Here is a 60,937-nt window from a genome sequence, read left to right as displayed (position 1 = left end):
CCAATTGATACATGAGTACATTACATTACATGTCAAGGAAGTTACTTGTAGGGAAAAAGAAGTAGCTTTGTTTGGGAAATACTCAAAAACATATATATATATTTAGAAATAGTGAGCCCCATATATTATTATTATTATTATTAATTGAGTATATGTGTGTATATATATATATCAATCCTTGTTTGCATAATTTCTCTTTCTCTGTATGCTTGTAAAATGAACAGTGGGCTCAACTTTATGTACTTTATATATAGAAAATCCTACATTTTTGAACCTTGGGATTCCTTCTGATTGAATAGTTATAATGTACTCATTCGTTTCATTTTACTTCGCTCCTAGCTATATCAAAAAATAGATGTATATCATTTTGAATATCGATTTACGATAAATAATTAAGGAAATTTAAATACGTTTTCCCTATATTATTATTAGTATTAAATAATGATATAAATAATAGAGTAATATTTAAAAATTTAGAATTTTAAAATATTATCGGCCAGTCATAATAGCAATTGAACCAAATATAATAAAACGGAGGGAGAAGTTGCTTTGCTTCAAGTCATAGCATAGGGGTTTTCGAAAGCTGACAGTAGTATCATTTTGCCACATTTTTGCACTCATGCAATACCTGACTTTATTGAATTCTTTACGATAACTCAAAATTGCTATCAATCCATTTTTACTAGGAAAATTTCATAGATCGTCTAACGAGTTATATTTACAATTGACATTCTCTTTCCAATACGAGTAACTTTATACATTAGATTTTTGTGTCTTATTATCAGACTTGAAGAATATGTAAATATATAACTAGCTATTAAGAATGAAATTTATTTTTAGCATATAGTCAAAATTATGTCATCGAAGGCATTAATTTTAATAAAATTTCTCAAATATCACTGAACTAATAGACAATTTTACCAAGGAAACTTTCAACGTTAACAACAAGAGGCAAAATATTAACTTACTATACATTCTTATTTTTTCTTATTTTGCAAACAAAATAAATGAAATTTAACTTTTATGATGGTAAAAATAATAATTTTGTTGGGAAAATGGTTATGTAGGAGAATCATACGTCAATTCGAAGATGTAATTAAATGAGATAGGTGATTGTTCAATGATATGGACAAGACATAAACAATGTTTCTTTTTTTTTTCTTTAAATAAAAAATAGAAAAAGTGTTAGAAAACAAAAAGTAAAAAATAAAATAAAATAAAGAGTAACCGTTGAGAACATTCTTTTGGCTTTAAATATTTTTGTCTACATTTTAGATTCAGAAAAAAAGGCACATGCACACACCAGACATTTATTTATATTATATATATTCTCCTTCAAGGCAAGGCATGAGATTCAAAGTTAAAAAGACTTATCTTTTCTTTTACACCATCACATATCCATTCGTATTCTTCTACAAATTGGTTAGAAAAAACAACATATCTAGTGTAGTCTCGATAAATAAGATCAGATCAAAAAGATAGATTATATAAGCAAATTAATGTAGTCTCAGACAATAGGGTCAAGTCGAAAAGATACACTATATAATATCAGTGTAGCCTAAAAAAAAGGATCGTATCAAATAAGTCGATAATATACACATACCTTACTCTTATATTTAATCCTCAACTCAAAGGAAAAATAACCTAAAGCATTTTGAAACAATATCTAACAAAAGCGAAATAATACTAATTGTAGCACAAAAATAATAGATAGCTAATAAAAAATGAACGATAATAAGATACGTGAGAAATACTACGAATCTACGACTACTAGAATGTGGCTTGAAAAAAAAGAAAATATTATTTGATGATAAGGAGAAAAGGAATTCCTTTAGATTTACAACTTTATAAAATTTGCTCATCGAACATTCTTTATGTACACATTTTCCACTCACTATATATTAATTATTGAGTGTATATATATATATATATATATAATGATTACCCACGTGAATTATTATTGTGGTTATTAAAAACAATAAGGGAAAACAGTGTTTGGGAGTTGGATCAATTTTTAAAATGATCAAGATATAATAGTTTGGTATTTTTTCTTCAACAAATCATTTATTTAATGTGTATAATATATATTATGATTATCATCTAGTTTCACGGTCATCATGTCCTGTTCATTAAATTTTTTTTATAAAAACGACTTCGTATTCAAAAGAATATAACTCTAAATCAATATCATTTATTAACACGTCAGTTTAAAGAAAAATAAATTTTATACGATCCATTGCATGATTAAATTATGTGCACACATTCTAACACGACAAGTTTTCATTATATATAGGGAATATTTGCATGCTCTAATTTGCTTTTTCTTCTTCCAATCCTTTATATATTCTCCATACAGTACATGCTACAATATATATGGCCTATGTTAAAATTATTATTATTTTTTTTTTGAAAAAAAGGTGAATCAAAAGTAAATATTCTGAACCAGCTTTTATAATCTGAATTTATTGAGACAACAAAAAATACTTTAAATTTGAAGATTCTAATTCTTGATGGAACCAGTTGATATCGGTCCAGCCCTACCCAAGGTGTATTCAGTATTGGACTTAATTTTACCTACTGTTTTAAATTCTTATTTATTGATAAAAAAATGCATTATGTATATGTGTTTTTATAACAATTAAATTAAAGTCATAACTTAGAAATAGAGAAATATAATAATTGAAAAAAGATACGTACTTATTAGTCATGAAGAAACAAAGAGTTATGGTCTTAAATTTTCCCTATTTTGACGGATGTGGTCTCTTCATCATCATGGATTCCCACATGAACCTACTGTTACTTAGTAATATATCGTCTGTTTTAATTTATTTGTCTTACTTTTAACATTTAGCTAGCATTATGATTTTTGTCATGCAAGAACCTATATGGTATTGTTCTCTCATTTTTCAACAACTTCTATTATTTGCAGTTATCCACATAAAATGCAAAGCAAGTACTACATCAATTGATATTGTGAAAAATACTCATATTAATTATTGTCACTTACAAAACGTGCTAAGTTCAAAATGACAAATAAAAGTAAACGTAGAGCAATGTTTATTTAGGGCCCGTTTGGATGGGCTTAATAAAAACAGCTTTAAAAAAGTAATTTTGAGTGCTGAAACTTATTTTTAAAATAAGCAGTTATGCGTTTGGATAAAAGTGCTGAACTTGCTATGCCAAACGTGAAAAGAGAAAAATGAAAGAAAGAAATGTTAGGGTTATGTGGGTAATTTGGAGATTGTATAAAAATATTAAGGGCAAAAAGATAAAAATGTGGTCAACTTAAAACAGCTTATAAGCTAAAAAAGAAAAAGCACCCCTACCCCAGCTTTTAACTTTTGGCTTAAAATAAGTTTTTTTTAACTTAAAATAAGTTATTTTGAGTATTGCCAAACAGCTAAATAAGTCAAAAACCAGCTTTTAAATCAGTTTGACTAGCTTTTAAGCTGAGCCAAACAGGCTCTTAGTTATGATGGTGAGTGTGGTGTGGTGGGTGGGTGAGGTTTGGGTAGGGTGGGGTGGGGTGGGGTTGGAGACAAAATGCATAATCAACAAAATAAAGAGTAAAAGAGAAATAAATTTGGTTTAGAAAGCTGAAATAATACAGAGTGAGAGAATTGAGTGATCCAATAAAGTTTTTTTTTTTTTTAAAAAAAAAGTTAGAAACATGCAGTGTGTTTTCTTTTCTTCTCTTTTCTTAAAGGTAAGTGAATGCACGCCACAGTAAAAATTATTCTTCTTGCTTATAAACATGCTTTTTACCCACATTGGTACTGAGAAAAAAACAACCTTTTTTACTATGGATTTTTACTATTGCACTTAATGAATTATGGAGGAGTGTATCTGAATATGTTCAATTAAATTGTATTGTAGAAATATGGATCGAAAGTGTTTCAAAATACATATGAACCTGTATTTATGTACAGTTAGCACAGAAGAGTAATTCTATCATCAAGTACAATAATATTCCCAATTGGTTGACTTTATAATCTGTCTTTTATTTGGTTTTCACGTTACATGTACTTTTATGGCATAAGATTTTAACACTTGCTCATAATTGTAATCAAATTACTCACTAAAATTACCATTATTCGTCCCCTTTATATTGATCTGAGTTCTGATATCAGTAAAGCTAAGAGTGTAAAAGAATAATGCAAAATATAATGTATCAGTAATGATGACATCAGTAACGCTTTTATTAATTATGATGAGATTTTCTTATGCACCGTTCAGTTTGGAGTTCTAAAAATATTATGCATTATATCATTTTTCAAGACAAATATTTATTTACAAAAATACCCTCCACAAATATAGTGAAAAAGATGTAAAAAAAGTTTTGAAGACAATTGCGTCTTTAATAGTGTTAATGCATGCATTAGATATGCATAAAAGTAGATGATATTAGTATACATTCTTCAACGTACAACATATTACCAATGTAAGCATTAGTTATACATATATTTGAAAAGTGTACAAACAAGGTACTAATAATACAAGGTGATGCAAACATTATTTTTTTCAATACACTCTACCAAACGAACTTGAAATTTTGTTCATCAGACATGTTCAAAATCAGTGCTTAAAAAAAAGAATTATTATTTGTTTCAAGGGTAAAATAGTGTGTTGTCCTGGAAAAAATGAAGTTGTCATTCTGAGGTTACTCTAGTGTCAGATTTGTTTTGTCGTGTAAGAAAACCACCACAGTTTCAGATTAGACATGGGTATCCCTGCCTGCAGACTTGTCATTTTTCACATAGTTTTCTGTTTTCATCCCCACATCATTCATTATTTTTTCACACTCCTTTCAAACATCATGGGCGGGAATCCCAAATCCCAAATCTTAAATACATTTATATACAACAATAGTTAATCATCATTGAGAGATAGATTTCATACATAAGTGTTAATATGCATATTAACATGGTGATTGGTAACTAATTTAGTAGTCTTGATGAATTACTATTTAAGCGTGTCGTATTTCAGAATTATGATTTGAATTTATACAATCATTTAATTTAATGCACTTCAGAATTGAGATTGGATCCAAAAATGTTAGTTGTAAGATCATTAAGTTTAGATCTAATAATATACCCATAAAAGGTTAACACAACTCTATAGAGAGCTTAAGTTTAACATCCTATGACGACACATACACAACTATATCTAGTGTTTTTTCATATTTCAAGTTATGTCAAGATCTGATGAACATTTTCCGGAATTCATCATTGGATTTAGGATTTTCATCTTCCACAGAATCAGATTCTTTTGATTTGGGTTGATCTTTGTCGACCCAACCCAGTGGCCTGACAGTTCTGGGCATTGCAAACGTATTCTTACCTTTGAGCTGGATATTAGATGCCCGGTGATGACTAGAAGGTTGAAGCCCCCCCTCGGAACCTTCAGCAGAATTTTTGGCACCTGATTTTGAGCTCTCAGTAGTTTGATCAGCATTATCACCTGCCATTTTAATCCCCTCAGCTTGTGTTAACAGTGAGACAACAGGCAAATATATGCAATGAGTAGAAATACTGACTAGATTCACCAAGATTAGTAACACATGAAGAGCATTTTTAGAGGAAAGTAAGACAGCACGTAGATCATGAACATTATTATAATAGTTCATTCTGCAGTAAGCTACATCGGTAGCTCAACACCAATAAGAGCTGCATATGGTTAATGATTGCACAAGCTGAAACATAGAAGTGGTGATAAAGAAACTTGGAACTAGATATAGAAATCACACAGCAAAAACGACCAAGGGAACCAGAGAAGAGGTGAACAAGGCAACATGAACTCCAAAAATAACGGGAAAAGATTAGAAACCTCTACTTGAAAATGTATTCAAGCTCCAGCAGAGAAACCAGAAAAGTGTAAAAAAAACGCCCTCATCTCCTTACCAATGGAAATAACAGAGGCAAAGGAACAGTATTTGCATCCATTATATTTTCGCCTTGTTACACATCAGTTTCTTCAAATGTTGATACAGAATGAATAAGTATCTACGAAGTAATTGCATTGAGGTAGAGAATGGAACTAATAAGAACATGCAAATCCTGTGAAAACAACTGAAGCCAACCATACCTTGTCTCAAAGATGTACCGGGAGCAGCACTTCCTCTCTTTCTGCCCTTGGGATCTGACTTAGCAATGCTCACTCTCTTCCCAAGCAATGTGTGTTTGTTTTTTGCCACGGCTGCAGCCAGGTGTTTGTCATCTGAGAAGTCCACATAAGCCAATCCCTAAACATGTTCAACGAAGAAAACAATTATGAATCACATATAATATAGCTCAAAAATGTTCGATTCTATTATGCACAAGTCCCACAATTTTTGAGAACTTCACAAGAACTAATCCTAATAATTGCCCAATATAGGTCGAGGATCTAGTTAGAACCATTTAGTTGATTCTGATGATTGTGTTTCTCAGTGGATCATGAAATTTCGAAATTGCTGGAGCTGCAAGCTGTGTCCAGACAAACTGTTCACACTTTTGTGCATTCCCACCCAATACAGGTGAGGGTTTCAAATGACAATTCCGTATATCTAATTTTCACGATTTATTTTATTCCTTGAATTTTTGCAACAGATACTCGAATGCACAATGTTAAGAAATTAAAAAAGAACGGTAGAAATGTAGGCAAAAATAAAAGAAGAAACTATTCGACTCCAGTTCCCAGACAGTGGAGTATCTCATGAAATTGGCTCCGGGAGCTGGGAAAAGAACACCAAAAAAAATTTTAAAGTTACTTTTCGGAAATCACCAAATTAGTGGGCGTATGATAATTAAGAACTAGAGGGTGAATCTTTATAATTATATGGCAAAAGAGAAGGTACTTTACACTGCACTGTTGAGACTTAGAAGGTAAGCATAAGCTAAATTTCTTGCTGTGTATGCCTAGAGAAAGAGAGATATACCCTTGACTTGCCAGTGAACTTGTCTGTTAATATTCGTACAGCAACCACTCCTCCAACATCACTGAAGAATTTACGTAGGTCATCATGGGTTGCCTGTCTCAGTAACAAACAACCAATTAACTGAAGGTTGCTAAGATATGCAATATCATTCAGGAGGGTTTAGGCTTCAAGAAACATCAACAGACAACTACCTTGAGGTTCAGGTTAGATACAAATGCAGTACACTGGTCATCATACTGTTGTGGTTTCCCTGAAGTGACATCTTTGTTCTCTTTTTTGCTTCCACTCACTGGCTTGCTAGCAGCCACATCTGGTTTTTTATCATTTACCTTGACCGGTTCTTTTGCGATGCCTTTACCATCTTCAGAAGTGATTTTAACATTTTTAGCTTTATCTTTGTGACGTTTAGCAGGAGATTGTTCTTCAATTAAATTAGATATCGGCTTCCTCTTTTCACGCACATTTTTCCTAGAAGAATTGTCTCCATCATCTGCTGACACACCGATGCTCTTAGCTTCTTGTAGTTTGAATAACTGCAGTTCTTCAAGGCGAGGAGTGACCTGAAACAATTAGAGAACGGTGAAACAGATCCATCAGAAATAAAATCCGCCAATAAGATACTCAGAGAATAGATATTCCCATCAGAAGAGTGATGCATCCACAAAAATAGAAAAAGAGTAGCTCCACCAGAAATGCTTTTTTAAAACTAAAATGCGACTGGTGCATACCAAAGAGAAGCACAATTACATCACTGACGCAAGCTACGCGAGCAACATCAGGCAGATTGCTAAATTTCTAATGTTCTTATTTGATTATGGAAAGATAAGAGTTAACATAATTACTAGTCTTGAGTAGTAGAATTCTGAAATGCATTGGGAGATTGGAAATGTTCCCCTATGGCACATCAAGGACAGCTCAAGTATCATTACATCTTACATTACAACTGAAGCATGAATTAGCACACATATGAGCAAACCCTAGAAGCAATGAAATTAACCTGCATTACCTTTTTAACTGCAAGGTCAAAATCGTCCAGGGCACCATACTCTCTCTCGAAGCAAATCCACGAATTGCATATGTCCTGAATGATTCTGTTTTTTAGAAGAAGGGGTATCATCTAATTTAAAATAAATAGCAACTTAGGCTGCAAAGAACAATCCAGTAAAAGATAAACATAACAGATAGATAGATGTAAGGGATAGCACAAAAGCAGCCACATAAAGCACCAACGAGAATCAAGAACTAATCACTCTTGACACATGTTCGTTTGTAAAGCATGTTTTCACAATAAAAAGCAAAATTGATGGTACTTAATTAGTTGAGAGATATTCCTCCGGTACAAGGCGCAATGCCTATCCATTAGATTAACCCAGCATGACAAAAACCATGCTTCAAAGCACAATTACAGACTTGTGTACCTCAAATACACAGTACTGAAGATTAAAAGTTTGTTTTCATGGCCCTGAAAATCATTTCGAAATTGATTGCTCCAGAAACATAATTAATAAAATTGTAGCTGAGCATTTCACCTTGCCTTGAAGGAAATCATGACTAATGTAAGGACGGATATGATATAAGCAGTTTGTTACAAGAACATACCTCTGAGCCAGTCCCAGGAAACCGTTTACTGTAGCATCTCTTAAAGAGAGATCTAGCTTCATTAATGTTACCCATCGCACTTTCCATAGCTATGTACCCTTGCCACACCTCTAGCACAGATCCACTGCAAAACAAATTATATTACAACAAGGAAGACACTTTTGGATCATATTACAAATTATCGAGCTTAATTTAATTTGCATGCTGATGTATCGACATAATAACAGAGCGTGTGCATGAAAACCTGATTTTAAGCAGGCGCTCCCATACACCACGGGCTGCAACTAGATCTTTCCCCAGAGTTGATTCTAAGCGGGCCCAATATCTGTACATCCGCAATAAACTTTCTGTGTTCTTCAGGTGTGGAGACAAATAATCTGATGCACGCTGGAAGAAAAGGAGAGTACCTTTAGTTTCATAGTGGGTTATGAAAAAAAATTATTTCTTGCAAGATCAGAAAATCTTGAAAGAATATCAAGGATAAATTACAGAATTGAGATGGCGTGAATGGTACAAGAAGTTTCAATTGCTAATCAAGCAGCAGTTGGCCTAACATGATTACTTAGATAGTGTTCACCCAAAATTCTTAATTTCATCAGAGGACAGATGAGAACAAAATCAAATGTTGAATATTCCAGCGATAAGACAGCCAAGAAGCATGTGACTTTGACCATTTGAGTTCAATAATACTAGTTTAGAACAAATGAAAAGGCCAGATGGGAGATCTGTAATCAGGAAATCGAGATCTATTAAAATGAAGAAGTCAGAAACACAATAGTCGAGTCGTGATATAGAAGTATAGTAAGTCATTCCGACTCCAAGTATCAGAAATTGTGGAAATCCAGAGAAAGAATAGGAAGACAATAGAAGAAGGATTGACAGACAAATTTTTAGAAGTATTGCCAAAACTTATTCTTGGAAACAAAAACTGTTAATTAAGCAGTCAACTATGATAGTGGACACATGTAATTTGCAGAACTATCAAGTTGAGCCAACTCTCTATTTAGTGATTAAAGAAAGTTGAATAAAACCTGTCTACTTAAAGCTTACGTAGATGGGGAGTCGAGGACACACAAGAACCACGATTGAAGTTCATAACCAAGCATAATTGGTTGTTCTTGTTGTACAAAGAGCCCGTTTGACCATTCATGCTTTCACTAACCAATTTAGCCTTTTGGTATACAGCTAATATTTTACCATTATTAATAAACTTATTTACCTTGTAAAAATATTAAAGTACAAAACTATTCTGATTTTGGATGTTGCGTGAAATCCTCTGTGCAAAGCAAGAACCAACAGCGAAACAAAAAAAACCTAAACTGAATTCCCAGGCAAGGGTAACACCAACAGGAGGTCAAAATTTTTGAGCAATAAGCAAGTATACCTGAAAAGTTTCCCGTATAATTATATAATCTAAGTTGCTGCTTTCCGCTCCAGATGTCAATAAAGACAACCTCCGCCTTAAGCCATCAACTCTTGTGAGAAATATATCAAGATACTGCAACATACATGAATAAGTTAATAATCTAATAAACTGTTCTTTTAAGTCTTAAAACACACTCAACACAGCTAATGGTTTGAACCAGCTCTATAAAATCGATCCCAAAATCTCTAAAGGAATTTCCCTTGTTCTCAGCAGTGGGCATTCTCTTAAACCTGTTGTGCAGGAAAGGGCAGAGGAAAAATTGACTACTAATAACAATATAAGACATATGTTCCAACCTCTTCAAAGCTTGAAAAAGTGCACTGTAGAGACTTCTCGAAAACCTGAAACATTGATTAAGAAAATGAATAAAAATGTCGGCAGTAGCCACAGAGTACCGACATGTGCTTTTACAGACTAATGCACTTAATTCTTCAACTCACACAAGATAGATATCATTGTCTACTACACTCTCATATGTTAATCCCGGCAGTAGCCACAAGGTACAGACATGTGCTTTTACAGACGGCAAAATGGGAAGTGGAAAGTAATGCACATATTTCTTCTCATTGAGCTCACACAAGATAGATATCATTGTCTACTACACTCTCATATGCTCAGTCAGATCAAAATACAGTAGCACCAAAACAGAAGAGGAAAAGGAAAAGAACTAGACAGAAACAAAAAAAAACGAGACAGATATACAGAAAATATAGGATACACAACAACTACTATTACATCTCAAATCCAAGCAAGTTAAGGAATATATGGGAAATGATCAGGAGTCAAATATCCAATTCTTTTAACAATGAGGGATTTTGTCAGTTGGTACTTATATCAGTTAAGTAACGGACAGAGACAATCCAGGATCTCCAGCAGATAAGTAGAATGCACAAAGGAACGCCTATTCCAGCTTGTAATTCTGGTAATAGATGACTTTTTATAACCAGAAGAATATTCAATGATTGAAAATGAGAGTGTTATATTTGCAACAGGAAACAGTTACTCTGGAAGAGAACCTGAAGGGCTCCATGCTATAGACGGGTAACAAGGATGGCAAATTTACTGTCAAATCTTGCTACAAGTTCTGGCAATCAGCCGAGGAAGGTGTTGGCCCAGGAATATTATCTAGAAGACGAGCCCCCAAAGTAGCTTGTTTTGAGTGAAATACAGCTCATGATGCCTGCTTGACACGAAATAATCCATAAAGAAGAAGAAGCAACCTCTTGGGAGATATTTTTCATGCGAAGAAACCTCAGAATCAGTCAACCATCTTCACTTACAGTGCAAACATAGATGGCAGATTTAAGTAATGTTTTGGAACGTTTGCCTGAAGACTTGAAGAAAATCCTCAATAGTTGGCAAGGCAAAGAATCAACTTTGGATTACAACACCCTTGGTGTATTATTTGGACAATATGGTGAAAAAAGAATCCATACATACTTTTTGAGGGAAGGAAGGAGACATCTCTTATATGAAGTCAGTCTTCTGAATAAGCTTACATAATAGGGGAAAAGAATCCTTCTATGATCATAATTTCAGCTTACATAATAGGGGAAAAGAATCTTTCTATGATTATAATTTCAGCTTACATAATAGGGGAAAAGCAGGTCTGGAAGCACGAAGTAAGGTTCCGATAAGTTAATGTGGACGACCATAACCGAGACTGTTTTTTTTGGGTACCCTGGTTAGAAAGAAATCAAATGCTTTATTGGAGAAGCTTTAAAAAAAATTGATGAAGAGGAGTCAAGTGTTTATAATGAATGGTGTAACTTGTTAACAAGCTCAAGTAGAAACAGTTGTGTTAGTAGTCCCACATCATTTGTGGGGTGAGCAATTGAACTCTTTATAAGGTCTTGGATCACTCCCACTTGATGAGCTTGCTTTTGGGGTTAAATTGTGCCTAAAGATACCTATAAGATCTATTTTATAATTCAGTATATACCAGTGCCTATCCTAATTCTTGGTTTACCCAATGCTCAGCCCAATAGTATATTGCCCACAATCGAATTGGCAGGTGCCACATCATCTGTAGGATGGGAAATGACTCTTTAAATGATCTTGGAGACTTGGACAATCCTCACGCCATGAACAAGCTTACAGGTTTGCGCTAGGCACAAGATCCATTTTTTTATCAGGTTATAAGTTTTTTTGTCTCAACTGTTACTTTTATAAAATAAAACAAAAAAACTTTTTGCCTTTTGGTCTAAGATGGTAAATGTATATGATTTGCATATGTTGGACTGATTTTCTCAGCTCCCTACAGCTACAAAGGGACTTAGCTCATGTTTGTCTACATAGCTTGCCCTGCCGTGCACTGATTCAGAGCAACAATTTACCTTATCAAAAATAAGTCAACAGCCATCAAATCCAACACTCCCCTGGCCCCAAAAGGAAAAATAGAAAGTAGATGAAGCAAAATGACTGCAGAAAGTCTTGAGAAGTTCTTCAAGTGGAAACAATAGAAAAGAACAAGAACATGCATTCCATTTTGCTAGGATATAACTCACACAAACAAGATTCCAACTTATGCTAGTGTCTCGAAACACAAATGAGTGTCCACACTTCCACTAATATGTCAATAACAAATGAGCAGATAAATGTGAAAGCAGAATAACAAAACATGAATAACTCATAAGAACGGTTGAGGTCTTGGAAATCAATATCGAACAAAATGAAGACATACAGCAGATATCTCATCCTCAGAAGCACGACTGCGTTCAAGAGACAACAAATATCGCACCCACAGTTCTCCAACCCAGGGACAGTTCCTTGATGCCCTTTTGTAAGTGTCTCGAACAAGACTGGAGGTCTGCAAAGAAATGTACGTTACTTAAAGCTGGATCAGTTTTGCTCGCATCAAGAAACGAGTAAAAAGGACTAAGGTCGGAGAACAACCTTCAAAGTTTTATCCATGTAGTGAGTATAATCAAGCCAGAGTTCACTAGATATAGGAAATTCAGTTATGGCACGCTCATATAAGATCTGTATCCTCGCTGGATCCCCCAATGATTGCTCAAATTTTAAGTAGTCCTGCAGGAATACACCATGCATCTGTAATTTTCACAGATAATTTGAGTCTAAAATATCTAACAATATAATTAAGTGAATAACATCACTAAAGAAGCTATGCTGTACTTATAGTGGTTGAAGTTTGGATTCATCTCACACAGGATTGCCTAATTTCAGCAGTTATCCTTGTTACTTCTTTGTATACAAAGATAAAGTCTAAGTGCATTGGCGAAAATCCAACCAGCCAAAAAGCCTGTTCATGATTTTAGACCTCAACAGCCAAAAAGCTACACATAAGCAACACAATCTTAGTATGGCACTCAAATCCATCAAAGTGAACAATCAACAAACTTAAGATACTAATCCTGTAAAAAAAAGAAATATTCTTTCTTTTCCCTGTAATATGTATTCAGGAATGCAGACGGCAAACGTATATCACCTATCACATGCAACTAATTTCTTCTTCATAGAAGTACTATCCATTTGAATTTCTGTAATAAATCAAACTCTTGCACCTTACTGATTTTAAATCACTCCATTGCCTGTTAGATAAACTCCATTTTCATGTTATGCAGATCTCCCAGACACATCACAACCATTGTTAAATAATCAATTTTTAGTCCTGTTTCAACATGGTATAATATAGAAGAGAGTGTCAGGATATGCACCCTAAAGTTTTTAAGCCTTTCTGATTCAGGTGCAACTTTATGAGATATTTGATTCTCGAGATGAGTCCTCCCATTCATCATGTCAAGGGCCTTTTGATAAGAAGAGGCAACTTGTGGCGAGAGCCCATCCAAGTTACTGGAGTCTACATCAAGATTGGCTCCATGTTCTGCTTCCCAAGCCTTGTATGTGAGGAGAGTTGAACAAAGATCAGCAAGAGGAACAGACAACTGGCGATGGAATAAATTCCTAATTCGCTGGACCTGCTTCTCTCTCGACTGCGTTATAATGAAGCAAACATCAATAATCATATGTGGCAAATAGATACAGATCAAGTTACCATTGGACATTGTGTAATATGGAAACACCAATGCCATACGGCAATCTTCTTTACACAAATATAAGAACAGGTTATCAATTGAGGGAAGTTCTAGATCTCATATCTCTGATATTCAGAACAGATATGTAAAGACATCTTTGCGAAACCAAAACCTCTGACCTAAAATTCCAGACCCAGCTGAATCAACTGAAGTCACTAAATGTAGATACAAGTTTCTTGACATTAACTCGATCAAATAACTGAACTTAATGAAAGCCAGTAACATCTCATAAACAGTGATTTGCAAAAGCTATAGTAGATGAATAGCTGCGAGCTACTCAAGCACAAGATTCATGATATAGAGTACTACCTTCACAAGGGAAATATATGTATGAACATTGAACAAAAATATGCCATATTATGCCTCTAAATTCTCTCATGCTTGCATTGAAACAAAGAGGGACAGGACGTGGAAGACGTACACAACCTTAAGAAAACAATTGCTAACTAAAGAAAGAACGGCATCTAGCTCTTTGACAGTACAACAACAGTGTCTCAGTCTCAAACTAGATAGGGCTAACTCTTACTACATCTTTTAAAGGCTAAAGAGACATCGGTACACATAAAAGTGAAGGAACAGAAGCGTCAAGCTCTTACGTCTGCATCAGTTTCATCAATAGTGAGGAAGATAGCTTGTTCAAACTCTCTGTATAATTCCCATATCCTGCTGCCTTCAGCAACATGCAAACCAGCAGCAACAAGGGCACGCTCAAACAGATTTCTTGCCTTTGAAATTCCAGCTGCAGAAAGTGTACGGACTGATTGGTCGTGCTCTTGAACAAAACTCAAGTAGTCACACCACAATGCAACAGACTGCATCAAGCAAATAACTATCAGTACATTTCTTTTGATTCTAGCAAAAACCATTTCATGTATTCATAAAACAGTAACAGAGTTGATATGGAAAAAGTAATTAGGACAATCCATTTTTTTCCTCTTATTGGTAAGCGAGAAATCCTCGAGGGCCAGTGCCGTTTGGAACTTGTTAGATAACGGGCACAGCCCTTCACCCCTCTCCACTTAAATACCAGGCTTTTGCTTGTGGCAAAGATCCATCCCATGACGTGTGCCTAACTCACGCATTACGCACTGCGTGCAATATTCGGACAATTCATGTTATGCACAATTCATGATATGCAGATATTGCATAAAAACCAAAGAAAAGTTTCTTTTCTAAAAGTTCTTCAGCAGATCCCTGCAGTTACTTTTTGATGTTACTGGACTGAAAGGAACTGAAGATGTTTGGAAGAATCCCAACTCCTAATCACTCTCTTAAAGCTTGATGTTTTCTTACCATTTTTTGGGGGGAGGGGACTAATTAAACCCTGTTATTAGTACTGAACATTTTGATGCATTATAAAGTTGTACTTTTGTAACCTTTTTAACAGAACGCCTAACTTTTTCAAGAAAAAGTTGTTTGAACTATTACATCTCTGATTCCCTCCCCATAAATAATTAAGAAAATATTGGAAGTTCTCCAAATAGTAGGATGGTCAAATTCTTCATGTAACCATCATACTAAGCAGCAGATCAAGAAAAAGGATTATTACAAAATCACAGAAAGGTTTCTAACAGGTTCTTCTACAGTTCTACTTTACCAAGGGCTGGCTCCTTGTATCTTTTGTGTCTTTTGAAATACAAACAAATATTTGATAATTATACCCTCAAAGATTTTCCATCAAATTCATTTCAATAGAGACAAGGCAACTCTTAAATAATAAAGAGGGCATATTCAATAACACTCTAGCTTATCTTAAAGTCACTAGGCACAGGCACAAAGCAATTATATTTTGGATTTCCCAAGTGAGCCAGCTTGCATATAGCACAGACGATGTTTTCAATCTAGAACCAGAGCCTGACTCAACCCTAAATCCTATTCGAGTTTAACACACTGCTTACCAGATAGTCGGACACCCCACAATCAAATAGCTTCTCAATTGTAGGGAGAGCATCAAGTCTGCAAAAAGACATGCAAATAAAAATATAAGAGGACAGCAGAAGTGTCTTCATTTCCTGATTCACTATACGTCACAGAGTTAAACAGGGAGAGTGTATACAATAAAATAGTTTGTCTGTTTATTTGAGAAAATAATGAATAAATCAAGGGAATCTGTGTGTATCTCAGAAACAATCATATTACATGAATAGTGAAGAATAAACTCAATTCAGTTACGTATATATCAGTCTGTGCAAACATACCCATCATTTTATCAAACATCTAAATTTGTTAGAGAAAAAGTTGGATTTGAGCATTACTTTAAAAATTCTCTAGTAAATGAAGATCCGTATTCTGCTGTAGATTGGAAAATCATAAATCTCTCCCTAGTTCCTTATCCACTCTGCACTTTGACTTCTCCACACGTTCAGTTTCTTCAGTACAACAATAACATACCCAGAGTTGATACCATCAGCGATTTTTCTCCTTTGAACTTCAATATTAAGCAATCCAAAAATCAACAGCAGATGACAAAGGAATTCAAGGTGACCGAACATACAGAAAAGAAGCAATAAGAAGCCCTCTTCATCTAGTCTGGTTATTTCATTTTTTTTCTCTCACCTTATCTTGAAGTGCAGACAGGTACTTCTTTTTATCAAGCGCATACAATGAAATAATATATTTTTTTTAAAAAATAAAAACAGAAAAGCAATTGTCCATAGTGGGGGAAAGCAGCCTGGTATATAGACATTAGGCAGATAACATGTGAGAAAAGTTACAAGTTAGACAGACAGGTCAAGCATGTTATAAGGGAAATCACCTAAGCAAACATCATCCCAGAAATGGAGAATACAGAGTAGGACATCCACAAATCAAATTGTTAACCGGAAAAAGAAAAACATTGTTTCAAAGTAGACAATAGTGTCCACTATTTTAGCTTGGGGACAAAGCGATCACCAATCACCACTTTGGATGTTGCTGACGATTTCAGTCTTGTTCTCAATAAAGTGGAAATGCGAGCACAAGAAAATGCGACCACTACATAAGTATTATTTGGGAAAGGAAAATATGATATTTACAGAACAAATATTCTGTTTTTTATTTGCTCTGCTCCCTTCACTACTTAGAGATCCAACTGAGCATACAGGAGCAAGATTCCCTATAGTAGAGCAATAGAATGTAATGCATCCTGAATAAGCTCCACATAGATCTTCTTCTGTATTGTCCTTTTATAGCCTTCCTATGGCCCAAACCTATACACTCCCTCACATTTAACCACTATCCTATTTTTTTTTAATAGAACATTTATCTACTATCCTATTATGAAGAGCCTCCAGACTAAAGATGCTTCCATATGGTACAAATATTTGTAGTTCATCAAACAGCCACCATTAAAAAACAGTAAAGAAAAAGCATTTAAACTAAAAACAGAAAAGTATTTTGTCGACAAAAATAAATAAATACAGTAGATAAGTGATACCCTGAACTAAGAGAGATCTCGTCTTTTGTCCACTCCTGCCACATCTCTGAACTCAAAGGAAAAATAGCACTCATGGCTTCCCTTGCTTGTCTAAGTTTCTCGATATCTCCTTGCTTCCTTAAAGCTTTTATGTACTACACAGCCACAACAAAACAAAAACAAGCATGCGTTACAAAAAATAAAGAAAATAACTCCAACCGCTAATTGCTTCTGAAAATGAAAAACCATTTATCATCACACCCACAGGTCAACCCAAAGTTTAATGAACATTTGAGATGTGCTTATTAAAGAGGAAAATGTCCTCCGAGGCACGTTACCTTACATTTATCAAAAGAAACTGTTCTTTGCCAAAATGGTAAAATAACTTTTCTCACTTACGGATGGAATCAGTCTCTACCAATCTTTTTTATGAGTACACAGATAATTCTTATGAATGGAGCCTACACAGCGCCCGTGCTACAAAAGTTTACAAGAAAGTGCAATTCACCTATTAGGAAAATATTGCATCTACATAATATACAGGGGTAAGGTTGTACTTAAGAGATATATCTATGTTTAAGGGTAAGAATGCAGTATCTAATTTTTCCTTCAAAATATCACAACTCTTTAAACATCATTGTCAATCTTGACACCCAGTCCATCCCAACTCACAAGTACTTGTATTACTACCAAACGATACATAAACTATTTCTCTGAACACGTTTTTCTTTCCTACTAACTTAGTGGATGAGAATAGGAAGAGAAATTACTTGAACATGAGTGTCGTAATTGGAAGGATTATTTAAGATCTCAGTTTCAAGAGCATGAATTTGTGTATTCTGCTGTGCATCATCTTCTGAATCGGAGTCGGAGTCTGACTGAGAATCGGAATCGGAATCTTTAGCGGATTTGTCTGCGTCGAGCATATCTTGGTCTTCGTTACCGGTAGGATTGTCGTCGGAAAGTTGAGGTGGATGAGGAGAGGAATCTAGGGTTTCGGTTTCCGCCATGTTTGAGTTTTTTTACTATCAGCTTCTTGAATGATGATAGTAGTAGTTTTTTTACTACTGGTCTTCTTAAGGTGACAACAGTAAATATACACTCATTGAATTATTTCAAAGAGTTTATTCCCTAAATAGTACGATTATTCATGTTTTGGAAATTGCACTCAAATATTATTTTTATTTATTTTATTAAATTGAAGTATAAATATCACTCGGCTAGTATATTTTTTTCTTAAAAAATAGATATCACCTCAAATCCCCTTTCTCTCGTAGCTAAGCTATCGTTTGACCATAAATTTTTAAATATTCTTGGTAAATATTATTTGAGTGAAATTTTATCATGTGTTTTGCCATAAAATTTGAAAAATATATTTCACCTTTTTAGAAAAATATGATTTATAACCATAAGTTTTAAAATTATCAAAACTAACTATAAATTTATATTACAAGTCAATTGGATGTTCGTTACAACAATAACAAATTGTGTTCATGACACTAGAACAATGTGGTAATTTAGAGTGAGTGCAACAAACATCATTCAATACATCGTGAAGTAGATAAAGCACGTGACTTTGTTACCTTAAGCCAATTTTTAATAATTTTTCATCAACAATCATATCATTATTTAATATTCACTAAATATTTAATTACTCTTTTGGTGTTCACGTAAAAAATCATGTAATACAACGCAAACAACTACTAACAAGAGTGTTTTTGTAAAAGATAATTGGGGTAAAATTTTAATTTTCAAAAGATCCAAAATAATGAGATTTGGCCCAAATACTAGAAAAAACTAGTATTTAAAAAGGGAAAATTGTACATAATAGCAAACTAATAACCTAAATTAAATGGAATAGCTAGGGTTTGATTTGATTGTGCTCCATAACAAACATTAGCTAAAATTTGCCGGCGTCTCTCTCCCAGAAATCTCGCTCGTCACTCTCCATTCTCGCTCGTCTCTCTCGCTTTATACACAGAAGTGTATAATTCTGTTTCTGTTTTGTATAAAGCGAGAGAAAATTGTATATACACATGCAAAAATGTATATCTTCGTGTTATACACTTAATTATACAATTTACAAACATTTTACTTCAAATATTGCAGAGAAAAAGGCCAACGAATTATACAATTGCGAATTATACAATTGCAGTGAAATACAATTTTCTCTAGCTTTATACAACAGAAGTGTATATATTGTGTTTCTGTTTTTGTATAAAGCGAGAAAAACATATATCTTCTTGCTATACACTTATAATTATGCAATATACATACATTTTAATTCGATTCAACTGTATGCAAAACAAATTATACAATTGCAGCGAAATAGGCCAGCGAATTATACAATCTAGGCCAGCGAATTATACAATTTAGGCCAGCGAATTATACAATTGTATATGTATAGCAAATTATACAGTTTTATGTTTGCTATGGAGCGCAATTATGCAAAGTTTGTTATAGCATACAAATATGAATTTTTTGTTTGCTATATGTGAAAGTTGCCCATTTAAAAATTTGAAATATTTACCAAAATATTTGTCAAATAATAGCAAATTATATGAACAAATATAATTTGCCAATTTTTTTCTCAAATATTATTAAAAAATTTATGACCAAACGGACCCTAAGAGTAGCTCATCGAACTCAATTAACTATACTCATACTCATTAACTTTTTTTAAAAAAATTCTCATACATGATAGTTTTTCCCATAATTATATAAAAAATTATTTATTATAATATCATTAATTTTGATAAAGTTTAGAGTATAACAACACAGTTAAATGTTAATTAATTTTTTCTTGATTCACATTCAAATTTTAGCCTAACTATTAAAATCCTAAATTGAAATCCTTCAAAAAATTACTTTATTTTAGCTTAAGTATTAAAATCCTAAATTGAAATCCTTCAAAAAAATTACTTTATTTTTTATCTGTCGTACTCTGATCAGTTACTCACATTTTCTTATTTATTCGTATGATAACACTTTTATTATTATTTAATTAAATCTACAATATCTTTCAATTTTCTATATTCGTGATAATTCACACATTAGTATTGCTTAAAAGTGCAATTTTGTGGAATATTCATTATATATAAAGCGAGATGAATATACACTCAACGAATTTATTAATTCCATTAAGAAAAAGAACTCAGAAAACCAACCAACCATAACAATACTCCAATAATTTAGATATCAATAATCAACCTAAAAATATTAAAATATTTTTGACATTTCACTCGAAATTCTACAATTGTAATACGTATGTTTTATTGAGAAACGAACAAATAATAAAACATGTTTCTTTATTTTATCATCACATAATGGATAAGACAAAGGAGAGATTCTTACAATAATATTATCATAATCTTCATCTGTAGTTTAGTTACAGAACGTTAATTAACCCAACCTCAACAGTAACTCTAAAACAAAACATGATTAAAACAAAAACAAATGATGATTATGATAAATAATCACATTGCAGCTTTAATATCTCCACCATTTACTTCTTCAGAAATACTAATCACTTTGCTCTGTTTCTTCTCTTCTTCAGCCAATTTTGGTACAGTAATCTTCAACACCCCATTATCCAAATTAGCTTTAATATGTTCCAAATCAACATTCCTTGGAAGCTTAAACTGTCTCCAGAACTTTCCAGAAGTTCTCTCAACTCTATGCCATTTCTCACCGTCAATATTCTCCTCCTCTGTTTTTCTCTCTCCGCTAATTCTCAATACTCTGTTTTCTTCAACCTCGATCTTGATATCTTCCTTTTTCATCCCAGGAATGTCAAGTGAAATTATGTGTTCTTTCGATGTTTCTTTCCAATCTGAACGAGCTAATAAGGCGATTGTTTGATCAATCCCTTTAGGGATTGTAAGTGGGGTTTGTTCAAGAATCTTGAATGGGTCTTCTTGTGGGAACATTAAGTCGAATAACGGGCGTGTGTATGGCATTAAAGCTTGGGTTTTTGATGGAAGAATGGCTAGAATTGTTGTTGCTAAGAGAAGAAAACTCATAACATGAGCTTTTGCTTTTGCCATCTTTTTTGATTTGATGATAATAAGAAGAGCTTTGGAATGTGAGAGTATTGTAGAGAATTTTTGAATGATACTTTTTCTTGATTAAAGGAATTGCAGAGTTGGAGTTTATATAGATTTTGAAGCAAAAGGGGAAGGAGAGTTCAAGAAGGATCCTCTGAATGTTCTACTAGTTTCTGGAGAGTTAAGTTTTCTGGAATGTTCAAGAGGAGTAAGAAATTGTAAATATTAGTTGTCCTCTTCAAAATTAATTTTCTTTAAAAGAAAATTAATTAATAATTGATTACTGAAGTAGGGGTGTGGATTCAAATTTGTTTTTGGTGATTTTATAAGATTTAAATTTTTGATTTTGAAGAAATGTAATCTAATTTGAATCTTTTTTTTGTTTTGGTATGAGTTTTTTGGATATAGTTAATCTATTATATCAATATTTAAAAACATAAAAAATTTTAAATCAATCCAAATTAAAATTCAATTTAATTTAAATTCGATATTTAAATCACTTAATTTTATTTTATGACGTGAAATTAGCTCCATTAATGATAAGTATCTCAAAAATAAATGACTTTATTTGTAACAGAAAATCACCCAATTATTTTCATTCGCGTACAAAAACGCTCAACTGTATCTGTTTCATCTGCAAAATTGTAACCAACTTAATTTAAAATTAATAATCTATCAAAAATATAGTTTTAAGTTAATTGAATGATTTTAAAAATGAACTAACAATAGTTAAATGGCTTTTATGTTACAAAAATATTTCAGTAGGCAAACAAAAAAATGATGGTATTTACTGTAATAAAGGTAATGTGAGAATTGATTCACTGGCTACAACAGCTGGTTATTATAGCATATACATTCATACTCTTAACTGCTGCTAATAATGTACTGGGAAATTTGATGGATGGCTGTTGGTACTGAAAGTTTCTTTACTAGCTAGGATCTGATCTATTAGCCGTCTCGTGAGCTTCAGAGGGACTCAGTTTGTAGTCTAAACCAGCTCCATATTGCCAAGCTTCAAGTCCGCGTTTCCATTCATATCTCATCTTGGCTGGAAATGATTCTATCAATGGCCTAACATAGAATGATAATTGTCAGGTGGTGGCTAGTTACAATGCAATTGGAAATCAAAGTGCTAACTGTCAAATATCACACAAGAACTAGAACTGTGTATTACAAAAGCTTATTACCTAATGGTAGGGTCGAGGAAGGTAGAGAGAAATGTATAGTATCCCAGCATGATAAAATGTCCAAACCATTCAAGAAGCACAGGAATTCCGACCTGAAAAATCATCTGGTGTTTAGTTTTCCTCACAAATATGCAACACAAAATTTACACATCTAGAAATATTAGAATTGTACAATTTTTTAGAATGAAGTAACTCGAATTGATCTTTTGGATGACAGATTACTACGTCTTTCGCAACTGTGAGGTTCAGAGGTTATGATACTCAAAGGCAGTAACTAGATGGAAGTTCACCACTGGTTAAGTTTTATAGTTTTTTTTGTGAAATATAACAGTAATAGATGAAGCTATATGTGCAAATGCCCCAAAAAATTCACATTTTTAAGGATATAATATTTACAATAGAAGAAAAAGAGCAATTCCTTGCTCCTTGACGTGGGGTGCAAAATTAAGCGATAAAAAAAGGCAGCCATATATTTACCTGCTTGAATATTGATGGAATAATCTGAGGTCTCGTTAACGTTATGAGACCTAGTGTTTTCACAAGAGGCCCAAACTGTATAACATCCTATATCGATTAAGATGAAAGGATATTAGTTCTAGACTAGATACAGAAACTGTAAACCACAATAAGATAGTTCACCTGAAGAAAAGGTCTCAAGACAGGATCCCCTAGTTTCTGCAAGTAGATGACAACAAGAAAAGAGAAAAGAACTCAAAATCCAATACTGAAATGTAAAGGCATTTGAACTCCTCATAAGATGATGATGACATACCTTCATACTTATGAAATTGGCAGAAAGAAGTTCATTAATAAAATCTGGTGGAACGTTGGACTGTTTTTTTGCTGACATTGCCCTTTGAAATAACCAGGAAGAGCTCAAGTTTGGCTGCAGAACATAATGCATAAGTGTGGTGATTATACAAGTGCTTATGTAACAGTTGAAAACTCACCATGTAAGGATTCAACATTGACAAGCTTTTAGAGTCCAGAAAATTGCCTTCAAGTGCCTCATATATACCTTGTCCCCAAAGAAAATGACCAAAAATAATCAGTGCACCGGAAGCCACATCTTTTTCCAAGTGGGAAAATAGCTCCGCACAAGCTCATTTGCAGGTCAAAGTCGAGGAGGGGAAGGCCAGATAACAATTGAAGGATGTAATGATCAGAATTAAGCAACATTAATAGAAGTCTGCAATCTTAATTTTTCTATTAGTGGGAGCCTAATATTTACGTCCATTTAAAAAAATCTAACACATTTTTAATTAATATAGTCAAATATCTATGAGAGCTAAGCTGGTTAACATATACGTCATTATCTTTTCTTCTTGAAAGAAGGTTTCATGTATAGGCAAGATGTTATAGATGGAAACCAGATGAACTTTTACCAGTTGTCAATCTCCCCAGGTGCCTAGTCAAGCTCCCAAAACCACCAAAAGAAACCGGTGACTGTATGCCACTAGCATCCCCAAACTGTAGACATCCAAACTCATGTATTCTATTGATATTAACTGCAATGATTCATGGCTTTAAAGGGGTTGGTGAAAAACCTGTAAAATACGATCAAACGCTGCTGGCAATGGACTGTCATCAAAATGAAAGGGACAGAATTATCAGAAATAGCAAAAAGAAAAATGAGAAGTTTTTGATAATAACTCGACTTATAATATACAAAAAGTGATGTATCAAATGCAAGGTGAACTTCAGTTATTCAATTATCCATGGAAAAAAACAATGAAGTTAAGTGGCAAGTGAAACAACAATAGCATCTGATGGATATAAATCAAGGTCTAAGCACAAACCTTAAAGTTAATGGTTACCTGTCTCTATATGTTGGGAAAATACCAAATATTATCCTCAAGATTTCCAGATCGTCGAAAGACACGCCCTATAGATTAAAATGGAAGAAATTAAAGATTGAATAGATTACTTAGGAGAAATGACAATTATGACAATTTTATACTACAAGATAGCAGTTGCTGTTAATAATCTAAAGCACCGGACATACAAAGTTAACCCAAACAACAAAAGCAATAACATAAGTCCCTTGGCAGATGTTTTTAACTGGCTTCAGATCTTTCTGGGACCTCCAAATAAGATCAATAGTAAGGAACAAAGACAAGATACAGCTCCCAGAAGATAATAGGGAAAACAGAAGTATGCCAAACATAAGCCCCAAATAGCATACTCCAAAGGTTACCTGATACTTTGGCATCAGATCCCAGTAATCTTCTAGTAACTCTTCCAGCTGTGGAGACCCGGGTTGAGGATCAACATAAGTGAACATATAAGTGGTTCGGTCTATGGGACCCGAGCCAGCAGGAAATGCCTGAAGATCATGGGAATGTTGTTATTGGCTAAGCACAAAAGTTTTCCAGACTATGATGTGCATGATTATCTTAAAGCATCTTAGCCATTCAATTCATGCATAAGCAATCAGTCGTTTTACCTCCCAGAAATATTGGACTAGTGACTGGCCAACTTCCTTTGCGCTAGCACTGCTAAATATGACATCACTTGTAGAGTTCTCCTTAAAACCACGGCAGCAAGTCCCAACCACAAGGCACATACCATCTGGTTTCCTTCCACATCTAATCTAAAGCAATTTTCAATCATAAGCCAGTTTAAGATATTAGGAAATGAACTAATAAAATAATCCAAAGAGGAATTAAGTTAGTGAAATAGAGAAGACTTAAATCGAAAGTGTTGAGTAAAGATTACGAGGTCCAAGTAATCCTTGAATGCATGATATTAATGGGGGAATCAAGTGATGTAATAAAAGAGATCTTTTATTTACTATCATCCAACCCAACTATCGTTGTGACGTAACATAACCAGCCCTTAAATGGGACCTACCTCTCCTGACTTTACATTGCATGATACCAAGATCATTTTTTCACCGAAAGAAACAGTTAATAGTTGTATGCTTTAAGAAAAGATTCTGCACCTGCTTTACAATAGGAGAAAAATTCCCCATTGCATCAATGATAAGACGCGAGAATAAAGTCTTCCCCTCCTTTAGTTGCAAGACCTGTAAAAAGAAAAATACAAGCAATATCTGGATGAACTTTACTCATCTACTATGAATTCAATTATAGCAAGGAGATAAATTGACAGTATTCTTTTGATGGTAAGCAAAACCCTTTTCAGTGAAAGAAACCCAAATATCATCCCACCCCTCAGATCATCTTTATAACCTTTTGTGACTTTAGTACTACTTCCAAGTTTTTCTCTACGAAGATCATTTTGTGATTTTGTTATTTGAAATATTGTGTAATTGTGTTTAGGATTTCAGTCCTTTTAACCTCATTCTGGTCATTGTTAGGTTGGCCAAATTGAATAAAGGTCATTTGAGGTTAAGCATAAAGTCAATCAAAGGAAAAGCCAATGCCCAAATTAGAAATCAAATAAAGAAATTCACTGCTTTCTAGCCTAACCTAGGATGCTGCCTAAGTGATAAAGTGCATCCTTAAATAGCCACATTTACGAGTAAGTAAGCATACTGCTGCATCCTGATAGACGGATATGTTAGAGACGCTGTAACCTTCAAAAGTTACACCTCCAAGGGAATCAAAACGATCTTTCACAATCTCCACAAGCTTTACTGGCCTGAGAACAGATAGTATAAAAGAACATTAAGAATTTGAGCTGGGTTTCACAATAACAAAGAAATTATAAGCAACAAATAAGTTCTTGAACCACGTTCTTTTAAAAAGTTAAGAAAAATATATGTTAGTGAAATACCATCTAAACTATAATTATTTAGAACTTGAATAATGTTCAGATGCAGCATAGAAGTACTTCACTTCATTAATACTTGAACATAACTGACTTTTCCAACTTCTAGTTACTAACTTTTCCATAACATGGAGAATATGGAAAATAACAATAATAGTGATTACTATTCTGCAAGCCCAAGCTAGTTGGGGTCGGTTATATAAATCATTACCATCCATTTTCTTCCAATTAGACCCTAATATGGGAAGTGAGGTGGGAAAACTAACAAGTCAGGACCTATTATGTTGATACATTTGCTTATACACTGCCTACATATCTTTAGAAAAAAAGATATATCTGTGGTTTTTCCACCATTTAGGTTCAAAAAATTATGCTAATTAAACCTAATTGGCTGCTTTCATCAGTATGATACTGTCAGGTTCTTGTGTGTATGGCTGCCTTTTTCGCTTTTTAATTAGCAGTTTGTTCTAACCCTGCTTCTGCTCAGTGAAAGAATAGTATTTATTACATCTTTCAAGAGGATTGGATAGTTGGATATTGAAGGATGCACCCGGATGACAACATATAGCTGCATAACTCATTGAGTTTCCAGACAGAAAAAACGAAGAAGAGGGATTTTGACGTTCTTATAGTAGCAAACACAAAAAACTTTAAGTTATGAACTTTGGCTGCACCCAGATTCCAGAGGAAACAAGGTATGGAAAACAGACTTACGAAACACCAAGATTGAGAATGCCCTGGACCCAAATGTCTCCCTTCCCTTCAAATCCACATCTATTCTGCAAAGTGACTCAGAAATCAAAAGAGAAAAAGTAACGATGCGTTAGAAAACAGTAGAGAACCCTTAGCAGGAGGCAGATCCCAGAAGTCATTTCAAAATTATACACTTGAGCAACAGTATCAGTGAGATGTTTAACTTTGGCCTTTTGCTCAATATATCCTCACCCAAGTCCATTCGCCAAAAGAAAGAACATTTGTTCTCTATCGGCCTTCCAAACAAGAAGTGGTAGGTACACACTGGATAAGAGAAGTCATTATTACCAGAATTCAGGTTACTTTATGCCCAAGACTTAGTGTTATTTTAAAACAATATCAAGGTCCACAGTTATTCACAAAGCAAGAGCAGTTCAAATACCTATTAAATGATCTTGTTATTTGTAAACAGTAAAGACTAAATAAGGCTACCATTGCTTTCAGGATCAGGACAATGATAAAAGACTCTTCATTGGCATATAGAACAAATTCTAGGATAAAGAACATACAGGATTGAAACTGGCTGCAGTAGCCTCTTCAATGTCATCTTCAGTTAAAACGCCAACTTCAACAAGTTCCAGTAACTCTTTCCTTGATATGTTCCACTCTTGCTCCCTCTGTTCATCAATTTCCCAGAAGTCAAGAATTATTGGACTCCTAAGCAGATGACTAGTTCTGAATAACAAAACTGAATCCCACTAAGGCAGGGGAGATTAATACAATACCCCTTTTAAAACATTCCTTTCCACAACTCCAACTCGAAGACCTTTGGAACTTAATGCTGTGGCAATGAAGATTCCCAAAGTACCTCCACAAACGATGACATCAAACATTTCCTCCGAATTTCCAACATGCTCAGAATCTTTGTATGATCCGGGGACAGAGGAAACAACTTTCTGGGGCTCTTCAACAACTACAAATAAGAAATTAAAGACAAAAGACTATGGAACAAGAATGGAACAGGTATAGCTCTTTGAACATCAATTCTTGGTGCAGGAATACACTATCAACAAATAGACTATGGAACAAACATAGTTATAACAGCCCAAGTAATGGACACAAATGCAGTCCTTCTGTTTGAATTTATTTGTCTTACTTTCCTTTTCAATCCATTTAAAAAGAAAGTTCATTTCCTTTTGGTACATTCTAAATATATTTAGTTTAAGATCACAAGATTCACAAATATCCTCTACTTTCTTGTACATCGTGTTAAGTCAAAACCAAGCAAGCAAATTGAAAGGGAGTGAGTATCTAAATATTTAGTATATACCTGCTGAAGCAGAGCAAATTTTAGACAACAACTGGTCCAATCTTTTCAATGCAGTATATGAGTATGCACCACCAGCGCCACCCACCTCCCCACTTACTGCAATTCCCTCCATTATCCTCTGCAACAAGATTCAATCTTCAAATTTATTTTTTTTAAAAAAAAATAAAAAAATCAAGAATCAAGAATGGGGCAGAGAGTGTACCTGTGTTCTTGTAGGAGTGGCTTGTGCTTGAAAAGAAACTTTTTTGCTATTCCCGGAAAGTCTAATTGCAGAAGGGTACTGAAAGACTCCATTTCTCACAGTTGGTTGCAGCTGAAGCTGAAGCGCCATTGTGATAATACTTCAAGAATCAGAGAACAAAGATTCTTTCCGTCAGGTTTTCATGTTTTAGCGTAGTGAAGTGAACCAACAACTTCTCTAAAAGAATTTATTGGAAATAAGATGAGAACAAGCGTTAGACACGTTAGACTAGTAATCTTGTCCATCCACTGCATGCCACAACAAATCTCAAACGATTCTTTCCGTCAAGTATTTTTTTGCACTTTTTAGGTTATTTTTTTGGGTTTAAATAACCAGTCATGTACCATTCGAGTTTTAACTGAACTCCTAATTTTTAATGCAGAGCATATATCTATGTAGAAAAAATTACTAAAATTTTAGAATATAATGAAATCCATAAATTTTAAATTCGCTTATAGTTACAGAATTGCAGTTGAAATCAGAGCAATTATTGTAGTTTACCCTTCCAAATCGATCTTTTATTTATTGTTAATATTAGAGTCGTTAATATGGGCTAAGCATGTTGGACCGACTTGACCTAATACACGATTTGATAGAGTTGGCTAAGATTTTTGAAACTCGTTTAAGAAAAAGATTTTTTAGCCCTGCCTAAATAAGTCTGCTTATTTGTAGGGCTTGAGAAATATTCGTAGGATCGGTCCATGATCCAATAAAAATTAATTAAAAAGTATAATATAATATTAAAATTTAAAAATAGGGAGTCCAAATTCAAAATAATTAGGTTAATATTTCTATTTAGATATTTCTACTTTTACTTGGAAAAAACAACTTAATAAATATTATAAAGATAATTTTATTTATGGATTTGATTAATAAGTAGTAATATTAACAATATGAAATGTTGTTTTGTCGATATTTATGATAATATTTTTAAATTATAATTTATAATTTAATTTAGTAATTATAAAAAAAATAATTTAAAAGGTAGGTTGACCAGACAAGCCTGTAATAGCTCATGTACTTGTGTGTTGGGCCCACTGTTTTTTTGACCTACACAAAAATGAGCTAGCCCGACCTTATCCGTAAAATGTCAAAGCCCTTTATGGATTAATCCAGATGGAATGAACAAACTCATATTGACCACTCTAGGTAATATATGTGTGATTGTATCTACACATCATTGGGTATTAATCGTAGTCGAACTTTTCTACTACTAAAACAAGAATATTGGAAAGGCAATACTGGGCAATAGTGGTTTTGTACAGGATTTACTACATATCCTGAGTTGGATTCTAAAACATACTTCTCCCACGGATGCTCAGTCTCCACCAAATTGAGATTGTTAACTGTATCACTTACATATCAGCATTATTGAAATTGTTAACTCAAACAATTTTTAGTGGTAAACGAATGTTACATAACTTAGAGTCATCGCCAAGTTTCACGGAAGGAATCAAATCGAGTATCAAAGATATTTTGTATATAAATGCATTAAACGAAAAATGTGTTGTTGCAAAAACAGGTATTAAGGTGTTCTTGCTCACAGGAATGGGGGCTTATTTCACAACAATCAAGTTGTGAAAAAAAAAAAAACTACAAAGGGAAAGACATGGTAGACCTGCAGTCTTCACTTGATTGTGTTCATTTATCGACCATATCTCTAAATTTGACAATGCAAGCTAATGCACGTTCGAAATGGCCATCTTCTAAGGCAATGGTGAAGCGACAGTAACCAGGAATTCCGGTCCATGTAGAGCTATTGATGCACAAGCCCGTGGTTTTAAGCATGGCTTCTCTAATATTTGTGTCATCAAGTTTGCCTTCCCATGAAAATGAATCTTTGCCAATTTTCACCGTCTTCCCAAGGTAGGTAGATGGCTTTGCCACCACTGAAACGCCAGAATAAGCCTCGAGCACATCCCAGCCACAACTTTCAAGGGTCTGTTACACAAAAATCAACAATATGTATTAGAGAATTATAGTCAAGAATTACCAACTTGAAAGCTATTTATAACAAATTATACATTTGAAGGCTGGCTATGACTTAAATTTTCTTTAGATGATACGGAAAACAGATGTCAGGTAAATATTTTAGAATTCAGTTGTGCGTGGTTTTAATATGCTTTGACCACCTGCTATAAGAATTCATATTCTTGAACGATTTTTGAAGTAACACCTAATCCATAATGTAGAGAAAATGATCTAAGCAATGACTCTAGTGCACTGCCTTTTAAGTCAAGATGATGACTCGATGCAGTCATAAATGTAATCATAATGACAAATGACTAAATTCAAATGCTGACCAGAAGATGAGTGATAATAAACATCTGATAATGTGAGTTAACCGTTATAGGAAAAAAGAGATACCTTTTTCAAGAGCTTATATCGACTAGCCAGGATATTTTCATGCTCTGAGACAGCATTGGAAAGTTCTGCTGTTCGTTCTCTTGAATCCAACAGCTTCTTTACTTGGTATTTGATAGTGCTGTGAGGTTTACTCAAACCTGGAAAACTGTGGAATGCTTCAATTAGCGCAGGCTGGTCTACAAGTAGAAATCCAAATGTGACTCCAGCAGTAAGCATCTTCAGAAACAATCCTCCAAGCAAAGAAACACAGAATGACTGATTCTGAGATCTTAGTTGAGCTAGAGTGTCCTTCAAATTCCAGCCATCCAAGCCCTTGGAGTTGAATTCCACACCAGAAAATGAAGTATCAATTATGACCCTAGCACCAAACTTTGAGCACACAGATAATATACTCTTTATCTCCTCATTGCTGTAAAGCTGCCCAGTAGGATTGACAGTTGGTCCAGAAATAAAAATCCAAGGTCTGTTGACGGTCTTCAAAAAACTTTCAACTGTTTTCTGTGTCAATTTGAACCCATCCTCTGGGTTCGTAGGGATATAAGCTATATTTGCTTTCACAAATTTGGCAGCAGACACATAACTACCGTTTGAGCCAGCTGGGAAGCATAGAGTCCCACCTTCATGGATGCAACAAAGTACCAATTTACTAAAAAGAGCTAGAGGGCAGTCAGCATATATGAATTCCGTCTTGCTGTTCGTTGAGAAACCATAACTGCTCTCAATTAGCTGTCTAATGTTGCCTGTGACATCAATTTCTGACTCTGCAATGTTCTGTCTCACAAAACTCTCAAAGATGGCTGCCTTGACAGGAGTTGGTATAGGTAAAAAACTTTGATCCACATCCATGTGAATGAGAGCATTGTCTGAATCAGTAACAGATAACTCTGCATGATTGAGTACTGAGTTGACAGAGCTAGGAAAGCCAATCATCTTGGGTGCTTTCAACTTCTCGTTTTCTCTCTGAAAGAATATGTAGAAGGTAATTTTTTTACATAGTGCTCAAACATTAAACAGCTAATTAGGAGTTCAAAAAAACCAATGCAATCAAAAAGTTAGAAAGTGCACATTTTTCAGGATTTAAATCATTGTATCGTGAATTCCTTTTATTACTACTCCATCCATTTCAATTAATTTGTCTTACTTCCCTTTTTAATCCATTTCAAAAAGAATGTTGCTTTCCTTTTTGTGCATCTCTTTAATTTAAACTTACCTCATTTCAAGTTTAAAACCACAAGATCAAAAGACATTTTGATACATTCTAATTCTACATATCTTTAGTTCAAGAACACAAAATTCAAAAGTCTTCTTTACTTTCTTAAAACCCCATGCCAAGTCAAAATCAAACAAGCAAATTGAAATGGAGGAAGTATTTATTAATAATAAAATTAGGATTTGATGCCCCTGATCCCCTCCCACCCACCCAAGAGAAAGAACCAAGTCCTAGAAACCCTACCAAATGGTGATTCAGCGTAAACTCTACAACCTCAAACCAGCCCTATTTTGGTGCTTGTTTTGATGGAATTTGGAGTTTTAGTTGGCATAATGCAGTCCATTTCCAAAGCAAGAAATTCCATCACCACCAGAACTATCTGTAGAGTATTGTAGATAAAGGGGCCAAAAAAGACCAAATTGCCAGACATTTCCTGTCTGCCCATATTGGAAACCATTATAGATAAGTAACCGATTATCTAGGACAGCCATATATACAAGTACGACCCAGAAAAATGAGCTTAACTTCGAGATAATCTAAGTTTAAAAAATAGGCCTTCTCTTCTTTCTCTATCCCTCACTTCCCTGATTTATTTACATTTCCCGATAATCCAGGTTAGATCTTATACCAGAGATGAAACCTTAAAATGCTATAATCAAAACTAAACTTATATCCAACAGATAGCAGTGCACAAATCTGAGCAGCAAAGGCTGAAGAACCTTTTCCATCAATCATAAAAAAGCCAAACTACTAACCTCAGCAGGTGGACGTCGATCAGCAAGCTGAAACGATAGCAGCTCATGGAAAAGACAGCCATAATAATATTGGCTTATAAGAGCAGTATTTCCTTGTAATAATTCCATCGTTTTGGATAATGCTTTATAGATAGTTTCGTCTTCTGATATGACGAATGCTACCTCCAGATCAGAATATACCTGAAAAATAAAAGAGATAACAAATATGTACTTACACCAGCCAAGTAACATAGAAACAAATGACAAAACAAGACCTGAAAATCCTTTAGAAATACACTAGCATATAGTTATTGGAAAAAAACCCTACCTGATTCTTTACTAAGCCACAGACAATAGTTGCATGTGAGGGAAGAGGAGCTCCAGCAAGGTATTTCAGGACCCCATTAGATTTGGGCAGGCTGGATAGCTCAAACTGGTCAGATATGTCTAAAAACAGACGACATCCAATTTCCCTCGTGATGTCAAGTAGGTATTCAAAAGAAGAGCTAGTAACTGATTCAAACTGCGCCATCCCAGTAACGACAACTTCGGGCTTCAGCTTCTTTATCAGTTCAATCATCGAGTCAGATTGATGTGGAGCTTCAATAACAGTGATGACATCCTCCAAATTACTATCAGATTGACTTTTCTGCATGAAGGCAGGATTTCAAGATTGTTAAAAATGACCAATAAACCTACAACAAAGCTCATGAAAGCTGAATGGACATATCCTTTCAAGTACTCACTTGGTGTAGTTAAATCATTAGGAAGAACTGTGATTTTGCATCAGGTTATGAAACAAATACAATACATGATATTAATGATTCAACGGAGAGAGCAAATACCTCCATCTTCAATGAGGTCAGCCATTGCCTAGGCAGGTGATGTGACAGTTGGTCATCCACAATTGCAAGATGTGGCAAGAATAACCGCAACAGATTCTCTATCGCCACAGCCCTTGAAGGGAAGACAACGACATTCTGACATACAATCGAGACACTCGTGTTAGCAGGGTCGGACCGAACCCCCTCGGCTAAAAATTATATTGTATATATAAGGTAAATATTTTGAACCCCCTTAATGACAAGGAGAAACTGATAGCAAAGTGGCGAGTCCCATGAAATTAAGCTTCACGTCACCAGTTCGAATCCCTATGATAGCGTCATAGTTTTTCCTGTTTTAGTTTCGGTTTTTTTAGTTTCGATTCTATTTTTCACGTTTTTTAGTCTCGGTTCTATTTTTCACGTTTTTTTAGTTTTATAAAAAAAATTACAAAAAACGTGCTAAAAGTGTGGTTTTAAACCCACACAAGAATTCAAGGTCCCATTTCTAAAGGCTTTTTTGAACCCCTGTACGAAAATCTTGGGTCAGCTACTGTGTGTTAGAATACATATAAATGTAAATATACTTTTGCAAAAACCAAACCTGAAAAGACGCTTCCACTAAAGTCCCCTAGTTCAGTTCTAGAAAGCTAAAATCTTAAATGCTTTCTTTAAGGATGTTATTGCATGACTTATCAGATAATCCTAGTTATATATCTTGCAGCAGTTGACAGAGCAAATTTTTAGTTGCATTACATTTATCATAGAACTTAGAGTTCCAGCTGATGCCTTACCGTGACAACTACAGCATTCAGTGCATCCTAACTTGCATTTTATACTGACCTTTGCAATTTTGTAAGACTAACTCGCGTTTATGAAACAATTGAGCAGGAAAGCTAAAAAGAGTTACTTTTCTAGATTACTTCAGAAAAGAATATGACAATTATGGATGTACACTATAAGTCTATGACCCTTTGAGTAGAAACTATATGCTAACATTCACAAAACAAGCTCCATATCCACACAAGTAATTTTCTACAGGGCCATCTCTAGCAGCAACCCTTCTTAATCTCTAATAATTCAGCAAAAGAATCTTGCAAATAGAAAAATAACAAAGTTAAACAATCTTACATCAGCCATAAGAGGAAAATGGTGATACGTTTTCATAAAGCCAGCAATCTGATTGCGGAACCATCTGCTTCCAGCAGGTGACTCATATGGGAAAACAGAGTTCTCCTTGAGCATGCTAGCAAGATAAGCTAGGAAAGGAATCTTCTCATCTGCTACAGCATCATCTTCAAATGATAAATCCAGAGAAGTACTGATATCGTGGAATCCGTTTTTTACGAACTCAAATATCTTTTTAACCTGTCAGATCAGCTGAATCAGTTTTACACACATTTGCAGTGTTCTGAACTATATTATCCTAAATTTCAATTACCAGATTTATACGTACTAAGCCCTTTAGAATTACCTGACTTGGCTGACGAAGTTGACAGCTGTACACGGATAAAGCATGAGAGATCCGGCCACCAGCCTTGCCATAGGCCCATGCTGTTCGAGCACAGATAGGCTGGTCTCCAACAAGCCCCATGAAAAATTCAAACCGATGCATGCTGCTTTTCTCGATTTCAACTAGAGCTGATATATCTGTATCAGCTGCCTGCATTAACCAAATGTTAAGAGGCGCAGTTTGTCACAACTGTTATCTCAATTAACTAGAATTTTCCCTCACCTGAAGAATTTTAGTCTGCCAAAGCTTGTTCACACGAAGACCACGGCGCTCGAATAACCGTTTGCAAACACCTTGCCCTGGACGGCCTCCCATGTTGAAAATCATAATGCCTGATGGCTTTATGACAGAAATACCTTCTTCTACTGCCCTTGCAATAAGCCCTAAGCCAAACTGATCTTCAACAAAGCCCTAGACATGATTAAAAAAATTAATATACATATTTTCAGTTCGGAAAGAAGCAAGCATTTCTATTAATAAATGACTTGTTAATTAGTTTATCATCCAACCTGAAGCGCACAATAATTGCTTAATGAATGCAGAAATTCTTCACTAGCATTTTCAGTAATCAACTTGGACATTGCATCTGGATTTGGATTAAGAATCTGTATCCAGCAGCAAAATGCACAAAGTCAGAATATGTGACCATAAACTTCCATCAAATGACAAGAACATACTTCGAATCTCTAGCTTTCTGTTAAGATTAAAGAAAGAAAATAGCAATTGTGTAGATAACCATAACATGGCATGCAAGTTGTAGCAATACCTGAGGTATGCAACCAACAATTCGTTCAAGTTCTATACGATTATCTTTGCAATAAGCTAGTAGATCAGATTCATGAAACTCTATCCTATCTAGCAGTGTTTTCTTTTCATCATCATATATTGGTTCACCATTGTCGTCCAGAGCATTCAGGTACAAATTTATCCATGAGATCTTTACTGCTCTTGGATTTATATCAAGCCCATATACCTGGAAAAAAAAGAAGATAAAACTGAATAATTTCCCTAACAAAACCTTGATTTCTTGTAGCTCGAAAATGCAATTGAATTGTAAAATTATCACACCTTTGATGGTGACCATTTCTCGGCAATGGCAATAGATATCCATCCATTTCCACATCCCAACTCAGCAACTGTTTTGTCCTGGAAAATGGAATCCGGATGTCTATTTAGTCCCTCATAAAAAGTGAAGGACCAGTCCTCTGGGATAAAGATACTGGGGATGACCATCATTGTCAGTTTCTTACGTTTCTGAAAACCTACAAAAAAAATGAAAATCAAACCGACAAGCATACTAAGAGAAGCAGTCTCTCTAAGCAAAAATATATTATCTGAATCGCATTAGAACAACTAATAATAAAAGTGAGATGTTAAAACTTTTATTATGTTCTCAAGTTATGGATATGACAAGTCTTTACCCAAAGTCAACATAACTCCATTTGCACAAAAACAGAAATGTTCAACTAGCTAATTATCAAAAGAAATCTCCATAAATAATTGTAATTGTTTTGAAAAATTGCAGTCAGGAACAAATTATGCAACTGTATAAATAGTAATTAAACCAAACAAATTTGAATATACGAACACCAAATACACACGTGATAACTCTGATGAAGAATCTACAGTTTTTTTTTTAATTATAAAACAAAAAGAGGAAAAAATCATTACAAAACTAACATATGCTTAGAATATAACAAAAAACTGATCTAATCTACACATCCATATATCTATATTGCAAACGAAAATGTGAGTATAAAAAAAAAAGCATAAATCAAAGTTGATGATTATAAATCATAAAAGGAGAAAAAGAGAGAATACCTTCATATTGCTCAAGGACAATATCCTGAATCTGGAAATGGTAAGTTTGAAGGCATTGATCGGAGGCTTCTTTAGTTGCAAAACGTTTCTGAAGAAGCGTTAGGAAGATCCGAGCCTCTTTCCGGGTAACCGGATCCTCCAGTCGTTCAAGGAGTGATCGGAGCATACTGTAAGCAGCATCACCGGACTGCTCACACCGTTTGAGGAAGTCATCGGTCGACGTACAGAGTCCATTCACCGCCATTTCTGCAAAAAATCGGAGAAATGAGTTTCGTCTGAAACTCTTTTGTGTGTGTGTTTTGGGGAAATGTGAAAAAGAATGGGGTAGCTGAGTGTGTCTCTCGAGGTCAAGTTTTAGATGAAACTTCCCCCCGATTATATTGGAGTTTTTTGAGTGACTTATTATGGAATAAAAACCTTTTACTATTTTTTTCTTTTCCTTTCAAGAAAAATAAAATTGAATTTGAATCAAACAGGAAAAAAATATATATAAAAAAAAAGAATTAAGGGGGCCTCTACGAAAATAGTATTCAATAAAGCCTATAAATTTACTAAATGACGTGGCCGATCAATTTTTTTAATAAAAAATTAATAATATAATCGAATTATAATTGGACACATATTAAAAATAATTTTGCAAAATCATTATTAAAAAATAATGACATAAATGAATTAAACTTTAACTGATAACATAAATAAGTCTTTCTGAAAGTTTAATAGCATTGGATAAGTGATGTAGTGAATTTTATGTGTTATTTTGTTCTATTGTCGATTTTTTTCACTTTAATTCATTAATTTTTTTCTTTTTCTAGCAAATTGGGGGTCCATCAAAAAATTATATTTTTTCTACCTTTTTCTAATTTCACTATTTATTTATAAATAGTAATTTTATCTTGAATATCTAATATAGCCTCTTAAATTAATCGGTAACTCTTTATTAAATTTACCCTAAATAGAAAATAAATTGAAAATATGGGACACTATCATCAAGTACATCAATTATATAAACCAGCACGCCAAACTTTTATAATGGCGTTTCAAGAAGAAAAAAATATTTATATTTAGGAAAAAATTAAAGCACATGTTTATATTTTCTTTTTGTGGAGTATAATTTTTTACAAAAAGAAGAGATACACCGTATAATATTATGCAGCTGATGGATCTAATTATTTGTTGCTTCACACTGTCACAGTTAATGGAGACAACAAAAAAATATTCAAAATCGAATTAACAATAGAATACGAAAGTGGGGTATTTAAATATACAAAAAGAGAAAAAAATAATCAGTGACGTTTTACATTGAATGAATTTCACATATTCCTAATCTGCTCATATAATTTTATACCTCGTTAGTATAAATAATTTTTTATACTGTGCCGAATATTCAACGACAATCTTCTATTATATAAGAATAAAATTAATATATTACAACAATAATAAATGTCGATTCAATTATTTTAATCTTCTTTCACTTTTAGGACCACAAATAAACGTTGATTCAATTATTAATGATACTTCACCTACTGGCTACTTTTTAAAAGTTAGTTGTCTATTATTTTTTATTTTGATTCCTTTTTTTCTAATTTAGTGGTAAAAGCACTAATTAATACAATGTGCCAATAAGAGGTTTTCAGTATAAAAACTAATGATATATTCATGGTTGTGTCATGTGTGATTGATATACATGTTGGAAACAAGGGCATAGTTATCGTTGGACACTCTTCGTTAGAAAATTATATTATATTTATAAGTAAAATAATAATTAAATAGTTAAATAATATATTTTGGACACTCTTAGAAAACAATAAAATTTTTCTACCTTAGTGGTTTGAGTTGTTCAACTCTTACTAAGTTCTTTGCAACTTGCAGTGCACGGGTTCGATTTCCGTTAATTGATTTTGATTATTTTCTTTTCATTAAAAATTTAAATAAATTTAAAAATATAATTTAAAGTTAATAAGCAAATCCTATTATTTTCATTAAAAATTTAAATAAAATTTAAAATTAACTATTCCGATTTCCGTTAATTGACTTTGATTTTTTTCTTTTCATTAAAAATTTAAATAAAATTTAAAAATATAATTTTAAGTTAATAAGCAAATCCTATTATTTTCATTAAAAATTTAAATAAAATTTAAAAGTAACTATTTAATTTAAAGTTAATAAGCAAATCTTATTTATTTATGCTAATAAAGCTATCTAAAGTAAAAATACTTTACATAAATTTCTTTTAATATAACTCGTTTGATTCTATTCTTTATTTTTCATTACTTTTTGTTGGTCATTAGTGAACATTAAAGTTAATTCTTATTCAGTAGCTTGATTTTAAAATTTTTGGTATATTTTAATTAAAAAGATTAATCATTAATGTTATGTAGTTTGATTTACAAAATTTAAGTACACACACTCTTTAACTTTAAATTATTTTTACGAGCTATGAAATTTTTGAACACCTTTCGTAAAATTTCTGGCTACGTATATATATATATATATATACATATATATATATAAGTTTTTCTGTCAAATTCAAATGAATTTTTATGTATTTTCTCTATTAGTAATAGAGAGTATCTGAATTTGAATCTCCTTTCTTTGATACTAATTTTGTGGACATTAATATAATTGGTAACATTGTATCTTACATTGAAGATAACAAGGGGACTTGCAAATTTACCTATCATCTTGATAATTAATTTGTGTCTATCTCGATAAATCAACATATTTTATTTTACATATATCCTGCACAATTATTTATATTTTATGTGTGTGAGCTCGGTTAATCCTTTTTTTCTTATTCATTACTAGTTTCTAGGTGGCTTAAAGGTAAGTCCCAAAATAAATATAGTGAATTTTTTAAATAATATTAAATATTACAAAAAAAAGATACCATATAATTTTTTTATCAAACATATTTTAGAACTGTGAATTAAACAATTCAAATCTTCATAATAATAAATATTTTTTTTATCTCAACATCCAATGTTATGTATTGCAAACAAATGTGCAACTCTAAATTGATATCATTTTTGTGCATGTGTGTGTATATTTAACAACTCTTATTATAATTTACCTTTAAGCAACTAATTTATTGAGATACATTGACAACCTTGTCAACACAAAAATTATAGAATGAAATATCACAAATAACACATTTATTTTCATTCCATGACAATCTAAATAGAGAGAAAATTAAAATAAAATTATTTGCGAATCTTGGCAATTGTGTAGATAGGGTATGAAACCAACCATCTGTTCTAGTTTAATACAATTATTTTTGCAATAAGTTAGTAGATCAGTTAAAATTCTATCCTATCTATTAAAGCCTTTTATTTTATCATTATATATTGATTTATCATCAATCTATTTATTTACGAGATTTTGTTTTATTCCATATTTGAATTGTCCTTTTTCAGCAAAGTGTTCACTTCTTTTTCGCCAGATTTCATTCGATTTGTTGTGGATTGGATGATGGAAAAACCAGCAAGCTACGGCTTGAAAGCTTACCTTATTTAGAAAAGAAGAAAGGGCTTTTTTTTTTATAGATGTTGAGGTTGAGTAAGGGGGGCGGAGCTTGAAGAGCGAAGCGAGTCGCGCTAGCCTAGCAACGTTTTTCAGCAGCAAGCTGTACAAAATTATTTTATGGTACTACACACATTCTCTTAGCTTTGTGCTAGTGCACATTTTCTGAGACTTAGCGTGTCATTTTAAATTCTCAAAATCTAATAGAATACCTAAGCAACAACTTTCCAAGTTTTACATTAAATCATAAAAAAAAAAATTCTCCCCGAAAAGAAAAAGAAAATTTCGAATATGTATTTCAACTCATATAATTTTATGATTTCAATATATTTTCTTAATCTTATTTATTTGTTGGATTCATAAAAGAAAAAGAAAATTTCGAATATGTATTTCAACTCATATAATTTTATGATTTCAATATATTTTCTTAATCTTATTTATTTCAATTCATATTTACCTGACATATATAATAATTTAAATTTAAATGTAATTTACTAGTAATAATATTATTTACAAATTATTACAAACTACAACAATTTAATGCGTGCGCAATTTTGATACGTGTTAAATTAGGTCTTAGGCCTAACTCATACCTCAAAAGATAGCTCAAAAGGAGGAGGATTACCAAACCTTTAGGGAGTCCACCCATTTCATTAACCACCGATATGAGACTTTTATCATTTTTGAACACCCCACCTCAATGCTTAAACATCTAATGCGTGCGCAATTTTGATTTTGGGGCTTTCAATATTTGCAGTATCCATTGCTAGCAGAATATGTCCTACATATTGACTCATCTACCTTCCTTTATTGAATGCAACAGGAGGTTGAAACAACACGCAATTTCGACGTCCTGTCATGTCAAATATCTTACCATATCTATCACCTCCCTATTTTTAAAAACTCTTCCAAATACATGTCCAGGAACGTTATCATTCGAAAACAAGGGAACTGGGCTTTCAACTTTGCAGTTTGACAGCTCACTCACCTCTTGCTCCTCACACAAAATGTCGATGCCAAGTTCCTTAACCTTCAAGCCATTCAAACGCACTAAAATAGAAATTTCATCACCATCTTGTAGCATATTTCCAAATTTCCACCATGTTATTTCTTCATCACCTTCTGGCACGCCGAAAACTCTTGGATAGTGCATCCACTTCAAATCTTTAGTCCTATTCTGTACAATATGTTGGGAAAACGCGGACAAGCACAAAAGAATATACGGTAAAAGTAATGGAAATAAAATGGGAAAATAACGACACCAAGAATTTTACGTGGAAACCCTTCTGAATAAGGGAAAAAACTGCGAGCCAAGAGGAGCAACTGATATTACTATAGTAAGGAATTTTACACTGTGTAATCACGAATACAACACTCAAAGTGACTACTACACACTCAAAAGGAACAACACTCTTTTGGTTTCCGTCTTACTAAAATATCGCTCACACTCTATTTTTCTTCACAGACTATTTCCTTGTATAGTCTATGGAATACCTCACTTTGCTCTCAAAATGGTTTTTCTCTCTAACTTGGTGTGTTCTACAAATGAGCAAGAATGGTCTATTTATATAAGGATAAAACCATGCCTATGTCACTAATGACATATGTAAACATAGCAAAGTCAAAAATTGCAAATCTTACCAATTTGCCAACTACCAAATCTTTTCTTTTCAACTCCAATTACTATTCCTTTTTAACAATTGCTTGTACCAATTGAATAGCTAAAGTTGACTAAAACAATGGGATGGATTCAACAAATCTCCCCCTCCAGTCCCATTTACTGGAAGAAGGTATCTTCAACTTCTTTAGAGAGAGCTCATACCCACAAGTTCTTTGCATAACTCGAACTTATCTTTCGGTATCATCTTAGTCAGCATATCTGCAGGATTTTCACTTGTGTGAATCTTTTTGACGTGAAATGATTCATTCTCCACTTTCTCACGAATCCAATGATATCTGACGTCAATGTGTTTTGTTCTTGCATGGTACATGGAGTTCTTGCTCAAGTCTATTGCACTCTGGCTGTCACAATAGACAATATACTCCATCTGATTCAAACCAAGCTCTTGAAGAAATCGCTTTAGCCATATCATCTCCTTGCCGGCTTCAGTAGCCGCAATATACTCAGCTTCAGTTGTAGATAGTGCAACACATTTCTGCAACTTTGACTGCCATGATATAGCTCCCCCTGAAAAAGTAAACAAATATCCAGTAGTGGATTTTCTGTTATCAAGGTCACCTGCCATATCAGAATCTGTATAGCCTTTCAAGATTGGATTTGATGCTCCAAAACACAAGCATTCATCTGAGCTTCCTCTAAGATACCTGAGTATCCATTTCACAGCTTCCCAATGCTCTTTTCCCGGATTTTCGAGAAATCTACTGACAACACCAACTGCGTGAGCAATATCAGGTCTAGTGCACACCATTGCATACATTAGACTTCCGACAACGGAGGAATATGGAACTTTGGCCATGTTCTCTTTTTCCTCCCTAGCTGTAGGACACATCTTCTTGCTCAACTTCATATGACCAGCAAGAGGTATACTCACAGGCTTCGCATTCTTCATATTGAAGCGCTCCAATACGCGTTCAATGTACTTCTTCTGGGACAAATAAATCTTCCTTTTATCTCTAAGACGAGTAATTCTCATGCCCAAAATTTGCTTGGCATGACCCAAGTCTTTCATAGAAAAAGACTTACACAACTCTTTCTTCAGCTCGTCAATCTTGGAAGTATTCTTGCCCACAATCAACATATCATCCACATACAACAAAAGGATGATAAAATCATTGTCAGAAAATTTTTGTACAAATACGCAATGATCTGAAGAAGTCTTCTTATAGCCTTGCTCCCCCATAACAGATTCAAACTTTTTGTACCACTGTCTGGGAGCTTGTTTTAGGCCATAGAGACTCTTTTTGAGTTTGCATACAAAATTTTCTTTACCATCTACTTTGAAGCCCTCAGGTTGTTCCATATAAATCTCTTCTTCTAGGTCACCGTGAAGGAAAGCCGTCTTCACATCCATCTGCTCAATCTCTAAATTAAGACTAGCAGCCAAACCTAGAACTGTGCGAATCGAGGACATTTTCACAACAGGAGAAAATATTTCGTCAAAGTCAATACCTTTCCTTTGACCGAATCCCTTAACAACCAATCTAGCTTTGTACCTGGGCTTCAAGTTGTGTTCTTCAACTTTAACTTTGAACACCCACTTGTTCTTCAAAGCTCTCATGCCCTTGGGCAATTTTACCAACTCATAAGTGTGGTTCTCATGCAAAGACTTCATCTCGTCTTGCATGGCTTCAATCCATTGATTCTTGTGCTCATCTTCCATGGCCTCCTCATAACATTCAGGTTCTCCCCCGTCAGTGAGTAACACATACTCATTGGGTGAATAACGGGAGGAAGGAAACCGCTGTCTTGTGGACCTCCGAAGCGGAATATTTGATTCGTCCACAACTTCATGAGCAACAGGATCATCAATAACAATATCATTGTTATTATCAACATCAACATGTTGATTCGATACATGATTCTGGGCGTCACCATGATTATCAAACCCAACAACATCATGCACACTTGTGTGAGGAACTTCATCATGATGAACTATACCATCAAAATTTGAAGATTCTACCTTCTCCGCTTTGTCAATATCTTCAATTGTTTGATTCTCCATGAAAATAATATCACGGCTTCTCACAAGTTTCTTTTCAATTGGATCATATAGCCTGTAACCAAATTCATCTAGGCCATATCCAATGAAGATGCATTGCCTTGTCTTGGCATCTAACTTTGACCTCTCATCTTTCGGCACATGTACAAAAGCTTTGCAACCAAATACTCTCAAATGGTCATAGGAAACATCCTTTCCATACCAAACACTATTTGGTACATCACTTTGAAAAGCAACAGCAGGACATAGATTAATAACATGTGCAGCGGTCAATAAAGCCTCACCCCAAAATGAGTTTGGCAACTTTGCTTCAGAAAGCAAACATCTAACTCTTTCCATCAAGGTCCTGTTCATCCTCTCAGCCAAACCATTAAGCTGAGGAGTCTTGGGAGGAGTCTTCTGGTGTCTAATACCTTGATGCTTGCAGTATTCGTCAAATGGTCCACAATATTCACCACCATTATCAGTACGAATACATTTCAATTTCTTTCCAGTTTCTCTTTCAACTGAAGCCTGAAACTGCTTAAAGACACCTAACACTTGGTCTTTAGTCTTCAAGACATAGACCCAAAGTTTTCTCGAGCAATCATCAATGAAAGTGACAAAGTAAAGTGCACCACCCAATGTCTTTGTCTTCATTGGACCACATAAATCAGAGTGCACTTACTCAAGCAACTCTGTCTTTCTCGAAGGAGGGTAGGACTTAAAGGAAACTCTATTATGTTTACCAGCCAAGCAGTGCTCACATTTTTCTAATTTAGCACTTTGGAAATTTGACAATAATTTCTTCTTGGCTAGAACATTAAGTCCTTTCTCGCTAATGTGGCTAAGCCTCTTGTGCCATAATGTTGAAGAGCTATCGCTCTCAACCGCATTCACCATATCAACACAAGTAGAGGCCGTAGTCTAGTATAGACCACGACGTTTGTTACCACGAGCCACAACCAAGGAACCCTTAATGAGCTTCCATTTTCCATCACCGTTGGTACTAACATATCCTTTATCATCTAAAACACCAACAGAAATTAGGTGCAGACGAACATCAGGAGCATGTTTCACATTGTTCAAAACTAGTTTAGTTCCAACACTAGTTTCCAAACAAATTGTACCAATACCAACCACCCTAGAAACAGTCTCATTACCCATACTCAAGGTTCCAAAATCACCAGGAGTATAGGAAGAGAAAAAATCCTTCCTTGATGTCACATGAGATGCGGCACCAGTGTCCACAACCCAGCTTGACTCATCACAAGCAATATTTATCATGTTTGCATCAAGAACGGTAACAAGATCTTCGGTGGTGACGGTGGCTAGGCAATTTTCATTGCCATCTTCTTTAGTTTCCTCTTTGTTTTTGTTCTCCCTCTTCAACTTCCTGCAGAACTTCTTTGTGTGCCCTTTCATGCCACAATGATAGCACTCAATATCCTTAAGTCTGCCTTTGGATTTGCTCCTATTTTGTTCTCTATGCTGAGAACCACGAGTTTTATTTCTCCCCCTGGGGCCAGTTATCAGGACATCCGACGAAGAGGAACCTTGAGTTTTTCTTCTCATCTCTTCGTTCAAGACACTACTCTTGGCGGAATCCATAGAGATCACACCATCCGGAGCAGAATTTGACAATGACGTTCTAAATGTTTCCCATGAATCTGGTAGGGAACCAAGTAGAAGCAAGCCTTGAATTTCTTCATCAAATTTGATGCCCATAGCAGATAATTGGTTCATTATCCCCTGAAAATTATTCAGATGGTCTGTCATCGGAGAACCATCATGATACTTCAAACTCAACATCTGCTTTATTAAGAACATTTTGTTGTTGCCAGTCTTTCGAGCATACAAACTTTCAAGATGCTCCCATAGGGTTCGAGCATGTGTTTCCCCAGAAATATGGTTCAACACATTATCGTCGACCCATTGCCTAATGAATCCACAGACCTGTCTATGCAACAGATTCCACTCTTCATCTGTTTTATTATCAGGTTTTACAGTGGTAAATACTGGTTTGTAAAAGTTCTTAACATAAAGCAGATCTTCCATTTTTCACTTCCAAATGACATAATTAACACCATTCAAAGTAACCATTCTACTTGTGTTGGCTTCCATTGTTTTCCCCAAAAAATATAGTTATCGCAAATCAAAGTAAATCTTTTCTGATATGGAAGTTCAGACTATGCTGCAACCACAGAGCATACTCAGATAAAACCTTGGCTCTGATACCAGTTTGTTGGGAAAACGCGGACAAGCACAAAAGAATATACGGTAAAAGTAATGGAAATAAAAGGGAAAATAACGACACCAAGAATTTTACGTGGAAATCCTTCTGAATAAGGGAAAAATCCACGAGCCAAGAGGAGCAACTGATATTACTATAGTAAGGAATTTTACACTGTGTAGTCACGAATACAATACTCAAAGTGACTACTACACACTCAAAAGGAACAACACTCTTTTGGTTTCCGTCTTACTAAAATATCGCTCACACTCTATTTTTCTTCACAAACTATTTCCTTGTATAGTCTATGGAATACCTCACTTTGCTCTCAAAATGGTTTTTCTCTCTAACTTGGTGTGTTCTACAAATGAGCAAGAATGGTCTATTTATAGAAGGATAAAACCATGCCTATGTCATTAATGACATATGTAAACATAGCAAAGTCAAAAATGGTTGCAAATCTTACCAATTTGCCAACTACCAAATCTTTTCTTTTCAACTCCAATTACTATTCCTTTTTAACAATTGCTTGTACCAATTGAATAGCTAAAGTTGACTAAAACAATGGGATGGATTCAACACAATATTCTCCTGTTTTCGCCAATAGGCTCGTGAAGACTCATTCTCTTCACTTTCAGAATTTGTATACACAACTGCTATGGATAGGCCTTGGATATTTTTTAGAGGTTGAGATATGTTAAATTTTACTGCATTCGCATTCTCTAACTTCGTGAACCAGCTAGTTATCTTATCTTGTTTCCAGGAAGAAATGTACTGACGATGCCTTGCTCGTACAACCCCTGTTCCAGTCATAGAAATAAGAGGTTAAGGATCAAGAGCATGCCTAGATTTTGTAGTCATAGGGACAGCGAGAGAGAAAAACCTGTGGCGGAAGCATTTTCATCTTGTAACTCGAAAAGAGGTCCATTTTTACCATAGCATATTCCAGAGTTCAGACCAAAGCGTTTAAGCATCTGTGGGTCAACATTTTCTAGAGTTTCTAACTTAAAACCTCCTTGCAAATGCTATTTGGCATCTTAGTAAGTGATTTGAGCATCTTACAAGACTTGACACTAACACGGATTCGAACCTGAGCATGCAGCTTAATATTCAGGTTATTATCATTGAGCCATCTATTTTTATTTGTTATTGAGGGATTCAAAATATATACATTTATAAAAATATAAAAAATTTATCTTATATATCGTATATTTTTTTATCGAGGATGTTCGGATAAACACCTAGACACAACGTGAGTCCGCCCCTGCCCAGAGTTCCTCCTTTGCTCCAAAATCACAACAAGCTCGTAAAGACACCTCTCTGATGATGCGTAGTTTGGGACACTGACATCCTCGATTGCTCGATTCCCTTTTTCAATTCTAACTTCAACTCATCTATTTTGTCTTCTTCTTCTTCATCATCTTCACACTTGAACACATGAAACCCAGCTCGAAACAAAATTTTATGGAGATGATCAGTAAAAGTTTTGCCAGTATCATGGGCTTTGAAACTCAAGAAAATAAATTTAGCTTGCTCCATAGCAGATTCAACTAAGCTTCATGAGATCACCAAATGATTATTAGTATAATTTATAAATCAATTCACTATCCACCCATTACTAATTAAATCCCTCTAAAATAATAAACATGTCACATTATTAATGCAAGGTATTGCCAATTTGAATATTTTTAAAAATTATAGAAGTAAATTATCATTCAAGTGGCTAAATAAAAATCACCAATAAACTTAAAAGTCTGACTATGTTCATCTTAATTATTCTTCCGTCTCAATTATGTGATGTTACTAACTTTTTTTCAAAATAATATATTAAAGGTTTTAAAACAAATCATAAATATTTATAAAATTATATTTAAAAAAAGTGCATGAATTAAATCGAGATGTATTACTTCTTTTTCTTTACCTTTAATCATGAATTTCTAATTCAATTTTGAAAGAAAGTGTCCTCCTAAACAAGCAACTCAATCTAAATTTAATTGGGGCTTCGATTCGGACTCGAATAATTTTGGATGTCATTTTCAGGAATCTATAATTTCATCGTGTTTTAGTAGTGTTTATGACGCTTTTGATATTATAATTGGATTATTAATTGGGTGAGGTTTAGTTAGTAATGAGTGGGTAGTGGCTTAGTTTATAAATTATTTTAATAAATTAAAATTATAACCAATAGTTGAACGCCAAGTATTTTAAAAAATATTTAAAGAGTTTAATTTTAAAACAATTAAAAAAGTGGTCAATTTTGAACCCAAAAGTGGATGACAAGTGTATTTTGGAGCCAATAGGTGGATGAAGGATAATTTTGTACAATTTTAAATACTTCAAAGGTATTTTAGACCCTTTTCCGTTTTTATTAAATATAAAATACTACTATTTCAAACACGTTTCTATCAAACATAAAATATAATAAGATATTATGTGGAATTATAAATATATTATTGTGTTATTGGGAGGTTAAAAACATTAGTTAATAAATTAGTGAGAATGAGTAAATAGTTTCAATGTGCAAACTCAATTATCACTAGAATCTCTACAATTATAAGAAAAAATCTCTACAATTATATGAAAAAATTGAAATCCAAAAAACATTGAATAGAACTCATGTATTGATTCCTTTGAAAGTGACTAGGCAAGGTCGCCTGTAGACATAGTTGAAAAGTTCAGTACAGTTTAGTCTGCTTATTTCTAGTTTTCCGGTCTTAATGTTATAAAAGCAGAGTGGTTCCTTCTTCTTGTCCGTGTCGTTCTTCCACTTAAACATCAATTTATCAGAGTCACCACATCTTATAACAGTTATCTGTTCCTGCACTGCCGACACGACCACGAATGGTAGCTTAATGATTAGTGAAACATCAGCCCATTGCGCCTTGTCTAATAGTAACACATGAAGCTCATCTTTTACTAGTTTAGCCAATGATAACTTTTCATTCCAAAGTATGCAATCATCATGTTTGTTGTAGAAATTACTTGTAGGAAAATTAATATGACCAATGTAGCTATCATTCACCATATCCACAATATCAATTCCTGTTGCTGAGGCGATATCCCAAATGATGTAACCAGTTCTCAATGCAAACAGAGCTTTAATCTTGCTACGTTTTATAATTGGGCTGCTCAATCTAGTTTCTCCTTTACGTACTAGAGGTCGCCAAGAATAGCTACCTTCTTCATTACAAAGATCAAGGACCTCGTAACCGATCACAAGTTGGTTATCATGAATATAAGAGAGCAACTTCAAAACATGGTAAAGTGGATCAAACACAAGGGACATATTCACGATAAAGTGTTGTGAATCTGGAATTTCAAAAATTTGATGTTGTATTTCAGGGTTCCTTACACGGTATTTGTAATTTAAAGTAGTATTAGTACTAGAGTACTCTAGTAATAAACCCACACTGTCTAACGGTTTAAATTCAACTTCCTCTGTTGTTGTTCCTGGAGGTTTTTTGGTGATAGATGCGGGAGAACGTTCATAATGAAGACATATAAATTGAAAATCTTGAATTATGACATTCCAATTCTTGCATACACATTTAAATCTTAGCACTGATTTGACTGACAAATAGCTCATCATATTCCATATGATTTCACTTGACAGAAATATTGGAATTCCGGTCATTATATATTTTCTCTTCTTCTGCTCCTAACATAAACAAAACACAAAAGGATTTCAACTTTTATATAGTTTGATAAATTTTTTTTCATAAAAACAGATTCATACGAAAAATCATCAGACACATCAATTAGGAGACAATAAACAAGTTTAAAATTCAACCATATACCAATTTTGCTCCATTAATTGGATTTCAGGACAATATTTCAGAGAAGGACAATTTCTATGGGAAAAAAAAATAAAGACTTACCTCAAACTTCTGTCCCTGTTCTCAGCACTAGAAACGGAACCCTCCGCACAAATTTCAGCCCTAGTCCAAATTTATAGTATTTTTTTTTATATTAAAAAGATTACTACAAAATCATATTTTACTATTTTTGTCAAATTATTATTTAATTAAATATAAAAAGAATAAATGTCAATAGAATTCTTTTTTTCTTGTGTAATTGTAAAAGGACTCTTAAAATATATCATATGTTGAAGGAAAATATATACATGGTTTGTTTTTGGCATTTTTACTTAACTATTGTATTATATTGTCTTAATTACTTTTACTCTTACTAAAAAATAGCCTATTTTTTCAACCAAAAAATAGCCAAATACATAATCCGTCCTAATTATTTGTCCAATTTGTCCCTAAATTATTTGTCCATTTTGACAAATCAAGAAAGGACCTTTTTTTTATATATTATACTCTCAATTAATTACATTGAAAAAGGTATAACTTCTTAAATATTTTCAGTTTTTAATTCATCTACTTCATAATTAATAGGGGTAAAATGGTTAGCTCACTTCAATAATTATTTTCTTAATAAGTGTGTCAATTTAAAAGTGGACAAAATCATTATTTACTATTTTTCTCAAATTAATATTTAATTAAATATATAAAGAATTAATATCGATATAATTTCTTTTTTTCTTGTGTAATTGTAAAAGGACTCCTAAAATATATGATATGTTTAACGAAAATATAGATGTTTTTTTTTTGGCATTTTTACTTAAATATTGTATAATACTCCCTCTTTCTGTCCGTATTTATTTGTTTAAAATCCAGATATAATAAATAAAAACAAACACAATGATAATATTATCGGCATAATATTTGTACAAGAATTGTTCAAGTGCAAATGTAATAAGTACGTTCTTCATCACTAAAGTCGTTCCTCAGTATGTCTTCAAATGGGTCGTAATTCTCTGTTTGTTCATCATTAGCAATGTAGAAAATTTTAACGCCAAGCTCTTTAAATTCAGCAAATTGTGGAGACCCCATAACTTCAATAATATCTCCTTGTTCAAACAAATTATTGACTTTCCAATAACTTAACCACATGATTCCAGTTTGATCATCTTGTGGGAGGCCAAACCAAGCAGGATACAGAGCCCAGTTCAAATCTTTTGTCTGATTTCTAACCCAAATTGCTGGTCCGTCGTACAAGCCAACATTGGTGTAGGGTTCAGGACATTTGTATACAAAGCAAATGCTCAATCCATTGATTGTTGTGTGGCTATTGAAGTTGTTTGGTAATGTGCAATAGACTTCTGCTGCATCTGTAAACTTGTAGCTGAACCAATTGGGCACACTTTCGCCTGGCAAAAATGTTGAGAAAACACCACGGTGGTACAATATCTGAAACATAATAGTATAGTTATGTGAGAGTAATGGAGCCTTCTAATAGATTAAACTTGGGGCTTATGTGGGGTGGGTGTGTTTGGCGTGCACATGTGTCATTTTAGCACACATATGTATGTTTTTGTTGTTCAGAAGGGCAAGTGTGGTTCAATAGTTAGATGAGAAAGACTTTTTTCGAGCCGAAATATAGTCTAAAGGTATATTTAAGCTATTTCGACTAAGTTTAAGAATAGTTTTGAATCTTTTCCATAGTCGTCTATGTGAAGGCGGGGTGTGTTTGGCGTGCACATGTGGCATTTAATATACACATGAATACATCCGTTAACTAAAAGGGTTGGTGTGACCCAATAGGGTTATTTTTAGTTGAAATATTGTTTAAGAGTATATTTAAGCTTTTTCGAATAGTTTAAGGATAGTTTTGTCAAAGAGTGACAAGTACAGATAAAAGAAGCAAGTATCTTCAAAGATTGATCAAATTGACTCTCGATAAACGAAAATGCTCACAAATTGAGACAAAGTGAATATTAGTATTAGTTACATAGATAGTACTTCCTCTGTCTTAATTTGTTGGTTTGATTTTGACCTGACATGGGATTTAAAAAAAAATAAACACTTCTAAACCTTAAACTAAGTAAATATGTTAAAGTATTCTTTAATTTTGTGATTTTAAATATGTTAAGCAAAAAACTGAAATTAAAGAGTTGTTGAAAAAGAAAAGAGACAAACATATTTTAACAAACAAATTGAAACGAGAAGAGCATGAAGTACTTAAAGAATGTAGAAAGGGGGTAGGATAGACAAACCTGTGGAGGCAACTTCTTAGGTGATAATGAAAATAAACTTGTTATGTCATCTTGTACATGACCTGGATATTCATTTCTAAGTCTTTCAGCATCATACGCACGACCAAATACAAGAGAAACCATACTACTTTTCATTATAGTTTCCAAATTTGAAATTCCCATTTTGTTAGCTAGCACTTGAGGATCAACACTGTCCAATGGCTCTAACTTAAACACACCTTCAGCTTCAACAAGATTTATACAATTAAGATAACCTTCTACTGGATGCCCTTTAGCACAAGAACCTACTTTCTCCAATGATATACATCCATCAGCATTTACATCCGTTACATTCGATGGTACCCCTTCGAGGTACTTGATCTTTGTACAATACGCGATGTTAAGAGTTTTCAGCCTCGTAAGATTCTTGATACTATCTGGTAATTCGTCAATCGGATTTCCTCCCAAATCTAGCCATCGTAGTGAGGTCATAATGCCTAAATCAACATTGTTAAAAGCATCTGGAGATAAATTGCATTTTGCAATGTTTAACACATGTAAGGACTTAGGAAAATGAATTTTAGGACATAATAATGGGCCTCTTCCTTTCCAGGCCCAAGCCCATAAAGATGAATACCATGTTTGGGCCTCCAAATTAATCATTGAGATCCCATCAGCATAAAGTTCCTTTAGTGATGTTAATTTATCAAGCTCTGTTGGTAAATACACAATGTTTGAGCAGCCTGAGATGTTAAGTGTCTCAAGACATTTTAACTCACAAATGCTATCTGGAAGAATCTTTAACTTGTGGCAATCTTTAAGGTTCAAGATCATGAGTTTTTGTAGACATCCAACGGTGTTATGAACATTGATTAACTTTGTACAATGTTCGAGTATCAACTTTTCAAGATTGGTAAGGCCTGAGAAATCCGGTGTTGTGATGAGTTCAGAGGAGTGGCTCAAATCCAATATCTCTAGGTATTGGAGAAACTAATGCATCAAAACAAAGAAAATTAAGTCATTTGTTAGATAAAAGTCGTAGTATAAGTAATATACATTGGATAAGATCCATGTAAGCCCATTTCAAAAGAAAGATTAGGCCAATTCAAGAGGCTTATGTAGCCAAAACTGATGCAATGGTTCAACTCATTTTAACATTAACCCACCTAATCCGCCCTTTTGACACCCAACCAACTGATGAGGATGAAAGAAAAATTAATTACCTTATATCCGTTCCAAAGTTGTTTCAAGCTGCTGTATCGCATATCGATAGAAACAACATTTCCCATTGGAAACTCATTTGGTATACACTCCTCTGGGAATCCACTCCAACATAGCCATCTCAATCCCTTTGGAAAGTTCTTGTAACTTCCATTCACTTTAACTTTGTTGAATTGGAGAAATTTAAGCTTGTGCATTTTCTCAAAGGCATCAGTTCTCACATGATCTTGTAAACTGAAATTCCCCACTTTTGAACTCCAAGCTGTGAAAAAACCAATTGGACTCTGTTTCAATGGTATTAAGGACCTAGAACACTTGTATTTCTTAATCATACGCATGTCAAGTACCATCCCCTGCACTCTCTCTGTTCCCTAATATAAATCACAAGAAAAATAAAATACAGTAATGATATATATGAGCTACTTTTATAACGACGATATATCAGTTGACCAAAATATTAAAAATTAGGAACATGATTAATTACTCACTGTTTTTCCTGTTAGAACATTGTAAGAATCTGTGTGATGCCAAAGCCTAGTACGTTTTCCAGGATCCACAGTTGCTTCTCTACGAACAATATCTCTTCCCATATCTCTTACTACTTGATGTATTGTTATCTCATTCACAAATTCAATTGTCACTAAACTTCTATCAATTAGATTTTGTATCCCAACCAATGTGTAAAAATCACATTTATCTAATATCCTAACTACAAAATCTTTTTTCATCCCCACAAAGAAACAACAAAGATGAAGGAACAAATTCTGATCATGATCATCTTCCAATAGCTCATAACTCAATCTCAATTTCTCAACAATTTTATTTGTCGGAATTTCTCTCAACTTTCCTATAGCACTTCTCCATACATCTTTTGATTTTCCAGCTAACGAAGAACCGATAACTTGAAGAGCTAATGGAAGTCCTCTACACCATTCAATTACTTCCTCTAAGTACTCTTTGTAATAATCTTTGCTTATTTGATTGTTTTCATGACCAAATGCATGAAAATTGAAGAGCTCATTTGCTTCAACTGTGTACAAAATTCCAACTTCATGTACCTCATGGCCTAATTGAGGTCTTAATAAACTTTTGTGCCTAGTTGTTACAATTATTTTACTTCCAAATCCAAACCAATCTTTCATGTCAAATATTGCTTCAACCAAATCAGGCTCATCAACATCATCAAGAACAAGAAGAACTTTTCGATAACATAAAGCATTTCTTATCTTGATGATTCCTTCATCAACACTTGATATTTTTACCTTTTCATTCTTTAAAAGGATAGAAAGAAGTTGCTTTTGTAAAGCTATGAGACCATTAGGGAGTTTTGATGTTTCTCTAATATTTGCCAAGAAACAACTAATTTCAAAATATCCAAAGTTCAAATTGTAAACAAATTTGGCAAGTGTTGTTTTTCCAATTCCACCAATACCACAAACTAAAAGTATTCCAATATTTGAATTGTTCGATCCATCATCTTGAACCCAAGAATTAATAGGCCTAGCTCTACGATGTATTCCAATTGAACAAGATGCAATATATAAAGCAGGACGACTTAGTCTCGTGCTGATAACGTTAATAACCTTCTTGATGAAAGTGGATTCATGCCTGAAAAATAAAGAACACTCCTTAAGATTTTCGAGATTTTATTATCTTGAAAATAAGACATGTTACCTGCTATAACAAATAAAGATAACTTACTGATTTTCAAGGACCATTCCAGCCAAATCAGCAGCTTGGCTCAGTGCATCTTTCCATTTTTTTAACTTGTCCTCCCAATACTCTTTTTCATCTACTCTTTCACACTTGAATTTTTCTTCATGTCTATTTAATGCTTCACCAAAACTTCCTTTGTGCTTCCTTAGATTTGAAGGATCAACATGGTGGAAAATAGGCAATATCATACATGCAAACTTCATTTTGTATTCAAGAATGGAAACAAGTTGATCCAAGCACCAACTGGAAGATGCATAATTTTGTGAGAATACAATTATACACATCTTTGAATCTTGTATTGCTTTAAACAACTCTGATTTGATTTCTTCTTCTCTTCTTGACTCATTATTATCATCACCACCTTCGAACGTGCGAAATCCGGCTTGATTTAAAGCTCTAGAGAGGTGATTTGTGAAATTTTTGCCAGTGTCTTCACTTTTGAAACTCAAGAACACATCATATGACTTCCCATAAGTGTTGGATGATTGATCATAAGCTAATTGTCTCGTGGCCATTGAACAAAGTTCACTTATGTTAGCCACCAATTAGTAGTAATAAATAGATAGAAGTTACAAAAATTGAGGTTGAAGACTTGAGATTAGCTAAAGTTGATATTTCATTATTATATGAGTAAAAAAATCTTTATTTTGAGATAGATTTTAAATATTATTTTAGAGTTGTGATTCGTTTTAAATTTCTGATTAAGAAGGAAATGATTGATACTAGAGCTTTTCACTATACCTTTCGTTAGCTAGTTGCATTATTTTTATTCCTAATGACCGAAAAAGCTTTGTCATCGGATGGTGGAGATTGAATAACATATACCTTTCATGGAAAGTAATACAAATGAATATATTCACTTCAAAAGTGAAATAATTATTCCACGTACTGGGGACGATACTTTTTGTGTAGGTCCAAATCAAAATTACTTTTTATATGCTCTAAATATTGATGAAATTTTAATTCTGAAACAAATTTGATTTTCAATATAACACTGATATATATAGTTATGGGTGAATACAAATACACGTAACAAAGTAATAACATATTAATTTACAGATATGTTAACATAGAAGAAGGTAACTAGAAGGGGATGAGATACTAGAACAGAGAATGAGGATAAGAGATCACTGACAACAAAAACTTCGACATAATTTGCATAACTGTTCTTCTAACTCTTAGTCCTTTTTAACCAATGGTCATCAGACCTGAATTCCAAATAAAAACCTCTTATAGCTCATAGACCCTTACGGAATCAGCTTGGTTCACGACAAATTCCCTCCTACAGTGGAGATTAGAGAATATAACAAGTACAACATCAATATTAGAGTAAGAAATTAACGAGTAACGAGGGATAAAGAATGAAATATTACAAACAACAAACTTATTTTTATTCCGTCTAACAAACCACATAACATATATCCTAAAATTACACTAAAATCTTCACTGGTATAGTACTCCCTCTATCTCTATTTAGTTGTTTATATTTTCTCTTTTAGTTGTTTCTATTTACTTGTCCATTTTGACAAATCAAGAAAGGATAAATTTTTTTTTTCTATTATACTCTCATTTAAACTTCTTGAAAATTTTCAAGTTTTAATTCATCATTTTTTAAACCATAATTAACAAGGGTAAAATTATAACTTCACTATGTTAATTATTGTTATCTTAATATGTGTGTCATTTCTAAGGGCCCGTTTGGATGGGCTTAATAAAAGCAGCTTTAAAAAAGCACTTTTAAAAGTGCTGAAACTTATTTTTAAAATAAGCAGTTATGCGTTTGGATAAAAGTGCTGAAGTTGTTATGTCAAACGTGAAAAGGGAAAAATGGAAGAAAGAAATGTTAGGGTTATATGGGTAATTTGGAGATTGTATAAAAATATTAAGCACAAAAAAATAAAAATATGGTCAACTTAAAACAGCTTATAAGCTAAAAAAAAAAGCATCCCTACCCCAGCTTTTAACTTTTGGCTTAAAATAAGTTTTTTTTAACTTAAAATAAGCTGTTTTGAGTATTGCCAAACAGCTAAATAAGTCAAAAACCAGCTTTTAAGTCAATTTGACCAGCTTTTAAGCTGAGCCAAACAGGCTCTAAAGTAGACAACTAAATAGAGACAGAAGTAGTATTAAACTATTGTACTAATTAAGTTTAAAGTATATTTAAGTACTGATCACTACGTTGGAATTTGCACGCGAGATTAATTTTTAACTGACACCATTCATATTTATAAAGAAAACTGTCATTGCAATTTATTTTACAGGAGTAATAATTGAGAATATAGCTATATACAATGAGTAATTACCCCCTTTTTATAATAATCATCATCAATAATATAGACATTTTACTGTAAATAGTCAGGTTTTATTTGAAATTGACTTTCATATTATGTTAGGGCAATTTGTTATAGTAGCATCTAAAGAATATTTGGATAAACGATTCTATTACAATTTTTTTTTTAACTATTATAGAGATGATTGTTGTATATGGACATATATGTATGGATGTTGGCCTCAATAATATAAATTTTACTTCTGTGCATGATGTAGAACAAAATATATTAAAGCAATACAAGTAAATTTTCTTCACATACTAATGTTTTAGAATTCAATTACTAGTCAGTCAATACTGTTATTTGTTACTCTCACTTCAGTGGGCCACCAGGCGGCTTTCTAATAACACAAAAAAAAAAGGGAAAAAAAAATACTATCGTTCATTAATAACTGACGATTCAAAATATAATGAAGTAAATACATCGAGAGTTAAAGTACACCAGAGGCAATATCGGTGAGTAATGACCCATATATTTATTATTTTAGTTTGACATTTTAAAAAATTAATTTAATTGTGGTAAATATTGTTATTTAATTTGTATTTAAATCAACACTAATGACAACAAAACTTTTTTAAAAAATAACAAAATTTGAAAGTTTAAATCATGTAGTGAAAACATAAATTAATAACATTAATGATGGTAAAACATATAAAATTTTGTAACAATGGTATGAAACAAAAAGGAAAGAAAATTGAGCTAAATGAATGTACAATGTCCTCATAAGAAATTCATTCATCTTTAGTACGAGGTTTGAATTGAAATAGATCCTTTTAGGATAGAATAATTTTATTTACTAGTGTATTAATACTCAAAACAATGGTGTCAACAAGTCATTCAACACGAGTAAAGTACACCAATATTGAATTGTGCAGAAGAAGAAGAATTTCAAAAGTTTTGTTAGTGAAAACTCGAGGAATCACTGGTATTTATAGCCAAAAAATACTGATTTCAAAAAGTTGCAACCTTTCAAAAACTACACAACCATTCATAAAAAATTTGCAATCTTTTAGAATGATCATGATTGTTCCAGAAAGGTATAACCTTTAGAATAGTCATTCCAACGACGAGAAATTCAAATAAAATGGAAAAGATGTTTTAACACACGCACTACTAGAAAAATATAAATTACCAATAGATTTTACTTGTGGATTTTTTTCGCAGATTTTTCCTACGAATTTTCATGCGAAAATCTGAAACTCCTAAATTCTAGAATAGTTTACATGCGAAAAATATTTGGACAAAAACTATTTTTCATGTTAATTTTTAAGAAAATTTCTAGATAAACTGTTATATGTGATATTACCTGAGGATTCAAATTATTAGTGGTCTAGCTGCTAGTTTAAACTTCATTAATCAGTAGATTTTGACAAATTAAGTAGCATTCCCTTGTTTTTTTTCTCTCAAAACAATGGAACAGGGATGAAGTATCACAAACAATAAATTATTTTTATTCCATATAACAAACCACACATAACATATATCCTCATCCAATACATCACACACTAAAATGGAGAGGAAATTAAAGTACCAGTCTACATGATCAATACTTATTTAGTAATTTTGCAGTCAACAAAACCATATAGTACTATATATTTTTTAAAATACTTAACGTATTATTTAGTTGTTGTCCCACCAGAATTGTGACTGGAGGTAATCCACAACTTTTTTATCAATTTGGAATGCTTTTGCAAGAACATCATCATTGATTGGTGGATCTGAACCAAATACTGCATTTGCAATAGTAATGACTCCTGGATTTTGGCTACTGAGTCCAGCAAATGCAACTGCATCAGTCTTTCCCACGTTAAATTGGAAATGAATTAGACCTACTGGGAAAACAAACACATCTCCAGGATGCAAGATTTTTGTAAAGAGTTTGTTCTTCATATTTGGACCAGGGTTTGAAAGGACAAATCCAACGTAGAGCGTACCCTCGAAGAGAGCAAGAACTTCAGTTGCTCGGGGGTGAGTATGAGGTGGGTTCAGACCATAGGGTGCAAAATCAATACGAGCTAAAGAAATGCCCAAAGTGTTGAGTCCTGCCAAGTTGTTGACGTTAACCGCAGTTACAGCAGATCCAAGTTGATTTGAAGTGTTTCCAGCCAGGTTTAGCCCGGGCCTAAAGAAGTCATCAGCATTGACATCCATTGGATTCTTGCAAAATTTTCCATTCACGAAAACTGCAAAAAAAATGAACAAGTTTAATTTTAACTAGACAAAAATTAACAAAAAGACTTGATAAAAATAGTAAAAATGTTTTTTTTTTTTTAATTTGGTAAGTTACCAGCATTTTTGGAGTCATTAACAGCTACACAAAAATCCTGAAGAGGGCTGGGATCAGATGCATGGCTCAATGAAAATAAAACAGCCATTATGGCAATGGTTAAAACAAATGACTTGAAAGTCATTGCTACTAGAAATTTAATTATCACTACTAAATATCTTATGAAATTATATACGATCAAATGATATTTCCTTTTGTTGATTTGTGACAAACCAAATAAGAAAAAGTTTCGTATTTATAGATGATTATTAAGTTTGAATTGGTCGTCAATTTAATTTCCCAATTAAATATATATATTAAGCTTTTGAATTACCAAGTCATCAATATAATATAATGGTAAATTTTTCAAAAAACTATTGAAGCTTCCTTCAACAACTACAAAGACCAAATCTCATTTACGTACCTACGTTGAAATTAATATTTGACGTAACATACTGACTAACCAAGAGGGAAAAAAAGAAAAAAATTCGTAATATGTACAATAAAATGTTAAATATTTAATTACTCTAATATCTCCACTAATACATGTATTAAACTATTGTACAGTTATATCTCTCTACAATATTTTATAGTAATAACAACAATGCTTTATTAAAAATTCATTGTTGTATTATGTTAAATTATATGTTCTTTAGTTATAATATAATATTTTGCTATAGTAATCAAAAAATATTTGAATAAATAAATCTATTATAAAGTTGATTTGATTAATTGTATAGATATATATAAATCTTAGCCTCAATAATTTCTTTGCATGATCTAGAATATAATTTGACAGTAATATAAAATTTGACTGTGACGTACCAGCTTGCCAAGGAAAAAGAAAGAAGAAAAAATAGCAAAA

The 60,937-nt window shown here is 33.4% G+C and overlaps 7 protein-coding genes across 9 annotated transcripts; all 7 read right to left on the bottom strand.

Annotated features, from left to right (window-relative positions):
- Positions 1–5,012: 5,012 nt before the first annotated feature.
- On the bottom strand, positions 5,013–18,502 carry LOC107007958 (squamous cell carcinoma antigen recognized by T-cells 3). Of its 2 annotated transcripts, none has more exons than XM_015206819.2 (16): positions 18,161–18,502; positions 17,412–17,545; positions 15,895–15,952; positions 14,593–14,808; positions 13,619–13,894; positions 12,837–12,971; positions 12,625–12,750; positions 10,238–10,282; positions 9,900–10,013; positions 8,760–8,902; positions 8,516–8,639; positions 7,923–7,997; positions 7,108–7,476; positions 6,917–7,009; positions 6,085–6,241; positions 5,013–5,460 (listed from the first exon to the last, which is right to left on the bottom strand). In XM_015206819.2, the coding sequence occupies exons 1-16, from the start codon at positions 18,398–18,400 to the stop codon at positions 5,195–5,197; spliced, it is 2,571 nt and encodes an 856-aa protein (XP_015062305.1). In that variant the 5' UTR covers positions 18,401–18,502; the 3' UTR covers positions 5,013–5,194. The 2 variants fall into 2 exon arrangements, with proteins under 2 accessions (XP_015062305.1, XP_015062306.1); XM_015206820.2 differs by lacking the exon at positions 18,161–18,502 and adding an exon at positions 16,252–16,424.
- A 2,179-nt stretch (positions 18,503–20,681) lies between these two features.
- Positions 20,682–21,526, bottom strand: LOC107027880 (22.7 kDa class IV heat shock protein-like). Its single transcript, XM_015228930.2, has one exon. It carries the CDS (start codon positions 21,434–21,436, stop codon positions 20,867–20,869), a length of 570 nt encoding a protein of 189 aa, XP_015084416.1. The 5' UTR covers positions 21,437–21,526; the 3' UTR covers positions 20,682–20,866.
- Positions 21,527–22,162: 636 nt separating this feature from the next.
- LOC107008010 lies at positions 22,163–28,807 on the bottom strand. 2 transcript variants are annotated; one of them, XM_027917907.1, is made up of 18 exons: positions 28,584–28,807; positions 28,382–28,499; positions 27,837–28,015; positions 27,621–27,728; positions 27,073–27,137; positions 26,124–26,229; positions 25,568–25,651; positions 25,070–25,216; positions 24,821–24,949; positions 24,441–24,508; positions 24,171–24,204; positions 24,009–24,093; positions 23,574–23,641; positions 23,396–23,509; positions 23,263–23,298; positions 23,101–23,187; positions 22,624–22,715; positions 22,163–22,507 (listed from the first exon to the last, which is right to left on the bottom strand). In XM_027917907.1, exons 1-18 carry the CDS (start codon positions 28,710–28,712, stop codon positions 22,366–22,368), a joined length of 1,791 nt encoding a protein of 596 aa, XP_027773708.1. In that variant the 5' UTR covers positions 28,713–28,807; the 3' UTR covers positions 22,163–22,365. The 2 variants fall into 2 exon arrangements, with proteins under 2 accessions (XP_027773708.1, XP_015062383.1); XM_015206897.2 differs by having other exon boundaries at positions 27,837–28,024; positions 28,584–28,805.
- Positions 28,808–29,993: 1,186 nt separating this feature from the next.
- LOC107006489 (methionine S-methyltransferase) lies at positions 29,994–37,475 on the bottom strand. Its single transcript, XM_015205034.2, has 12 exons — positions 37,089–37,475; positions 36,336–36,529; positions 36,034–36,240; positions 35,777–35,872; positions 35,490–35,678; positions 35,229–35,417; positions 34,886–35,122; positions 33,779–33,913; positions 33,262–33,582; positions 32,955–33,134; positions 30,990–31,949; positions 29,994–30,563 (listed from the first exon to the last, which is right to left on the bottom strand). The coding sequence occupies exons 1-12, from the start codon at positions 37,330–37,332 to the stop codon at positions 30,264–30,266; spliced, it is 3,252 nt and encodes a 1,083-aa protein (XP_015060520.1). The 5' UTR covers positions 37,333–37,475; the 3' UTR covers positions 29,994–30,263.
- An 11,627-nt stretch (positions 37,476–49,102) lies between these two features.
- On the bottom strand, positions 49,103–50,417 carry LOC114075087. Its single transcript, XM_027913339.1, has 2 exons — positions 50,378–50,417; positions 49,103–50,157 (listed from the first exon to the last, which is right to left on the bottom strand). Exon 2 carries the CDS (start codon positions 50,131–50,133, stop codon positions 49,114–49,116), a length of 1,020 nt encoding a protein of 339 aa, XP_027769140.1. The 5' UTR covers positions 50,134–50,157; positions 50,378–50,417; the 3' UTR covers positions 49,103–49,113.
- A 767-nt stretch (positions 50,418–51,184) lies between these two features.
- LOC107027986 (TMV resistance protein N-like) lies at positions 51,185–56,146 on the bottom strand. The gene is made up of 5 exons (XM_015229040.2): positions 55,462–56,146; positions 54,249–55,368; positions 53,763–54,131; positions 52,561–53,529; positions 51,185–51,754 (listed from the first exon to the last, which is right to left on the bottom strand). The coding sequence occupies exons 1-5, from the start codon at positions 55,989–55,991 to the stop codon at positions 51,245–51,247; spliced, it is 3,498 nt and encodes a 1,165-aa protein (XP_015084526.1). The 5' UTR covers positions 55,992–56,146; the 3' UTR covers positions 51,185–51,244.
- A 3,090-nt stretch (positions 56,147–59,236) lies between these two features.
- LOC107028058 (germin-like protein subfamily 1 member 14) lies at positions 59,237–60,283 on the bottom strand. The gene is made up of 2 exons (XM_015229119.2): positions 60,094–60,283; positions 59,237–59,989 (listed from the first exon to the last, which is right to left on the bottom strand). The coding sequence occupies exons 1-2, from the start codon at positions 60,215–60,217 to the stop codon at positions 59,427–59,429; spliced, it is 687 nt and encodes a 228-aa protein (XP_015084605.1). The 5' UTR covers positions 60,218–60,283; the 3' UTR covers positions 59,237–59,426.
- Positions 60,284–60,937: the final 654 nt, after the last annotated feature.

This window comes from Solanum pennellii, chromosome 1, assembly GCF_001406875.1.
Source record: "Solanum pennellii chromosome 1, SPENNV200".
NCBI classification, from domain to species: domain Eukaryota; kingdom Viridiplantae; phylum Streptophyta; class Magnoliopsida; order Solanales; family Solanaceae; genus Solanum; species Solanum pennellii.
The sequence above is the reverse complement of the archived record's forward strand: the minus strand, read 5'-3'. Positions and strand labels throughout refer to the sequence as shown.

Bases quoted from the DNA above. Each gene is read 5' to 3' on its own strand.
- LOC107007958 (XM_015206819.2), bottom strand. From the start codon at position 18,400: ATGGCGGAAACCGAAACCCTAGATTCCTCTCCTCATCCACCTCAACTT. The intron at 13,895-14,592 runs GTAAGAGCTTGA...ATTATAACGCAG, and splicing joins TTGATGAAACTGATGCAGAC to TCGAGAGAGAAGCAGGTCCA. The intron at 8,640-8,759 runs GTTTTCATGCAC...TTTGTTTTGCAG, and splicing joins GAGCGCCTGCTTAAAATCAG to TGGATCTGTGCTAGAGGTGT.
- LOC107027880 (XM_015228930.2), bottom strand. From the start codon at position 21,436: ATGGCAAAAGCAAAAGCTCATGTTATGAGTTTTCTTCTCTTAGCAACA.
- LOC107008010 (XM_015206897.2), bottom strand. From the start codon at position 28,712: ATGGCGCTTCAGCTTCAGCTGCAACCAACTGTGAGAAATGGAGTCTTT. The intron at 25,652-26,123 runs GTATGCTTACTT...TTCTTTTTACAG, and splicing joins CCGTCTATCAGGATGCAGCA to GTCTTGCAACTAAAGGAGGG. The intron at 23,188-23,262 runs GTGAACTATCTT...TAATCGATATAG, and splicing joins TCTTGAGACCTTTTCTTCAG to GATGTTATACAGTTTGGGCC.
- LOC107006489 (XM_015205034.2), bottom strand. From the start codon at position 37,332: ATGGCGGTGAATGGACTCTGTACGTCGACCGATGACTTCCTCAAACGG. The intron at 33,914-34,885 runs GTAAGATTGTTT...ATTGTATGTCAG, and splicing joins ATTTTCCTCTTATGGCTGAT to AATGTCGTTGTCTTCCCTTC. The intron at 33,583-33,778 runs GTATTTGCTCTC...GCCTTCATGCAG, and splicing joins TGACCTCATTGAAGATGGAG to AAAAGTCAATCTGATAGTAA.
- LOC114075087 (XM_027913339.1), bottom strand. From the start codon at position 50,133: ATGACCGGAATTCCAATATTTCTGTCAAGTGAAATCATATGGAATATG.
- LOC107027986 (XM_015229040.2), bottom strand. From the start codon at position 55,991: ATGGCCACGAGACAATTAGCTTATGATCAATCATCCAACACTTATGGG. The intron at 54,132-54,248 runs GTGAGTAATTAA...GATTTATATTAG, and splicing joins ATGTTCTAACAGGAAAAACA to GGAACAGAGAGAGTGCAGGG. The intron at 51,755-52,560 runs GTTTGTCTATCC...ATTATGTTTCAG, and splicing joins CTAAGAAGTTGCCTCCACAG to ATATTGTACCACCGTGGTGT.
- LOC107028058 (XM_015229119.2), bottom strand. From the start codon at position 60,217: ATGACTTTCAAGTCATTTGTTTTAACCATTGCCATAATGGCTGTTTTA. The intron at 59,990-60,093 runs GTAACTTACCAA...TTTTTTTTGCAG, and splicing joins TAATGACTCCAAAAATGCTG to TTTTCGTGAATGGAAAATTT.